Genomic DNA, 72,089 nt, shown 5'->3' with positions numbered 1-72,089 from the left:
TTTGGCCGCAAGGACAATCAACAGAATGTCCTCCAACCACAACCCAGTGATCCTAGAGGTCGATGTGGGAGAATGGGTAGCACTCCCACGGTACCAGACGTCTTACAAACGTACAGACTGGGAGCGATATCAGGAAACTGTCGCCTCTGATATCGCTCGCGCTCTGCCACCTACTGCCGAAACAGTAGAACAAGTGCTACAAGACTTAAAAGGCACCATCTTGCAGGCAGCGGAAGAGGCCACCCCTCCACAAAGGGATGGCCCTCCACCGCAAATAAAGCTCCCGGAACACTTGCTAGCTCAAATTCGACATAAGAACAGAGTGGCAAAAGAGTGGAAGATCACCAGAAATCAGGCCACCAGGAGGCTGCTCAATCGTCTACAGAGAGAACTGAAGGTATCGCTCAATAAGCACAGAAATCAGCAATGGCAAAACCGCCTCACAGCTCTCAAAGTAGATGATCATACACAATGGCAAGCAACCAAACAGTTTACAAAAAGACGCGCTAGGATGCCGCCACTGCATGGCGAGCGGGGACTGGTCTACAGCCATGCTGGGAAGGCCAACACCCTCGCCGACTCCTTCGAGAAGCAAACGGCAGTACCCCAGGATGAAGAGCATGAAGAGGTAGTCAGTCGTCAACTGGCTGTCTTCCTCAATGCTGAGGAGGACCCAGAGGACGAACCTATACTTTTTGCCCCCCGAGGACGTGGAAAGAGTAATCAGGTCCCTCCCTACAAAAAAGGCGCCAGAGCACGACAGTGTCACAAACCAGTTAGTCAAAAAACTCCCACCCACAGCGATCACACACCTCACGAACGTCCTCAACGAGATTACTCGTTCCGCGAGTTCCCAGCTTGCTGGAAACATGCGGAAGTGGTCGCGATACACAAACCAGGGAAAGACTCTCTGTTCCCGAAGCACTACAGGCCGTTTAGCCTCTTGCCAACTCTCAGCAAGATCTATGAGCGCCTCCTGCTAGGACCCATACAAGAACATATTACCAGAGATCAAATTCTGCCGGATTTCCAATTTGGGTTTCGGCAGAACCACTCTGCCCCACAACAGGTCGTGAGAATGGTTGAAGCAGCCACAGAGGTCTTCAACCACCGAGGCTACTGCGGGATATTACTACTAGACGTAGCCAAAGCCTTCGATTCAGTATGGCATAGAGGGTTACTCTACAAGTTGTACACACAAGGGTTTCCCCAGAGCATAGTTCAGCTGATCAAGAGCTATCTCACGAATAGGACTTTCTCTGCCACCTCCACCAGAAGGCGTATTCGTAATGGGGTGCCACAGGGATCGGCCCTGGGGCCCATATTGTACAGTCTGTACACTGCGGACACACCAATGGCCCCCCTGGTGCACACTGTGCAGTACGCTGACGATATAGCCTTCTACACGAGAAACGCGAAAAGGACCTGGTGATCCGTAGGCTATAAAAGGTTTGGGCCCGTCGGTGGCGCATCACCATCAACTCTGAGAAGACGCAGGCAATGCTGATTACCCGTAGGCTCGGAAGGCACGAACCTCCTCAACGTCCCCCCCCTCTACCTTCACCTAAATGGAACCCAACTCCCTTGGCGCAGAACCGCCAAGTACCTTGGCGTAACCTTGGACTCTCGTCTTACGTGGAAACCCCACATAGACGAGGTCCACAGGAAGGTCTGCCCCAGAATGTCCATCCTATACCCTATCCTGAACACAACAAGCTCCCTTCCCTGCCCAGTAGCAGTAAATGTTTCCCAGGCCCTGATCCGGCCAGTATTGGAATATGCGTGCCCTGTCTGGGGATACGCGGCGAAGCAGCTCCTGGACAAACTCCAGAGGCTGCAGAACTGCGCCCTCAGGAGGGCACTGCATCTGCCCCTTGGATTCCCCACAGACGACCTGCACGCCGCGGCTGAAATCCCTCTCCTAAGAGAGCGTTTCCAGGATCTGGCAAGGGCCTTCTATGAGGGTTCTTCCAGATCCGGAAACGCACTCATCCACTCCCTAGGTCGGTATGACCTGTCTCGCGATAAACACAAGCGCCCTATGACGACCTTCGACGATTAAATCGAAGAGAAAATCCCAGTAACCAATCACTAATCCTGTTCCTCCCCATATAACAATAATCATCTCGCCAAACCTCAGGCACGTACCAGACACACACAGAACAATCATCACATTTCACAGACACCAAAAAGTACAGACATAATCACACACACAAGTACACAGGGGAGTAAAAGCGGTAAGGCTACAATCTCCCCCTCACACTTCCCCAAAGAGGGGAAAATAATAGATGAGAAGCAGCGGTTCTGGGCGTTCACTCTGCGGTCTGCGCCCACCAGACCCCTCCTGGGTGTTCAATCTCGGCCTGGTGCGTTTGGAGTTCTGTCCGTGTTGTCAGGCGCTCTCCCTGCGGTCCTCTCCCGCTCACTGCGATCTTCTGGAGAGTCTCCATTCCTTTTTCGGTCCGCTGTGGTTCTGGGTGTTCCCTCTGCAGTCCGTGCCCGTCGGCCCCTCTCCCAGGCATTCCATCCTTGGTCCGGAGAGCCTGGAACTCTATCTGGCTATCGTTTCCTATATCCACAGCTTCAGTTCTTCTATTCATGAAGTGCTGCAGCTGTACCTGATGCTCCTTTAACAATTCCAGAGCAGGATTCCAGGCTCTGCTTAGCTGGTACCCCATGTCGCGGTTCATGTGATTGTCAGTTACTTTTATCTCTATCGGTTCCCTTATAACACTGTCCCAAAATCTGGGTGCCTATGCTAGAATCTTGGTTTCATCATAATTCATAGTATGATCTAGTTCTAGACAGTGTTCAGCAATGTCTGATTTCGTCACCTGTCTTAACTGTATGTGCCTTTCATGTTCCTTGCACCTGATATCCACGACTCTTGTCGTTTGGCCAATCTAAGACATGCCACATTGACAAAGTATATTGTAAATGCCTGGTTTCCATAACCCCAGGTAGCCTTTAATATTTCAGTACGACAAACAGAAAAAAACCCAATCAGTACGAGAAACAGAAAAAAAACATGTTTTATTCTGTCAATAATATGGTGTATATGACCACTGTCACAGCAGTGATGGAAAGTCATCATGTAAAACAAAACTAATATGTGATATCCCCAAGGAAGTGTTATCAGCCCTCTGCTGTTCCTGATCTACATGAAAGATTTGGGAAACAGTCTGTGCAGCTCTCTTAGATTGTTTACAGATGATGCTGTCATTTACCGTCATATAAAGTCATCAGATGATAAAACCAAATTGAAAAACGATTTAAACAAGATATCTGTACGGTGAGAAATGTAGTATCCTGTTTTAAGTAGGCTGTTTAGGTTTTTATGTTGGCAACGTCAGATTGCGGGTCAGTCGAGCACCTGTTACAAATCGGATCAAAGTTTCGACTTGTCAGGTGAGCCTCTCCTATCTTTTCAAACTCTGCAGAGGTCTCCCCTACCCCGGAAACCTCGTTTTTATGAGAAAAGCACCTAGCATCTCTTAGAAGAAGAATGTAATTAGGAAAGTGACTTATCAACAGACTCTAATTTGTGACTGAGAGGAAGCTACGATGTAGAGTTTAAAATAATTACATCTAGAATAATTTAGTTTTTCGTGTCCTTTTCTTGAAGTACTGCCTGGTGGACTTTGTCTCGAGCCCTTTGACCTACGTTTGTTTAACAATTTTTCCGACGTTCCACCAACGTTGGAGGGCTCTTCCGTGGTCACGAAAGGCGCGACAAGTACATTCACTGCCTCACAATATAAGTGAAGGACCCAGAAGACATGGCTGGATGTCAGCGTAACTTCGTACACGTAAACACCGTTGGCGGTGTAAGTAGGCTGTTTAGATTTTTTTATTGGTAACGCCACGTAGCGCTCTGTATGAAGATCACAGGCTGTGCTGTGTGCAGTCTGTGGCTCGTTTGCATTGTTGTTTGTTATTGTAGTGTTGGGCTGTTGGTTGTTAACAACGCGTAGCGTTGCACAGTTGGAGGTGAGCCGCCAGCAGTGGTGGATGTGGGGAAGTGAGATGGCGGATTTTTGAGAGCGGATGATCTGGACGTGTGTCCATCAGAGACAGTAAATTTGTAAGACTGGATGTCATGAATTAAGGTAAATACATTGTTCGTTCTCTATCAAAATCTCGCATTTGCTAACTATGCCTGTCAGTAGTTAGTGCCTTCAGTAGTTAGAATCCTTCATTTAGCTGGCCGTATTGGCGCTCACTGTATTGCAGTAGTTCGAGTAACGAAGATTTTTGTGAGGTAAGTGATTCATGAAAGGTATAGGTTATTGTTAGTCAGGGCCATTCTTTTGTAGGGTTTACTGAAAGTCAGACTGCGTTGCGCTAAACATATTGTGTGTCAGTTTAGTGTTGATCAGAATAGGTAAAGAGCGAAATGTCTGAGTACGTTCAGTTTTGCTCAGCTGTTTGAAAATCAAATAATGTAAGAGGTTTATCAGCACTGTAATTCAATTATTTTTCTAAGGGGACGTTTCAGCGGGTCTGTGAGTGAGACACACCAGGGTGCAGTGGTGTTTAGTGTTGTTTGCCAAGGTTGGTAGAATATACGAGAGGCGCCAACAGCGTCAGTGTTGGTGATCACTATGAAAGCCACGAGGGTTCCGAGTAGTCGAGTGAGACAGCTTTATCAGCACCTAACAGAGCTTGAAAGGAGCCACATTGTGAGTCGAATAGTACAATATCCCGATTTGTGGGGCATTCGAATGGGACAGTGGTTGGATTGTCTGGGAGTGAGAGGTCAGGCAGACTCGTGGTCAATGTTCCAGCTAACCAACACTGTCCACCACAAGGGAGAATCGTCGTTCTGTGCACCAAGCACTTCCTAACGCCTTCACATCTCCGTCTTCCATCCGAGAACAGGTAATGGACTCCTTGCAACATATTGTGTCATCCCGCGCCTTTGTTAGGAGACTGCCAGCAGCTCCACTGGGGAATTATTGTCTCATGCAAGGCTGCGTTAACACCTCAACACAAACGGCTGCGTTTGGAATGGTACCAACCAAGAAGCATCGACTGATGGTGAATAGCATAGCATTATACTCAGCGATGAGCCTACACTACCCTAGATGACCATCGTGGGCGGGTATACCGGCGACATGAGAAGAAGTCCCATTATCCCATTGTTTTGGAGACGCATTGCGGTGTTACTTCTGGCGTCATGCTGTGGGGTGCCATTGAATATGACTTCAGGTCACAGCTGGCGGCAATTGAGAATGCCCTGACAGCATTAGAGTACGTCAGGAGTTTGCCGCATCATCATGAGTTATTCCTCAAGCGACAAAATCGTGGTGCCATTTGTCAAGAGGACAATGTTCGCCCACACCTGGAATGTGTATGTATGAATTGTTCGCGTAATGCTGAAATACTCCCGTGACGAGCAAAAGCCGCGTGGAGTGGCCGTGCGGTCTTGGGAGCCATGTGACGGATTGCGAGGCCCCTCCCACCGAAGGTTCGAATCCTCCTTCGGGCATGGATGGGTGAGTTATTCTTACCATAAATTAGTTTAAGTAGTGTGTAAGTCTAGGGACCGATGACCTCAGCAGTTTGATCCCTTAGGAATTAACATACATTTTTGACAAGCAAAATATCCCGTAATTTGTACCCTACAGAATATCTTTGGGTCCAGCTTTGTCGTATACCCTGTTCCTCTGGCACTATCCGGGATATCAAGTACCACTTACAACAGTTGTGTGCCAGCTTGCCTTAGGAAAGGATACAACAGCTTTATGACACCCTCCTCAAGCAGTGCAACCAACCAGAGCTTACAATGGGGGACTGTATTTTACTTTTTCAAGACACAGGGCGCTTTCTAGCTTTATTATTTGATGCGTAATTAACATGGCTTTCACACCTGAAAGACCTACGAACAGAGGGCTTCCGGTTGTTGAACATTTTGAAATGCCTTGGCGGAAAAGATTGGGAAATGACAGGTTCCGCCTCCTACAGTTTTATAAGGCATTTGTATGATCACGTGCAGACTATGGCAGCATGGTCTATGGAGTGGCCCGTCCTTCCTACCTCCGGATGTTAAATGCTGTCCACCATGCGGGCATTCGGATATCGACTGGAGCCTTTCGGACCAGCCCAGTTCATGGTCTCTGTGCAGGATCTGGTGAACCACCACTCTGGATTCAGCGACATACCCTTTTGGCTCGACAGGCGCTGAAAATCTCAGCGTCACCCCAGTCATTGGCATTTAGTTTAGTGGTCCAACCCACCTTCGAACGACTGTTCAGGAATCGGCCCCAAGCGACCCAGCCATTTGGTATACGTGCTACGGACTGCCTCAAGGATCTGGATCTCTCAGGCATGAAAATACACACCCAATGATGGAACGCACTGTCGCCTTGGTGTCTTCGGAGCCCAAAGTGATTTTAAGCTTGACGCAGTACCATAAAATTGTACTCCAGATATGGTTTTTTACAACTTTGTTTTCGTCTATTTTAAGTATGTACCATAGATTTATTGTTATTTATACAAATGGATCCCAGCAGGGGAATACTCTCGGTTGTTCTTTGGTTTTCTCCGATAGGAATTTTGAAGTACGTCTCCCAGAACTATTTACAGATTGCTGTCCGGCATTCTAATGGCACTGGAGAGGGTTCACAGACATCACCATACAAGATTTCTTGTCTGTTCCGACTCCCTTAGTGCACTGCAAGCGCTTCACCAAATGTATCCGGTAGACCCGCTGATTCGGCTCATCCATGACTGCTTGCAGCAGCTCCAACGCCGTGGCAAGGAGGTGATCTTTTGCTGGGTACCTGGCCACGTTAGGATACACGGTGATGACATGGCTGATAAACCTGCAAAGTAAGCATGTTGGGATGGTGCTTTCCATCAATGTCCCATCCCGTTGCACGCCATTATCTCATTTTGTGACAGATGCATCATGCGTCAGTGTGAGACTGAATGGTTCCAGGTGTCGAACAACAAACTGCTGTCGTTCAAAGCGACCACAAAAGCTTGGCGGACTTCATGTCAACCTCGCCACTGGAAGGAGGTTTTGTTTACCAGACTGCTCATCGGGCATAGCCCTTTCACACATGGCTTGCTCCTCCGGGGGGAGGATCCACCTTTCTGTGAAGTTTGTGAAGTGCTGCTTTCAGTTCAGCGTATTGTGACTACTTGTGTCCTGTGTACTGATATTAGGGCAACCCTTGGTCTCGCTGGAGATCTGCCCACCGTCCTCGCAGATACCGATGCCAGTGCTAACACAGTGGTGAATTTTTGTGAACTATCAGGCCTCACTCCTAAACTGGTGGGGAAGAGCGGCAGACTTTAGTACGTTATAAACTGCTCTGCCTTCGTCCCCACCCACGAGATTTCATGTTGGATTTTCGTCAGGGCACTGATGACCGTGATGTCGAGCGCTCCCTCAACCCAGCTCATCGTCATCAAACAGTGCATGCATCCAGGTCTCAGGGGGTGGACGTCATATCTATAAGTGAGCTCATACTACCAGGTTCTTTATAAATTTGACTCGATATTTCAGTCGCTGCAATTATATCACATACTCTCTCGAACTGTGAAGATCATTTTGTTTCACGCTCCCCTTCCGGGTAATTAGCATTTTTTGTAAGACAGTGTATAATTTCCGACCCGCCACAGCAAACAGTTGTCGCCTTGCTAGCACCTGGCAGAGCCGGTGGGTGGAAATAACATGCAGGCGAGGCGGGTCGAGAACGGTTTTCCATAGGGGCCTCTAGTGTTTCGTAGCAGAGGGCGTAAATCAGGATAACTCTAGTCTGTCCCGCCAACGCAGATGAGTTCTTATTACTAGTCCAAATGGTTATCAGTTTTCGTTTTTTTAAACATCTGAGGATCAGAAACTGCAGGAAAAAATTATCTCATCTTAAGAACTCTGCATTATCATACAAATCGTTCGCATATTCTCAGAAAATCATGTTAATATCGATAAATATATATGTTTATGGTTTTTGTCTCATCCTTTTCCGAAAGGATTGTCGGCTTCTTAGCGATCCATCGAACGTCTGTCAGAAATGTGTAGTCCAGTTGGTGTCTCCTTTCGCTAACACTATGATGACAGGGGTGCAGGAAAGCGTGTGTCAGTTCTAAAGAGTTTATAACGTCGTGGGAAAACTAAAATTGCCGATCAGGTGCCAAATCCACTACGATCACCACATCATCTCATTCAAAAACGCTTGCATCATGAATAGTGTGTTAATACTGGCTGTGATGCTCTTAGATAACTATTTTCCTTCTTTACTTTGTGATAGAAGAAAATAGATCCTTTTGCTAAACTTTTTTGCTTGAAATTCGTCTTTTGTTAATTCTAGACTACGATCTACACGGTATTTTCTTTCCTGTAAGGTCCATGAACCGTGTACCTTGCCTCAGCGATACAGATAGCCGTACCGTAGGTGTAACCACAACGAAGGGGTATCTGTTGAGAGGCCAGACAAACGTGTGGTTCTTGAAGAGTGGCAGCAGCCTTTTCAGTAGTTGCGTGGGAAACAGTGTGGATGGTTCATTGGACTGGCCTTGTAACATCAACCAAAACAGCATTGCTGTGCTGGTACTGCGAACGGTTGAAAGCAAGAGGAAACTATAACTGTAATTTTTCCCGAGGACGTGCAGCTCTACTGTACGGTTAAATGATGATGGCGTCCTATTAGGCAAAGTATTCCGGAGGTAAAACAATTCCCTATTCGGATATCCCGACAAGAACTATTCAGGAGGATGTCGTTATCAAGAGAAAGAAAACTGGCGTTGTACGGATCGGAGCGTGGAATGTCAGATCCCTTAATAAGGCAGGCGGGTCAGAAAATTTAAAAATGGAAATGGATAGGTTAAAGTCAAATGCAGTGGGAATTAGTGAAGTTCGGTAGTAGGAGGAACAAGACTTCTGGTCACGTGAATACAGGGTTATAAATACAAAATAAAATAGAGATAATTCAGGAGTAGGTTTAATAATGAAAAAAATAGGGAATGCATTATTGTATCCAAGATAGACACGAAGCCCACGCCTACCACAGTAGTAAATGTTTATTTGCCTACTAGTTCCACAGATTATGAAGATATTGAACAAGCATATGATGCGATAAAAGAAATTATTCAGGTAGGTAACGGAGCTGAAAATTTAACAGTGATGGGTACTGGAATTCGATTATATAGAAAAGGAAGAGAAGGAAAAATTTTAGGTGAATATGGACTGGGGTTAAGCAATGAAAGAGGAAGCCGCCTCTCATAGAATTTTGCACAGAGCATAATTTAATCATAGCTAACGCTTCGTTTAAGAATGATTAAAGAAGCCTTTGCACATGGAAGAGCCCTGGGGACACCAGAAGGTTTCAGATTGATTATATACTGGTAAGACAGAGATTTAGGAACCAGATTTTAAATTATAAGTCATTTCCAGGGGCAGATGTGGGCTATGACCACAATTTATTGCTTAGAAACTCTAGATTAAAACTGAAGAATCTACAAGAAGGTAGGAATTTGAGGAGATGCAACCTGCATAAACTGAAAGAACCAGAAGTTGTAGAGAGTTTCAGAGAGAGTATTAGGGAACGATTGACAAGAACAGGGCAAACGAATACGGTAGAAGAAAAATGTGTAGGTTTCAGAGATGAAATAGTGAAGGCAGCAGAGGATCAAGTAGGTAAAAAGACGAGGGATAGTAGAAATCCTTAGGTAACACAAGAGATATTGAATTAAATTGATGAAAGAAGAAAATACAACAATGAAGTAAATGAAGTAGGCGAAAAGGAATACAAACGCTCGAAAATGACATCGACAGGAAGTGCAAAATATCTAAGCAGGAATCGCTAGAGGACAAATGTAAGGATGCAGAAATATGTATCACTAGGGATAAGGTAGATGCCGCCTGCTGGAAAATTAAAGAGACTTTTGGAGATAAGAGAATCACCTGTATATATATCAAGAGCTCAGAGGGGAAACTAGTTCCAAGCGGAGAAGGAAAAGCAGAAATGTGGAAGGAGTATATAGACGCTCTATATAAGAGAGATGGAAGAGGAAGTAGATGAATATGAGATGTGAAATATGATAATGCTTCAAGAATTTGACAGAGCACTGAAAGGCCTAAGTCAAAACAAGGCCCTGGGAGCAGAAAACATTCCGAGAACTACTGACACTCTTGGGAGAGCCAGCCGTCACAAAACTCTTCCATCTTGTGAGCAAGATGTATGAGGCAGACGAAATACTCTGATTGAAAGAAGAATACAATCATTCCAATTCCAAAGAAAGCAGATGCTGACAGTTGTGAAAATTAACGAACCATCAGTTTAATAAGTCACGCTTGTAAAATACTGACACGAATTCTATACAGACGAATGGAAAAACTGGTAAAAGCCGACCTCGGGGAAGATCAGTTTGGATTCCGGAGAAATGAAGAAGCACGCGACTTCTCATAGCAGATAGATTAAGGAAAGATAAACCTACGAAGAAAATGGTTCAAATGGATATGATCACTATGGGACTTAACATCGGAGGTCCTCAGTCCCCTAGAACTTAGAAGTACTTAAACCTAACTAACCTAAGGACATCACACACACCCATGCCCGAGGCAGGATTCGAACCTGCGACCGCAGCAGTCGCGCGGTTCGGGAGTGAAGCGCTTAGAACCGTACGGCCACCGCGGCCGCTTAAATCTAAATTTATAGCATTTGTAGGCATAGATAAAGTTTTTGACAATGTTGATTGTAAAACTTTCTATAAAATTCTGAAGGTAGCAGACGTGAAATACATGGAGCGAAAGACTATTTACAAATTGTACAGAAACCACATAGCAGTTATAAGAGTCGAGGGGAACGAAAGGGTAGCAGTGATTGAGAAGGGAGTGAGACAGCCTATCCCTGATATTATTCAATCTGTATATTGAGCAAGCAGTAAAGGAAACAAATAAAAATTTGGAGTAGGAGTTAAAATCCAGGGAGAAGAAAAATGAAGCTTGACGTTTGCCAATTACATTGTAATTCTGTTAGAGACAGCAAAGGACTTGGAAGAGCAGTTGAACCGAATGGGCAGTGTCTTGAAAGAAGGATATAAGATGAAGAACAAAAAAAGCAAAACAAGGATAATGGAATGCAGGCGAATTAAATCAGGTAATGCTGAGGGAATTAGACTAGTAAATGAGAACCTTAAAGTAGTAGATGAGTTTTGCTATTTGGTCAGCAAAATAACGGATGGTGGTCGTAGAGAGGATACAAAATGCAGACTGGTGATGACAAGGAAAGCACTTCTGAAGAAGAGAAATTTGTTGACATAGAATTCATATTTGAGGGTCAGGAAGTCTTCTATGAAATAATCAATTGGCCCAAGTGGTTAATAAATTAAAAATTTTACGAAATTACTTCTTTGCTTCTCTGGATGTTCTGGAAAACTGCTGCAGATATACTTCTGGGATATGTTTTATTAGATTCACCAGACCACTAACAACAAAATAAACGGAAATCGTGCTTTACTTTAACCTCCTACAGTTTTGCGAGAGCTTCATATTAGCGAAGTTGCTAAATTAAAGGCAAAATCTTTCGTTAGCCGTAACTCTGTAACTAAAAATTTGCGGACCTATGTTTATATGAACTTTTTTCTTTTGTTTTACTTGTAGAATAACATAAAATATTTGCATATATTCATGTATCGCCCTGTATAAAGAATTTCGGAAGTAACCCAAGGGAGTGTTATACGGTCGCTACCATTTACAACTTATTTTAATGATCTAGTGGATGACGATGGCAGCTATTTGCGCACCGTGTTGGAGAGAGAAACTTCGACAGTGCCAGTCACTAATGCTGATTAAACATCCGAAAAGTCAATAAAGAACATATGTCGAAGGTCTAGACAGAAACGCCAACAGGCAACATATAATCACTAAAACAAAGAATTCGATATTTCGTGCATAAAAGCGAGTTTTTTCATACAACACAACGGTTGGAAAGTAAAAATTAAAATTCGGGTTCAGTGTCCCATGGAGATAGAGTTGATTTTGATGGAGCAGGAAATCATTTGCAGTATTTTATGGGAATCACTTTGGCATTCGGCTGAGTGAAGCAAACTTCACGAAACTTAGATATCAATGGTCTGCCCTCGTGTAATGTATCTTCAGCACAACGATATGACCTTCAGTAAGTACAGTTCAGAAACAGGTTCCTTGAACTCTTACGCAATATCGCTTTATTATACACGGTCAGCGTGAGTAGAAGAGTTAAGTCCTGCACCTGCACAGTATGCGTGCATTGCAGTTTATGTGAAGGTCGGAGATTTCTCCGGGTGTGTACCACGCTTCACATGCAACCTGTTCCTACAACGCAATCTTGATCTGAGCAAAGCTGCACGCAAGTCATTTTGAAGCCTTAAAGAACCTCTCGTAACGAAGCAATGAGACGAAGCTAATCTTTTCCTTTCTCCTCTCGCTTATGATGACTTACTGTTAAGGAGGAAAGCAGGGAAGATCCTCCTGACTGCAGCACCACAATTTCTGGATGCCTAACGGGTGGCTGAAACTGATACACAGGATGCTCTAACCTTTAGGGACAAAATCACACAGCTGTTGGGCGATTTGTAATTGGATCTTTTGAGAAAGGGATCTAATGGTCGGAAAAGAATATTTTGTTTTTTATTGATGTCAACTAATTACAGCTTCTATTAACAACTTAAACTCAGAACAACTGTTGTGAGAATCCTATATCCTCACACGTCATAGTATTATTTGGCATTTCTCTTAAAGTTGTTCTTCATCTGGCTGCATATCGAGCCGTAGAGTATTGGCAGTCATGCGGCAGATCTGTTTCAACTGTAACTACAATCTTCTTATTAAAAATAAACTTTGCCTGCTGACAGTATTTGGTGCTGCTCATGCCGTGCTCATGTTGAGCTTACCAGAGGTAGTGATAAACCTTTAATTATCTCTTCGAGAAAGTAAGATTGTCTGCAGCTGTGAATCTGCGATCGGGCTTCTGGTCTGACTGCAGGTATATTGGTGGCAAGCTCCTATGGGGCCAAACTGCTGACGTCATCGGTCCCTTGGCTTACACACTACTTAATCTAACTAACTTACTCTAAGGACAATACACACATGCTCGAGGGAGGACTCAAACCTTCGTGGGCGGGGGGGGGGGGGGGGGGGGGGAAGGGGAGGAGGGGATCCGCGTGCAAACCGTGACAAAGCCCCTCAGATCGCGCGGCGACTGCAGGTATTGTTCAGCGTTTCGTTCACCGCGGTCCTAGAAGGGGGAGCGTGGCGAGCCCATCGCCCCAGCCACCTCCGGGGAACATCCGCGGTGATTATTTGATAACAGCCTGAATGGGGTTGTTCTGAACGGACTGGAACAGACGCGTTGGTGTGTAAGCTTTAGTACATCGTAGAAGTCATAGCTGTTTACGATAGGATGCTATAGGTTTTAGACTACCCGCCAGGGTAGCCGAGACCGCTAACGCGCTGCACCCTGGACTAGGGTAGGCGCGCCGGCCCCGGATCGAATCCGCCCGGCGAGAGCCAGTGTGCTGGCTAACCTGGATGTGGTTTTTAGGCGGTTTTCCACATCCCGCTAGGTGAATACCGGGCTGGTCTCCACGTTCCGCCTAAGTTACACTCGTAGCAGACATTTGCCACACATACACACTATTTTACGATTTACACTCGACAGTTGCCATGTTTGTCATTGATCTAAAGTCATAGTGTGAAAGAACTACTGAACATTGTGGCGAAGATGCATTTTCCATACAATGAGCGTTTTTCAGTAACTGGTTCTTGAATAAGAAGTTTCTTACCCATAATCCACTGTTCGAACCTGCAACTTTCCCCTTCCGCATCATCATATGATATTGAATGAATGCTCACAGAATTGTTAAAATTGACTCAATTTGTTGCACAGCAACTGAAGACTTGTAATTCATAGTCGAGGGAAAAGTAGGCTAGGGCTGGAAATTGAGATGAGAAGAAGAGTAAGATAATATTATCATTCCAGTGGGAACGCTACAAAGTGATCACACCCTTGGAGCGACATACAATTTTAATCTGCTAGGAAGTTACAAATCAGCGGACGCTCGGTGGAGAGTGAAAATTCATTTTGGATGACAGCCCATCTCAGTGGAAGATTTACAATGGTGCATAAAAATTGGCCATATTCTTTTGGATTCCCTTGTGGTATGCAGGGGCGACTCTAGAAGTCGGTCAAGGAGGGGGGGGGGGGGGGGTAAAGGCCCGGGGAAGGGGTTTGGGGGAATGGAATATCGCTTAACATAAGGAGAGTTGGGGGTCCTCCACCAACAAATTGGTAAAATTTGGTGTTACTTAAAGTAGTTTTTGGTGATTGTTTTGGAGTTCAGAGTAAAAACGTGTCTACAGAATATGTGTGCCCAGGAAAATGATAAGATTTGACCCAGATGTCCGGTGATTACGAATTTTTTTGTCTGGGGCTAGCAATTTAAGTGTTGGTAGGCATACCTTGCATATCTACGTCTACATCTACATGACTACTCTGCAATTCACATTTAAGTGCTTGGCAGAGGGTTCATCGAACCACAATCATACTATCTCTCTACCATTCCACTCTCGAACAGCGAGCGGGAAAAACGAACACCTAAATCTTTCTGTTCGAGCTCTGATTTCTCTTATATTATTTTGATGATCATTCCTACCTATGTAGGTTGGGCTCAACAAAATATTTTCGCATTCGGAAGAGAAAGTTGGTGACTGAAATTTCGTAAGTAGATCTCGCCGCGACGAAAAAAGTCTTTGCTTTAATGACTTCCATCCCAACTCGCGTATCATATCTGCCACACTCTCTCCCCTATTATGTGATAATACAAAACGAGCTGCCCTTTTTTGCACCCTTTCGATGTCATCCGTCAATCCCACCTGGTAAGGATCCCACACTGCGCAGCAATATTCTAACAGAGGACGAACGAGTAGTGTAAGCTGTCTCTTTAGTGGACTTGTTGCATCTTCTAAGTGTCCTGCCAATGAAACGTAATATTTGGCTCGCCTTCCCCACAATATTATCTATGTGGTCTTTCCAACTGAAGTTGTTCGTAAGGCACTTAGTTGAATTGACAGCCTTGGGAATTGTACTATTTATCGAGTTATCGAATTCCAGCGGATTTCTTTTGGGACTCATGTGGATCACCTCACACTTTTCGTTATTTAGCGTCAACTGCCACCTGCCACACCATACAGCAATCTTTTCTAAATCGCTTTGCAACTGATACTGGTCTTTGAATGACCTTACCAGCTTTCTTAATTATTGTAAGTGGTACTTGGACATTAATATACATCCAATGTATATTAATAAATAATAAGACACCCATTTTAAGTTAAATGATAGTATGCTATTTGCAGCTCTTGTTCTTCTGTTAAAATGTATTTGAAACACATTGCAACCTATATTGCTATATGATTATCAAAAAATGAGTAAATCTGTTTAAGTAATATATTTGCTGATTTCTGAAGTCATTTTATCCAGTGTAACATGATACTCCATTTGAGGGGGGTGGCTATAGCCCCCAAGCCCCCCCCCCCCCCCACCCTTGCCACTGCCCCTTGTGGTATGTTGTACAATGAGCGACTGGCAGCTAGGACCCTGTCAACCATTTCCGCTTGTACTGATTCGTTACTATATTGCCTGGCGTCTTTTAACGAGGCAATATTACTTATTTATAGCTACAGTTTTAAAACAGTCAATCCTGTGAGAGAGAGAAATGACACAGAAACAGCAAGCTATATGTCTGGAGACGCCTGGCCCTTGATTGCGCGTCGGGACTATTTTAAGAAATGGCTACTTCGAAGAACATTTCAAACTCTGCCAAGAAGATGGAGGTGATGTGAGTCGCAGGCATCGTGCGAAAATTGACCTTATCTGGACAACCTTACCGAGGACAATTTCTTCTGTCGCTCATGGGCGGAGTGGTGTGACGGGGCACGGTTGGAGAGGGGGGGTGGGAGGGGGGAGAAGGGTGACGGAGCTACAGAAACCCACAATGGGTTGGCAACATGAGAGCAGCAAAGTATAGGAGGCCCTGTTAAACGAAACGCTGAGGAAAGGCGAATGCTTTTCGTGGTCGAAAAAAGGAACTTGTTAATGACCGCCTCCATGGAATATGGGCCTCTGCTTGAGAGATTATTCCAGTTAATCCGCGTAATAACCACCGATCAATAGTATTTCCATGACAATGCATGAAAATTCCTTTCGCGCTTTGTCATGCCTATGACATGTGCGCCTCACACGCCTCTGGAGCCCACACACCACTATTTTACACTGCCACCGCCACAGTCCCTATTGCAGCATGCAAGTAATCTCTCCATTTGCAGTAAAATCCTGATACAATTGTTCCTGCGATCGGTCCCACAATTAGTGGAATACTTGCTGTTTTCCTATCATGGCTTGTTCATAAGAAATAACATTGAGTATATATACAATTTTACGAGGCTTCCTCAGTTCACAGATCTTTTTTTCCATGAACATCCCAAATAATAGATTGAGCCTTGCTATCCCCCATCCATCTTGTAGCCCTGGAACCGAACAGCGGTCACAACACTGCTGTTCACCGCTACAAATAGAATCACCGCGGCTCCCTAGATCCATAAGATGTCATAATGGCTTGAAAAGCTTTGTAGCGTTGTATGGGACAGTATTATCGAAACTGCTAAGTTTTTTATCCTCCAGGTGTGTTTGTGGGGGGGCTGTAGTAACTCGCCAATGTATACATTGCTTCGCTAGAAAGCACAGACGCCAGAAGGCGTGGCTATACGTCATCACTTCGGACGTTGAAATCCAGAGATCCCTCCCGGAGAAATTAGCCACATAAACCGCATGCATGGCAGAGGAAAACCCAACCGCAAACCCTGGACCTCGGTCATGCACGAAGCTAAGGTGTTGGCACCTACGTCTTAAACCGTTTATGACATCAGGAAAGCCTCAAACTGCAGTACTCGATAATATTATGATTAATGTGAGCGGTTACTGTTGCTGAGGATCATAGGGTGACATTAATCTGAAGCACATTTATCACCCAATTATCTCAATAAGCCACTCAGGCACATTCGGTCTTAGTAGCTAATGTGCCATCAGCTTTTAATTAATCTCAAATGGACACCAACTAGAAGGTACGACTACACTCTTCAAGTTCTACTGAGGCCTCCAATACCATCAAATTAACGTATCCCTATAGGAGAAAATCCGCAGGCGTGATATCCTTGCTGTCTAAGGGGCAGGACATCCTCTTCCATCAATGAAGGCACATATTGTTCAGTTGCTGATGAATATAACTATCGATATGGGATACTGTACCATCGTGTTGAAACCACATCCTCCCACGGTCAATAAGAGGTCAAATCTTGAAGCAACGCCAGTTATTCTGCTCTGTTCAACACGGTGGGAGCCAATAAGGCCCTATAACTTTATATCGTATTGTTTGAGCACACGGGTTGATAGAGAATCGTTCCTGGTTATTTGAGACGAGCGTAGCAAATGGATATTCATTACTGCAGGCATGAAGTTTGCAGCAATTGAAAACACCATTACGTTTGATGTCCTGGGAAGGTAACAGTTTTTTTTTTTTTTTTACTGTCCTCCATTCCCCAAGTTTAGCTTGCCGTCACTGTTACTTTTAACGTGCCATATATGTCTTAAATTTTAGTAACAATAACAATAAAACACAAAGGGCGTTCAAAAAGTTTTGCACAGTCGTCTCTAATTTTTTTATTTTTTGCTGGAAGAGAATGTAATTTTTTGTGAACATACTTGGAACATTTAGCTATAAGTTGGTAAATAAAAGTTTTTTCTTTTATTTACGGGTGAGCCATAATGGACCGTGAAGTAAGTGTCAGGTTGCAACAGCTATCGGTGATGGAGTTCCTCTTCAAGACCGGCGATGACTCTGCCACATCGATTCACAGGAAGTTGCTCCCGGTTCATGGCGAGGACACAGTGGATCGCAGCAGTATCCAGCCGTGGTTGCAGAGGTTTAAAGAAGGTGATTTCTCTCTACTGGACAATCCACGATGCGGTAGAACATCGATGGCAGTGAGTGATGTGTATAAGGAGACCATTGATCAAATCATCCAAAATGACAGATGTGTGACGACACAACAGCTTGCTGAAATTACTCGTTTGTCTTAGGATTGTGTGATATCACTGGTACAATCACTGGAGTACAGTCAAATATGTGCACGTTGGGTGCTTAGATTATTGACAAGAGAAATGGAAACAATGAAGAAGAATGTGTGCGACGGTCTCACGAAGACCTTTACTGAAGAGTGGAAACAGTGTTTTAACGGCGTCATTACCCAGGATGAAACATGGTTGTTTTTGTCCGAACCTGAGAGCAAAACCCAATCCATGGAGTGGCGTCATCTGGGTTCCCCTCGGGAGAAGAAACCAAAACTTCCACAAACATCAGGCCGAAAGGTGATGGCGTCCTTCTTCTGGGATCAGTGTGATGTCATTTTCATGGACGTTTTGGATCCTGGCTCCACAATTAACCTGGACCATTACTGTTTGTCGTTGGACAAGCTGCGACGTGCCATCAAAACCCACAGACCACAGCTTCAGGGTCAGCTCACCAGACTACACCATGACAATACCAAACCCCATACGGCCATTACGACGCAGGAGAAAATCAGGAAAATGGGTTGGAAAATTGTTCCTCATCCTCCTTACAGTCCGGACTTGGTTCCGTCTGATTTTTACCTCTTTGGTCGTCGAAGGCTCACCTGCGCGGCCAAACGTTTGGTAGTGAGAAATACCTGATTCCTGTGTCAAGCGACGGTGTAAAACTCAATCCCCAGAATTTTAGCAAAGTCCATTTACATTATGGAAAGAACGTTGGGCCAGATGCGCACAGTTGATGGAGGCTACATTAAGTAGGCCCAACGTATAGAGCTAAATGTTCCAAGTATGTTCACCAAAAATTAGAGACGACTTTGCAAAACTTTTTGAACGACCTTTGTATGTAACATGCTTTAATATGATAATAAGCATCTCTTTACATAAGTGCTTACTTCATTGCCTTAACGAAATGTCCAGCAAAAATTTAAATAGTAGATGAGTCATGCAATTTTTTCGAGAAGCATAGTTGCTGTGTTCTCTGCCTATCACCTACAAAACATCCACCAATCACACAGTCGTGTCCTGCATGCTACAAACGTTCCAGCCAGCCCACTAACAACGGTTCCTCTGGAGACTGAACTGCTGCGCCACTATAAAGTTCGGCATACGAATTGTAAATTTTTGGGAGTTCAAATCCAGCCACGACCTGGCAGCAGAGGCCAGTTCGGGAGGTGTAGTAATCCAGTAAGGCACTGGCCAGTATTGTTGATTTTACGTCAAAACATTCTGGCGAGACGGACTTCCTACAACGGGCGCGCATCGTACCGCACATTCCGCAATAGAGTGTGACCAAGAGTGAGACACTCAAACATTGAAAATTTAACCGCGCCTAGCAACCTGTGATCAGTGCAGAGTGACCTAGAAAAAGCTGAGAGGACAAGTGATATGAAGCAAACCTATTCGTCCCTCTCCAGCAGGATTACGCAGGAAGCATAGCTACAAGGACATAAATAATCGAAATAGGAGCTCGAAGCATTCAGTCGTGTTGCTATTTAGTCTGTGTCTTGAATTGGGGAGAATGACTGGCTTCTGAGTTTCCGAGAGACCACGATCCGCCCTTGGTGATACAAACCGGTTGGCAGCCTGTGACACGTTTGGCTCCGGTGTTTGAATAAAGTAGTAAGATTTGTAAAAATGAAGTTGTCAAATTAATTTGATTTCTCTCTCCTTCAGAAATGGAATATTTTGTGGTAGGACGCATTCTTTCTACTGCATCTCACACACATTTTTAAAAAATGTAGTGATTTCAGAATAAAATTTGATGCTGATGATTTTACCATTTACGAGCCGTAGTAAATGGCCACCACCATCAGTTCTGTGGGGCCTCTACTGACAGAAGTGAGAGCAGCACATTCACAGTTCGGAGACAATGGTTGCAAAGTGCAAAGCCGCCGCCGGCCGCGGTGGCTGAGCGGTCCTAGGTACTTCAGTCCGGAGCCGCACTGCTTCTACGTCGCAGGTTCGAATCCTGCCTCGGGCATGGATGTGTGTGATGTCCTTAGGTTAGTTAGGTTTAAGTAGTTGTAAGTTCTAGGGGACTGATGACCTCAGATGTTAAGTCCCATAGTGCTCAGAGCCATTTGAAGCGTTTTGCAAAGCTGCCAACACAAATATCACAGTCGAATTAAATTCTTCATTTGTGTGGCCATATTGTGTGTAGCTGCTTTACAATTCATGAGTGTATTATCGTTCTGTCATTGCAACTAAAAAAACGAGCATTTTTTGTAGTTGCAACGACAGAACGAAAAACCTTCAAGCACTCACGTAAAATGTGTTCGCAGTTCGTATGATCACGATCTATAGGTGCTGTACACAGTTTCAGAGTTGATACTGACTGGTGTTAGTGGCTTCACAAACCAAATCATTCAGACTAAATCAGTTCGTTTTACTGCTACAGTCATTCATTATTTTAAGGCTTACGCTTCATAATAAACTAATTTCTGTGTGCACACAAATGTTTGGTCCTATGCATATTGACACTCGATTACAGACTAGTTTGAAATTCAAACAGGCGCTTAACGCCACACACTAACAATGTTCCTGTGTTGTTGGTGGCAATTTACATTGCCGATCTCTCACGGTTGACAACGTGTGCATGGGTGCGGACGTTGTAGTATTTGTGTCCTTGTTTGCAGCACATCACCGGATACTGTGTTTACGACTTCGTCATTTATTTCTAACCACCATAGCTGGGCGGAGGTGAGTAACTTTCACTGTATGCATTCACCTTTTTTTATTTCACTGCCCTCATTCCTTTCAGTTCGGTATAACAGCTTGTCGTGAGTCGTATTAAAACATCTTTGGGTGTCTGTTCTGTTTCCTAAGGTACGTTTCCCTCTTAGGTTATCCAAGGCGTTTTTGTGAGAAACTAGTACTGTTTTTGTTATTAGAGCACATCGTGATTTTTATTTGCAGAATACAATTCACTACACAAATTTTCTGTCTCTACTACAGAGGAGGAGGAGATTAATGTTAACGTTTCATGAACACACTGCCAGGAATTTAAATCTGATTGCAGAGTATCCATGTAGAACGTCCCATCGACAACAATGTCATTAGAAACGGAGAAGCTCGAGTTACAGAGGAATGGGGAAGGAAATCGCCCGTGCACTTTAAAAGGAACCATCCCAGCATTTGCATGAAGCGATCTAGGAGAATCACGCAAAACCTGAATCAGGATGGCCGGACATGGGTTGGAACCATAGTTCTGCCGAATGAGAGTACGGTATGCTAACCACTGCGCCACCTCTCTCGGTCTCTTTAGTACAGGGTGACACACGGGAGACAGACGGTTTTGAACTGCGTAGTACTGAGGGCGCTGTGGTGGGACGTGATCGTGGTGGGGATAGTTCCGATCCACACAAGACGCCATTTCAGTTACTCAGTCACTATGGAGCAGTGTGATTTGCAAAGTCGAGTGTTTGCCTATGACAGTTTCGTGAAAAGTGGTGAGTCTATTATTGCTACGCAGCAATTGTTTCGTGCACGGTTTGATGTCGGCTGACATGGAGCTGTTCCAAGCCGTAACACAATCCTCCCACTCCTAGTGAGTTACGAATCAATCGTGAATCGGTTAGATGAATTTTGCACAAAGAATTAAAATTCCATCCCTACAAAATTCTCATTGTCCAACAATTTAAGGAAACTGATTTTGCTGTACGAGAAGACTTTGCTTAGAGAATGCAAGTGATTTTGCGATCGAATGAAAATGAAATTTTATTGATGAGCGATGTAGCTCATTTTCATTTAAACAGGACTATGAACAAGTAAAACCTACGTTACTGGGCTCCAGAGCATCCACCCCTTATCCACCAGGGTCTTCTACACTCAGAAAAAGTAACAGTCTGGTTTGCTCTTGGCTCTGTTGGCATTATTGGACCTTATTTGTTTTTTTTTTTTTAAGAGAATGGGGATACAGTTACAGTTAATTCGGTTCATTATATTCGTATGCTTGAAACATTCTTGAAACCAGAACTAAGAAGACGATGAGCCCCTTTAAAACGCGTTTGGTTCCAGCAGGATGGGGCAACATCGCACACCACAAACACTTCAATGACAGTTCTTAGATGCATGTTTTCTGGCCGGATTATCTCACGTTTTGGCAATGTTTCTTGGTCTCCCAGGTCTCCCTACTTGTCAGTATGTGACTTTTTTCAGTGGGGGTAACTGAAGAACTGTGTCTATAACCACAAACCACGAAATTTGGACGAGTTGAAGAATGTAATCATTCAAGAAATTGCTGCCATCCCTGCAGAGATTTTAGTCCATGTGATGGAGGATTTTGAGAAGACACTTGAGTCCTGCATTCGAAATGATGGACATCACCTTGACGACATTATTTTTCACAAATAACTTTGTTAACTAAAATGGCAAATAATGAGCTTTGATTTTGTGTAAATAAACATGCATCAATTTTAATGTTGGCTGAGTATTATTTCATTAAAGACTGCCCGTCTCCCTTGTGTCACCCTGTTCAATGATAGGATACAGTTTTTTTTCTTCGCTGTATTTACATATTTATAGTTCCCCAAATGTGGAACATTTCGGTTAGATACTTTTGTTTTGGCCTAATATTTTGTATGCTAAAATTATTTATACGGAAAAGATTGGGACACCACGTTCCGTAGATCTGCCAATAGCGTCATAAAAGGTCCCTAACACTACAAAACGGAAAAGTCTAAGTGACCAAAGTCTGCAAAACCAAATGATACAAACGGTCAAGAATAGAACTGCAAAAACGTGCATCTATCATGATTTCAAGTTTCGTGTAAAATCATTTGCTTTTTGTTAGACACCCAAACTAATCCACAAAGTTAGTTAAAAATTTGTGCACTGTCATTTGAACATGTTTTTTATTTACTGATCTGTACTTGGAAGAAAACGTTTAATTTTGTAAAGCATGCAGCACGAGGTCTTTGTGCACTAAGAAAATTGTCACATTAGACATGTTACGGGTTTTAAAACCCTTTAATTCTACGAAAGTTCTTTTGCCATGTAAGGAAAACTTAAAATCTACGTTGTTATTTACAACATAAATAATTATTTACTCTGTAACGCTACTTTGGTTAGGTCGAAAAAATGGTTCAAATTGCTATGAGCACTATGGGACTTAACAGCTGAGACCATAGGTCCCCTAGAACTTAGAACTACTTAAACCTAACTAACCTAAGCACATCACACATATCCACGCCTGAGGCAGGATTCGAACCTGCGACCATAGCAGTCGCGCGGTTCCGGACTGAAGCACCTAGAACCGCATGGCCACCGTGGCCGGCTTGGTTAGGTCAGCTCAGCTCACGTATTTCCATTACATGGATTATATTTTGTCTGGGGTTGAAATGTAGGTTACATTCATACTCACTTTTGTAGCCAACTTCTTGACATCACTAGATATTTTTCTTTTAAATACTCAACATATTAAAATATAGATTTACATATTAAATTTTTCAGCCTGTTGCTGATGTGACACATTGTCATTGATAGGTTTCTTTATTTTGGGAAAATACTACTTTACTTGATATATCTTTTTCGACCTCGGTGATGGTACGTGCCTTTGATGTTGTTAAGAGTTAGGACATGCTAACAAGTATGATCCCTAATGCGGAATTTTAACAGTTCTGAAGGTACTGTTGTCTCATAATTGCCATTTCTTGTTCTTACATTTATGTATATATGATTTGGAACGACTTTCAAGTTGAATCAAATCTCTTATAGAGTATTTTTCAATCCAGCTTAGCAGCTTGTCATAACCAGTTTTTCTTATTTGCGCACATGCATTTAATGTAATGATTGTTAACAGTTCTTTTTTTGGAAAGATATACTGTTGGTCGGTATTTGAGAACTCGGATCCACCATTTCATTACTTTGTTTTTGCCCAAGATGAGCTCATCTGGCGTGTAATCTGTGGAAAGGTGTGGCAAAACATTCATGATCTGTTCAAAGGGATGTTAAAATCTGTTTGCTTCCATACTCCATTAAAAAAGTTCGCCACTTTTTCCAGTAAAATCTGAGGCATTGTCATACAGAATAATCTTGGGCGTTCCGAATCTTAGAAAATAGTCTCTCTTAATACTAGAGCAGAAACAGTTAGGGCTCTGGACTTTGCTCGTGTACATTCACTACTGAAGTACAGTATCATTTTCTGGGGAAATGTACACCAGGCCATAACAGTTTCCAGGAAGCAACAGGCAATAATAATACACTCCTGGAAATTGAAATAAGAACACCGTGAATTCATTGTCCCAGGAAGGGGAAACTTTATTGACACATTCCTGGGGTCAGATACATCACATGATCACACTGACAGAACCACAGGTACATAGACACAGGCAACAGAGCATGCACAATGTCGGCACTAGTACAGTGTATATCCACCTTTCGCAGCAATGCACGCTGCTATTCTCCCATGGAGACGATCGTAGAGATGCTGGATGTAGTCCTGTGGAACGGCTTGCCATGCCATTTCCACCTGGCGCCTCAGTTGGACCAGCGTTCGTGCTGGACGTGCAGACCGCGTGAGACGACGCTTCATCCAGTCCCAAACATGCTCCATGGGGGACAGATCCGGAGATCTTGCTGGCCAGGGTAGTTGACTTACACCTTCTAGAGCACGTTGGGTGGCACGGGATACATGCGGACGTGGAACAGCAAGTTCCCTTGCCGGTCTAGGAATGGTAGAACGATGGGTTCGATGACGGTTTGGATGTACCGTGTACTGTTCAGTGTCCCCTCGACGATCACCAGAGGTGTACGGCCAGTGTAGGAGATCGCTCCCCACACCATGATGCCGGGTGTTGGCCCTGTGTGCCTCCGTCGTATGCAGTCCTGATTGTGGCGCTCACCTGCTCAGCGCCAAACACGCATACGACCATCATTGTCACCAAGGCAGAAGCGACTCTCATCGCTGAAGACGACACGTCTCCATTCGTCCCTCCATTCACGCCTGTCACGACACCACTGGAGGCGGGCTGCACGATGTTGAGGCGTGAGCGGAAGACGGCCTAACGGTGTGCGGGACCGTAGCCCAGCTTCATGGAGACGGTTGCAAATGGTCCTCGCCGATACCCCAACAGCAACAGTGTCCCTAATTTGCTGGGAAGTGGCGGTGCGGTCCCCTACGGCACTGCGTAGGATCCTACGGTCTTGGCGTGCATCCGTGCGTCGCTGCGGTCCGGTCCCAGGTCGACGGGCACGTGCACCTTCCGCCGACCACTGGCGACAACATCGAAGTACTGTGGAGACCTCACGCTCCACGTGTTGAGCAATTCGGCGGTACGTCCACCCGGCCTCCCGCATGGCCACTATACGCCGTCGCTCAAAGTTCGTCAACTGCACATACGGTTCACATCCACGCTGTCGCGGCATGCTACCAGTGTTAAAGACTGCGATGGAGCTCAGTATGCCACGGCAAACAGGCTGACACTGACGGCGGCGGTGCACAAATGCTGCGCAGCTAGCGCCATTCGACGGCCAACACCGCGGTTCCTGGTGTGTCCGCTGTGCCGTGCGTGTGATCATTGCTTGTACAGCCCTCTCGCAGTGTCCGGAGCAAGTATGGTGGGTCTGACACACCGGTGTCAATGTGTTATTTTTTCCATTTCCAGGAGTGTAATAATGAAACAAGTGAGCAGCAGAAAACCATGCAAACCTTTCGTTAAAGATCTAAATATCTTACCCTTCGCTGCATTTATATGCTGGGAGTAGTCATGCAGGTCAAAAAAGGTGTACTGAGAAAAGAAAACCTTTTTCCTCAAAACAAAGGTGTCCATGATTACAGTACCAGGTCAGACAATGACATACATGTTAATCATTGCTACACCATTGTTGTTGTTGTTGTCTTCAGTCCTGAGACTGGTTTGATGCAGCTCTCCATGCTACTCTATCCTGTGCAAGCTGCTTCGTCTCCCAGTACCTACTGCAACCTACATCCTTCTGAATCTGCTTAGTGTACTCATCTCTCGGTCTCCCTCTACGATTTTTACCCTCCACGCTGCCCTCCAATGCTAAATTTGTGATCCCTTGATGCCTCAAAACATGTCCTACCAACCGATCCCTTCTTCTAGTCAAGTTGTGCCACAAACTTCTCTTCTCCCCAATCCTATTCAATACCTCCTCATTAGTTACGTGATCTATCCACCTTATCTTCAGTATTCTTCTGTAGCACCACATTTCGAAAGCTTCTATTCTCTTCTTGTCCAAACTAGTTATCGTCCATGTTTCACTTCCATACATGGCTACACACCAAACAAATACTTTCAGAAACGACTTCCTGATACATAAATCTATATTCGATGTTAACAAATTTCTCTTCTTCAGAAACGCTTTCCTTGCCATTGCCAGTCTACATTTTATATCCTCTCTACTTCGACCATCATCAGTTATTTTACTTCCTAAATAGCAAAACTCCTTTACTACTTTAAGTGTCTCATTTCCTAATCTAATTCCCTCAGCATCACCCGATTTAATTTGACTACATTCCATTATCCTCGTTTTGCTTTTGTTAATGTTCATCTTATATCCTCCTTTCAAGACACTGTCCAGTCCGTTCAACTGCTCTTCCAAGTCCTTTGCCGTCTCTGACAGAATTACAATGTCATCGGCGAACCTCAAAGTTTTTACTTCGTCTCCATGAATTTTAATACCTACTCCAAATTTTTCTTTTGTTTCCTTTACTGCTTGCTCAATATACAGATTGAATAACATCGGGGAGAGGCTACAACCCTGTCTCACTCCTTTCCGAACCACTGCTTCCCTTTCATGCCCCTCGACTCTTATTACTGCCATCTGGTTTCTGTACAATTTATATATAGCCTTTCGCTCCCTGTATTTTACCCCTGCCACCTTTAGAATTTGGAAAAGAGTATTCCAGTCAACATTGTCAAAAGCTTTCTCTAAGTCTACAAATGCTAGAAACGTAGGTTTGCCTTTTCTTAATCTTTCTTCTAAGATAAGTCGTAAGGTCAGTATTGCCTCACGTGTTCCAACATTTCGACGGAATCCAAACTGATCCTCCCCGAGGTCTGCATCTACCAGTTTTTCGATTCGTCTGTAAAGAATTCGCGTTAGTATTTTGCAGCCGTGGCTTATTAAACTGATAGTTCGGTAATTTTCACATCTGTCAGCACCTGCTTTCTATGGGAGTGGAATTATTATATTCTTCTTGAAGTCTGAGGGTATTTCGCCTGTCTCATACATCTTGCTCACCAGCTGGTAGAGTTTTGTCATGACTGGCTCTCCCAAGGCCGTCAGTAGTTCTAATGGAATGTTGTCTACTCTGGGGGCCTTGTTTCGACTCAGGTCTTTCAGTGCTCTGTCAAACTCTTCACGCAGTATCGTATCTCCCATTTCGTCTTCATCTACATCCTCTTCTATTTCCATAATATTGTCCTCAAGTACATCGCCCTTGTATAAACCTTCTATATACTCCTTCCACCTTTCTGCCTTCCCTTCTTTGCTTAGAACTGGGCTGCCATCTGAGCTCTTGATATTCATACACGTGGTTCTCTTCTCTCCAAAGGTCTCTTTAATTCTCCTGTAGGCAGTATCTATCTTACCCCTAGTGAGATAAGCTTCTACATCCTTACATTTGTCCTCTAGCCATCCCTGTTTAGCCATTTTGCACTTCCTGTCGATCTCATTTTTGAGACGTTTGTATTCCTTTTTGCCTGCTTCATTTACTGCATTTTTATATTTTCTCCTTTCATCAATTTAATTCAATATTTCTTCTGTTACCCAAGGATTTCTAGCAGCCCTCGTCTTTGTACCTACTTTATCCTCTGCTGCCTTCACTACTACATCCCTCAGAGCTACCCATTCTTCTTCTACTGTATTTCTTTCCGCCATTCCTGTCAATTGTTCCCTTATGCTCTCTCTGAAACTCTGTACAACCTCTGGTTCTTTCAGTTTATCCAGGTCCCATCTCCTTAATTTCCCACATTTTTGCAGTTTCTTCAGTTTTAATCTACAGGTCATAACCAATAGATTGTGGTCAGAGTCCACATCTGCCCCTGGTAATGTCTTACAACTTAAAACCTGGTTCCTAAATCTCTGTCTTACCATTATATAATCTATCTGATACCTTTTAGTATCTCCAGGGTTCTTCCACGTATACAACCTTCTTTCATGATTCTTAAACCAAGTGTTAGCTATGATTAAGTTGTGCTCTGTGCAAAATTCTACTAGGCGGCTTCCTCTTTCATTTCTTAGCCCCAATCCATATTCACCTACTATGTTTCCTTCTCTCCCTTTTCCTACACTCGAATTCCAGTCACCCATTACTATTAAATTTTCGTCTCCCTTCGCTATCTGAATAATTTCTTTTATTTCATCGTACATTTCTTCAATTTCTTTATCATCTGCAGAGCATATAAACTTGTACTACTGTAGTAGGTGTGGGCTTCGTATCTATCTTAATATGCCAAAAATGTGTGTATCATACAGGAACAAAATTATACAACAAAATTTCAAGACATAAAAAAATTTCCTGAACTACAGAGCTTTAAAACGTCTGTGACAGCCTAACTTCTCGAAAACTGCTACTATTCTGTCTCACAGTATCCCAGGTAAGAAGAAATGTAATTTGTTTTTTAATTGTAGAAATAAATTAAAAATATGCAGTATTCCAAAAATTGTAATTATTCACTGTATAGGTCCAGTTTATTATAAAAATTTAAATAATGTACATTTGGTGATAGAAAAGCCAACAGATAAAAAGGTTATCTGTTCAATATCCTATGTATGATATAGGTACTGGAAAAGAGATTTATATGGACAAGTAAATAAATTCAACCTTTTTACAATTGGCAATGCTTTTGTGCTTTTGTTTTGGTTTTTTTCTGTGTATAACCACACGTGTTACGTAAACAAATCGTATACTGCCACTAATGCCACTAAGTATTTAATGCACCTCCCCTACCTTGAGGGTATAGTCAAGCGATGTCAATAGCTGTTATTTCCTCAGCTTTAGTTGTCAAAATGGGATGCAGTTGTATCCTAGTAGATGTAGATGTGTTTATTGACTTATCTTTTTAACATAGTTTTTTTTTTTTTTTTTTTTTTTTTTTTTTTTTTTTTTTTTTTTTTTTTTTTATAGCCCTTCCACGACCACATTGGCGTGATGGCCAACACAGAAAGTCTACTGCCATCTCTGCATAGGGGTTATTTTTCACTAAAGTGAGGTCTTGAAGGATGTGGTTACTGCTATGTTTGCGTACATCTAGTTAAGGTTAACCTTTAATACAGTCGAAAGTTGAACGAAGGGTAGCATTTTGAAGGGCAGAGAAAAAAAGTGCCAAGGCAAGAGCCAAGGGAAAGAAACACCTCTGCAGTAGTTGGATCGAGTTTTAAGAGCAGTAGCGGTTTTCTTGCTGCCTGCAGCAGGTCATGCAAGGGTAGGCTTTGTTAGTAGTGGGTATCATGCAGGTCGATACCATATTCGTTGTGCGGTGGTGTTACTCGGATGCTGCCTCTGGGTGCCGGTGTTGATCTCTAGATCAGCGTCTGATAGGTCATATATCAGTCTCTTGTGCGTCAGTGTGCAAACTTGTCAGTTTCCCTACTGTAGCCTGTTTGTCGGCTTTTATAGCAGCTGGCCTATCCAGTCAATGTTGCTGTTATGCAAGGGCTTGCCGATGTCGTCGCTTGTGGATGTATGATAGCTTGCCATAGGTGGTTATGCCCTAGCCACGTACGTGGCAAGTCCTCAACAATTAATGCACACACCCTAGCAGATCTGGGAGACAACAATACAGTTCTATTTTTTGTTTACATACCTCTACTCCCACATGCCCCCACGCCAATTGTTCTTCATGGACTTGAGGTTTACAAAGACCCCACGATTCGGATTCAGCATTAATATGAAAGAACAAGACATTATTGTTTAGCTTTTGTTTACATACCTCTACTCCCACATGCCCCCACGCCAATTGTTCTTCATGGACTTGAGGTTTACAAAGACCCCACGATTCGTATTCAGCATTAATATGAAAGAACAAGACATTATTGTTTAGCTTTTGTTTACATACCTCTACCCCCACATGCCCCCACGCCAATTGTTCTTCATGGACTTGAGGTTTACAAAGACCCCACGATTCGGATTCAGTATTAATGTGAAAGAACAAGACATTATTGTTTAGCTTGCAAAATTTCGCTATCTTGTGAATAGCCTGATGCTAAATGATCTGAATTATTTTTTTCCAGCAGGGGTCTCCATTTTGTAAAGCACCCATATCTTTACAAATCTTGAGATAATAGTTGCGATGCCTTGTGTCTTTCATTAGGTATATCTTGCAATCATTTGGTTGTTCTACTAGACAGCACATTCGGTTTGGGCGCTACTGCAACTCTACCATACCCTGTCATAAGCCCTTTCCTTCAAAGTGACACTTCTCAACACGTGATTTTCCATGCCAGCCTTCTGACAAGTGCCTTCAGGAATTGATGGAAGCCGTTTCTCCTCCTGCTGCTGTTTGTGGTCGGCTTCTGTGTTCCCTGAAGCCGCTGGTAACACACTCACTATCTAGAATACTGAACAATGCTGCATACTTATAATAGGAGGCTTGGTGCTACCCTGAGGTGCAGTTATGACCCTTAAAATCTTGAAACGTCAGTTGCTGCAATGAAATCAGGAAAACTGTCATGCAGAGAGGCATAGAGAATGATCAGTGTGATTGGTAGGAAACAGTGAAATCGGCAGTTGTCTAAATCATAACAGAAGTGGGTGCAAAACAAGTGGAGGTCAGATTTCCGTGACCATATCAAGTCAGCAGATCTATGTTTATTTTTCCTGAGATTCCAGATAATAATACTGTGGACAAACACAAAACTGTTAGAGCATTGCTGACTCCTAAGAAGAAAACGGGAAGTTTTTATTCACTATGAGATTTATGATTTATGCTTTGAGTAGATTGTCATTATTACTCAAACATTTTCTAAATATGTGTCTCAAGGTTTCTCTAAACATGTGTCAAATGTTTCTGAACATGTGTAAATTATTTTGTAACCATTTGTAAAACATTTTCTAAACATGTAAAACATATTTCTCAGCTTGTGTATTGTTAAAAAGATAGTTTGTGTTGAAAAGTATCCCAATAGAGGGAAATGTCAAACTTTGATGGGAATCGATTCTTAGGACTGGTTTTCGACACCCGATTGACGTGGCTTCCTCATCTTAGTCGGCTGACGCAGAAGTGCTGGCAGCACCTCAATTCCATACGCTGCCTGAGCAACACCAACTGGGGTGCAGATCGCTCTACGCTGCTGCAGCTCTACAGAGCCCTTATTGAATCCCGCCTTGACTATGGGAGTCTGGTTTGTAGTTTACCGACGCCCTTGACGTTTCATTTACTCGACCCAGTGCACCACTGTGGCGTTCGACTGGCAACAGGAGCTTCTAAGAATGAGTCCGGTGACCAGCGTCCTGGTGGAGGCTAGAGTTCCTCCATTAAAGGTTAGACATGCACAGCTGCTCGCCAGTTATGTTGCACACATTCATAGTTCTCCTCAGTTTTCGAATTATCGTCTCCTTTTCCCACCTCTGGCGGTTTATCTCCCCCATCGAAGGCCCAGGTCAGCGCTTACGATTGTGGTTTAGGTCGGATCTCTTCTGCTTTAAATGGAGTCCTTGCCTGTACCACCTATACTTGAGGTCCATTCACGTACACCTCCATGGTGTACACTTAGACTGAGGCTTTTCCTGTACCTTTCACATGGTCCTAAGGACTCAGTTAACCTCGTAGCTCTCCACTGTCACTTCCTCTCGATTCTTGACATCTACCAGGACCATGAAGTGGTTTACACCAATGGCTCGATGGCTGATGGTCACGTTGGCTTCACGTATGTTCGTGGAGGGCATATTGAACACCACTCTTTGCCAGATGGCTGCAGTGTTTTCACTGCGGAGCTGGCGGCCATTTCTCGTGCTCTTGAGCACATCTGCTCATGCCCTGGCTAGTCGTTTCTTCCCTGTACTGACTCCTTGAGCAGCCTACAAGCTATCAACCAGGGCTACCTCCGCCATACAGGAGTCCATCTATGCCCTGGAACGCTCCAGTCGTTCTGTGGTGTTTGTGTGGATCCCAGGCCACGTCAGAATCCCAGGAAATGAACTTGCTGACAGGCTGGCCAAGCTGGCTACGTGGAAACCACTTCTGGAGATCGGTATTCCTGTAACTGACCTGCAACCATTATTACGCTGCAAAGTTTTTCAGCTTTGGGAGACGGAATGGCATAATCTCAGTACGCACAACAAACTGCATGCCATTAAGGACACTACGAATGCGTGAAGTCCTATTTGTGGGCCTCTCACAGATACTCTGCATTGGCCATACGTGGCTAACACATGGCTACGTCTTCCGTCGCGAGGACTCATCTCACTTTCACTGTGACTCACACACGACTGTCCTCCACATCTTGCTGGACTGCCCACTTTTAGCCCCTCTGCAGCAGACTTTTAACCTTCCCAGCATCCTACCTTCAGCTTTGGGCGGCAATGCCTCAACAGCAGATTTAGTTTTATGTTGTATTCGTGGGGGGGGGGGGGGTATTGTCCCATCTAAGGGCGGGCATTAGCCTTCCCTCCAAGGCCACCAGCCTCCCTCCATGTTAATTCTATCACACTTTCTTTGCATTTGTTTGTCTTGGTGGTCATCTTTTCCCTACATGTGTTCATCTTGCCTTGTCTTTTTGGGGTGGGCATTTTAATGTGTTGCAGAGTGGCAGGCTCATCCGCTTTTATTATAATGATCAGTCAGCACAGACCATCTGCTCTATGGTTTTAATACCTTCTTCTACTTTTCCTTGTGGTGTATGTTTTTCCCATTTTTTGTTCATTCCTTTCGTTTTCTTTTTAGGTGTGGTTCCCCATTCCTTTTCCCCCTTTTGCTTTCTAAAATGTACTTTGGGTGTTTTTGTACCTTGAGCCCTGCTAGCATCAGACGAAATGGGCTGATGACCCTGTAGTTTGGTCCCTTTATATCCCAAATCAACCAATCAATCAACCTTTGGAGAAAAAAGAAGCAACAGTTTATTGCACAGCACTGAATAACTTAATTCAATACAAGGCTCATGAAGTAGATGGCATTTTCTCAGAAGTATTGAACTCCTTGGGAGAGCCAGCCATGACAAACGTATTCCACATAGTTTGCAAGATATATGAGATAGAATAAATACTTTCAGGCTTTAAGAAGGGCCGGCCGGTGTGGCCGAGCAGTTCTAGGCACTGCAGTCTGGAGCCGAGCGACCGCTATGGCCTCAGGCTTGAATCTTACCTCGGGCATGAATGTGTGTGATGTCCTTAGGTTAGTTAGGTTTAATTAGTTCTAAGTTCTAGGCGACCTGAGAAGTTAAGTCGTATAGTGCTCAGAGCCATTTTGAACTTTAAGATGAATACAATAATTCCAATTCCAAAAATGGTAGGAGCTGACAGGTGTGAATATTACTGAACTATCAAGCAACTCTCTGTTTACAGCATTTGTAGATTTAAAGACAGCTTTTGACAATGTTGACTGGACTACATATTTTGAAATCCTGGAGGTAACAGGAATAAAATACAAGAGCAGGACATGCATAATTTGTGCAGGAACCAGACTGCAGTCAAAAGAAAGGACTGACATGAAAGGGAAGCAGTAGTTAAGAAGGGAGTCAGACAGGCCTGTAGCTTATCACTGATGTTACTTAATCTTTACAGTAATCAAGCTGTGAAGGAAAGCAATGAGAAATTTGGAAAGGGAATAAAAGGTCTGGAAGACAAAATAAAACTTTGACATTTGTTGATGACACTGTAGCTCTATCACAAAATGTGGAGTACTTGGAAGAGCAGTTTGACATGATGCATGACTCCTTGAAAAGAGATTGTAATATGGACATCAGCAAAAGTGAAACAAGGATAATGGAATGGAGTGGAATTAAATCATGTTACTGTGAGGGAACTAGATTAGGAAATGAGACATAAAGATAGTAATTAGTTGCTATTCAGCCACAAATAATGAGCGATGGTGGCTGAAGTAGAAAGGAAATAAAATATAGGATGCCAACAGTAATAAAAATATTTCTGAAAAGAAATTTGCTGTTAACTTCTAATAAAATTTGTGTGTTACAGAAAATTTTCTGAAGGTATTTGAGTGTAGCCTTGCATGCAGCTGAAACTTGGACAATAGACAGTTCAGACAAGAAGTGTCTTCTGTAATAGAGTGTTGCAGAAGAATACTGAAGATCAGATGGATAGATGGCAAAATTAATGAGGAGGTACTGAATCTAATAATGAAAAAAAGAAATTTCTTCTATAATCTGACCAAAAGAAGGCATCAGTTGATGAGAGGTGAAAACTGCAGAGGAAGACAATGAGGTTTAAATGAACACAGGCCACAGTAGTTTTGCAGAGATATACAGACATGTACAGGATAGACTAGCATGGAGGGATTCATCAAACCAGTGATTGGACTGGAGACCACAACAACAACATATAGCTTAGTTATCAGATTTTTTTCATGTTTTTAGTTAATTAAAATAATTAGGCTGGTGTCTCAAAAGCAGTGTTGCATGATACAGCATATTTAATTCCATAAGGATTATATGCCAATTGTGTTTTATGTATTCTTAAGTGTGTTTTATTGTGTCATATTAATTCTGAAAGTCCAAATTAAGTGTCGCCCTGTTAGAGAACGCTTCAACAGATACAGCAAATTTAAACGTGTCATTTTCCAGTATGAAATGTGCCTTCAGTGATGTATTTAGATTGAGTGCAGTATTTAAGACATGAAGCTTACAGTATAAAATGTACTTGCATTTAATACTTATGATCAGCTAAAACTGGAAGGAGTGGCCTTTGATTATTTTAAATCGCATGAAGCAGCAGGTGTTAACCAAATAGAACCTAAATGGCACAATTAAGTGTAGGTCATGGACAACACATTATCACCAACAGTCAAGTTTTGATGGCTTATTATCAATAATCCTGAGGGTGGAAAATTTTAAGTGTATGTACCAAAACACGGCGATAGCTAAAAAGGCCTATGACTTACTATGCCAAATGACACAACAGCAAGACATTAGTATCATAATTGGAAGGATGACAGTTCAGATCCCCACCAGCCACCCACATTTGAGCTTTCATCAGTTTCCCTGCATCATTTATTTATTTTATTTATTTAGGCCTTCAAATACTATATGTATATAATATATACAAGGATATTGGACATGGTTAGGTATTTACAAGATAGAACACAGTTTGTATTGCAGCCCTAATGACTAGATATTGAAGTAATTTAGCAAAGATTCATACATACAACAAACATTACAGGCAACATACAAAGTAGAATATTGATAATTCATCTTTATTTTTGTTGTTTGACTTTTATATAGTCTGTCACACTGTAAAAGCAATGATCAATTAAATATGCCTTTACTTCAGCCTTAAAACTACAGAGTTTACCTATTGATTTAATATGGTTAGATAGATTATTGAAAATATTTATCACAATATGTAGTGTGCCTTTTTGGCACAATGATTTTCTCACATGTTTCATATGAAGGTCAGATTTTTGCCTTGTATTGTGTGCATGTATATCTTAATGTTTTAATAAGATATCTGGGTGTCTATTGATATATTGTTTGATGAAAACTGATGTTTTGTAGACAAAAATACAAGGAAGAGAAAGAACTGACAGTTTTTTGAATATGGGTCTGCATGATTTCATATTGTTTACCTCTTCAGTAATTCTTAGTATTCTCTTTTGCATCCTGAAAAGTTTAATATTTGCTGTTGTATTTCCCCAGAAGATTATACCATATTTAATTACAGAGTGCACATAGGAGTAGTATACATTTAACAGGCTGGCTTTGCTGCAACAAGTTTTTAAGATCCGTATCATGTAACAGGTTTTGCTTAGTTTTCTTTGCAAATATTCAATGTGTACCTCCCATTTTGTGTTGTTCTGGAGCCAGAGTCCCAGAAATTTAGTGCTGTCAACACTTTCAAGAACTCTGTTCCTAAGTTCTATTTCTATGTTTGGGTGGTGTCTTCCTTTTACATAATAGAAGTTCAGTGCTACTGTCTTTTCTTTGTTTATAATTAGCTTGTTGTAGCTGTACCACTGTTCTACACTGTTCATTGTTTGGATAGCGGAGTCTTTAAGTTTTTCTTCTGGTTTACCACTAATAAGGAAGCTGGTATCATCTGCAAATTGGAGGGTAGTTTGGCAACACTTGTTGTACATAAGATCATTGAGATAGAGGAGAAACAGAATGGGCCCTAATACTGATCCTCGAGGGACGCCATATTTCACATTTTCATATCCTGAATAGTAGTAGCTGATTTTGTTATGGTCAGTATATTGCACTTCAACCACCTGTTTGTGACCACATAGGTATGTCTTGAGCCACTCATTGGATATACCTCAAATTCCTAATTGGTCAATCTTCTACAGTAGGGCATTATGGTCCAAGACGTCAAAAGCTTCAGATAAATCAAGACAAATGCCTGTCACAAACTCACTTGCAGCCAGTTTAGTAAAGATTTCATTAAGAAATTCAAATATTGCACTTTCAGTTGAAAAGCCTTTCCTGAAGCCATGCTGTGAAGGAGAGAGAATTTTATTTTTATTTAGGAAATCAGACAATCTGTTATAAAAAAACTTTTTCTAAAATTTTTGAAAATACAGGCAGTAGGGCTATTGATCTATAATTTGAAACATATTCTGGATTTCCTTTTTTGAACAGTGGTTTCAGTTTTGCTGTTTCTCGGCATGAAGGGAAGGTTCCTGATGCCAGTGAGCTGTTGCACAAGTGTGTCAAGGGTTCAGCTAAGGCAAGACAACATTTTTTTAATAATTGCATCTGGTACTCCATCAATTCCACATGAGTACCCTGTTTTCAAGGTTTTTATAACTGATAAAATTTCTTCAGTATTTATGGGTGAAAGGAACAAAGATGTAGACACATTTCTCACACTATTGCACGATGGAGGTGATATTTTGTTGTGTTCTTCCAGTCCTCTCACCAACTGTTCACTTACGTTTGCAAAATATTTGTTGACGGTCCCTGCAATTTCTGTTGGGCAAGAAATCATTTGTCCTTCATAAGACAAGTTCAAATTTTTATATTGTTTAGTTTCACTTGTTGTTTGATTTTTTTTAAACTTCCCATATAGCTTTAGATTTGTTTTTTGAATTTTCAATGTATTTGTCATTTGTCATTGTTTTAGATTTCCTTACAACAATTTTGAGGATCCTCTTGTAATTCTTCAGGTACAAATGAAATTCAGAAGGCATGTTCTGTGTCTTTGCTATACCGTGTAATCTTCTTTTCTCTGCACAAGACATTCTAATACCTATTGTAATCCATTTGTTCTTTTTGAAGTTGGGTTGACATTTTTGTTTTTTTAATGTAAATGCAGCTTCAAAGTATGACATGAAGATTTCCATGAATTTTTCAAACTTTTTGTTAGTGTTTTCACAAGTATACACTTCATACCAAGTTTCTTCACTTAGTCTCTGTACAAAAAGGCTTATTTGTATGTTAGTGAATTTCCTTGCTTCTTTTACAAGTTTCTCTTTCTCGGTTGTTTCACTTGGAATGTGCAAAGCAATAAACTGTGCATAGTGATCAGTGAAGCCAGTATTAAGATTTCCAGCACAGAAATTGTGATTTACATTTGTGTTTATTAATATCTGATCAATTGTTGAGCTAGTTGTTGGTGTAACTCTTGTAGGAGAGTCTATGGTGGCTTTTATGTTGTATGTTTCCAGTAGGGTCATCAAGCTTTGCTGTTTTTTTGAGATTTCTTGAAAATCAATATTAAAATCTCCACATATGATCACTGTTTTGTTGAAGTTTTTTATAGTATTTAAAGCTGCTTCTAGTTGATGACAGAAATCATTTGAGTTCTCGTCAGGGCTCCTATATACAGAGATAACTATTAATTTTAATGCAGAGAGTTCAACTGCAGATACTTCAAAAACTTTCTCTTCAGCTAACAGTTCAATGGGTTTTATGTTACAATAATCAATGCCACTTTTAACAAATATACATGACCTGCCGTGACTGGATTTAATTCTAGAAAATGATGATGAAAGATTGAAGTCTGCAAGTTTTGTGACTGACATTGCATCTTTAGGCAGCCAGTGTTCAGTTATACACATTACAGAAGCGTTTTTTAGCTCATCAGTACATAAAATTTCAACTTCACTTAATTTGTTTAGCAATGATTGGACATTTTGATGAATCAGCATGAAATTAAAGGATTTGTTAGGCTTTGGCATATTGTTAGACTCTGGCATATTTTATTGGTCACTTACCTTTACCTTGTCAATAAAAAAATCATTCAGGTGTGCTGGAAGTACTGTTTTTCTTTTCCCGACTGCACCTAATCTTCAATTATTATCTGCAGCAGAATTTTCTTCTGTGTCTGGCTCCCCTGGAAGTTGTTCAGCTGCTGATCCTACTGTTGATAATATTGCTGCTGGTGTTAGAGCTGGGTCTGCAATTGGTAGAGCTGTTACTGCATTCATTGTTGTTGCTGTGCCTGAATATTGGAGGCACCTTCTTTTGTTGTTGATGTTGGGGAGTGAGGTCTTGCTGGCATTGTTTCCTTCGAATATTTGGGGGGCCAATCCAGGAAGATTTTACTTTTGAGTGTTTGATGCCTCTTGATGATAATTTCTTAAATTTTTCCGGCGAGCAGTTTTTTCCCCATGTTGTTAACGTGCAGTCCATGTAATGTGTGGAATCTGCGCCCAATATTGTTAACACTTACGAGCTCTACATTTCTTAAATGTTTGAAAAGCAATAAAATTTGTTGGTTGGCATTGATGAAATGAAATGTCGTGTGACGAAGGCCTCCCGTCTGGTAGACTGCTCGCCTGGTGCAAGTCTTTCGATTTGACGCCACTTTGGCAACTTGCACGTCGATGGGGATGAAATGATGATGATTAGGACAACACAACACCCAGTCCCTGAGCAGAGAAAATCTCCAACAACGAAATGTAAGTAGGCAGCAGTAAAATTGTACTGCAGTCAGCCTCAAATGCTGGTTCTCGAAATTTCATCAGTAACAATTCATGAAAAGATGGCCTCCTTTCCTCCAGAGACTCCCACCCAAGTTCCTGAAGCATTTCTGTAACACTCGCGTGATGATCAAACCTAACAGTAACAAATCTAGCAGCCCGCCTCTGAATTGCTTCTACATCCTCCCTCAATCCGACCTGATAGGGATCCCAAACACTCAAGCAGTACTCAAGAATTGGTTGTATTAGTGTTTTTTAAGCGGTCTCCTTTACAGATGAACCACATCTTCTCAAATTTCTACCAATGAACTGAAGATGACTATCCACCTTCCCAACAACTGCCATTGTCCCACTTCATATCACTCTGCAATGTTATGCCCAAATATTTAGTCGATGTGACTGTGTCAAGCGCTACACTACTAATGGAGTATTCAAGCATTACGGGATTCTTTTTCCTATTCATCTGCATTAATTTACATTTATCTGTATTTAGAGTTAGCTGCCATTCTTTACACCAATCACAAATCCTGTTCAAGTCCTCTTGTATCCTCCTACAGTCACTCAATGGTGACACCTTCCCGTACACCACAGTGTCATTAGCAAACAGCTCACATTGCTATCCACCCTATCCAAAAGATCATTTATGTAGATAGAAAACAACAGTGGACCTACCACACTTCCTTGGGGCGCTTCAGATGATACCCTCACCTCCGATGAACACTCACCATCGAGGACAACGTACTGGGTTCTATTACTTAAGAAATCTTTGAGCCACTCACATGTTTGGGAACCATTCCCATATGCTTGTACCTTAGTTAGGAATCTGCAGTGGGTCACCAAGTCAAATGCTTTCTGGAAGTCAAGGAATATGGCATCCATGATACCCTTCATCCATGGTTCGCAAGATATCATGTAAAAAAAGGGTGAGTTGCATTTCGCAGGAGTGATGCTTTCTATAGCTGTGCTGATGCGTGGACAGCAACTTCTCTGTCTCAAGGAAATTCATTATATTCGAATTGAGAATATGTTCGAGATTCCTGCAACAAACTGATGTTAAGGATATTGGTCTGTAATTTTGAGGATCCATCCTTCTACCCTTCTTATATACAGGCGTCACCTGTGCTTTTTCCAGTCACTCAGGACTTTACGTTGGGCAAGAGATTCACGATAAATGCAAGCTAAGTAAGGAGCCAATTCAGTAGAGTACTCTCTGTAAAACTGAATTGGAATCCCATCAGGACCTGGCGATTTATTTATTTTCAACCCATTCAGCTGCTTCACAACCCCAGGGTTGTCTATCACTATGTCCTCCATACGGGAATCTGTACGAGACTCAAACGGTGGTATGTTTGTCCGATCCTCCTGCGTGAAAGATTTCTCAAATGCTAAATTTAAAATTTCACCTTTCGTTTTGCTGTCTTCCATTGCCAGGCCAGACCGATCAGTGAGTGACTGGATGGAAGCCTTCGACCCGCTTACTGATTTTACGTAAGACCAGAATTTCCTTGGGTTTTCAGCAAAATCTTTTGCTAAGGTATGACAGTGGTAGTGATTGAATGCTTCGCGCATCGCTCTTTTTACTGCATACGTAATATGGCATAGGAAAATCATTGGCATTCTAAATAGCTCCCAGACATATCTCACTTGATAAATAAGGGCCCCTGCATGATTTCCAATGGAACTTTATACCATTCCTCCTACAAAATAGTAGAAAGTTCCTCTACAGATGAACCACATCAGATGGATACTGATCATGCATCCTTCTCTCAAAAGCAGACCACAAAGGCTCAATAACATTCACATCTGGTGACTGTGATTGCCAGAGAAGATGCAACAATTCATCCTTGTGCTCACAAAACCAGTCCTGGATGGTGTGAACTGAGTGAACACATACCCTGTTGTCTTGGAACTCATCATCATTGTGGAACATACACTGTGCCATGGGATGGACCTCATCAGCCAAAATGGTCAAATAATTTGTGGCAGTAATGAGACCTTGGAGATTACCTATGGTTCCCATGGGATACCATGATGTGGCTGCCAAAATCATCACCAAACCCCCACTGCGTTACACCCCTGAGATGTAAATTCAGCCAGAAGTTGGAAATGGTGTGCAATAATCATCTGACTGAATTACTTTCTTCCATTGTTCCACAGTTCAGATTTTATGGTGTCAGTACCACATTTTTCTGTTATGGGCATTAGCATCACTGACGACTAGTTTTGGTATTCAAGTTCACTGTGCAGTTCCCTGCTTATGGAGTTCATTTATGTTGTTTTGGTGTTAGCATTCATGAGTGCAACATTCAGTTCTGCATTGATTTTTACAGCTGTCTTATTCTTCATCACAGTCCTCTTCAATGACCCTCTGTCATAATCATTTACCACATATTTTTACCTTATTTCTGACTGACCATATGATGTTTTTGCACTTACCCTGTTTGTGGTATAAATCTTTTGTATGTTAAGTCTTGGAACACCCAACACTGACCTTCGAGTGCTGACAATTCACCCATTTTCATATTCACTTAGCTCTAATGTAATGCACTCATGATTACTCAGAAGACAGTTCTGGCCATGAGTGACAGTTGGAACATATTAAGGACATTACACAGGTGTTGTTTGTGGACAAATACAACTGCACAACCAACAATCTTGTCTATAATCTATATTTATGTAGAATCATGCATTTCTTGTGGTTTTTCCACATTTTTGTCCAACCACAGTACCTGATCGGAAGATGAGCACAGAAAAAAAAAAAGATTGGATTATTAACATACAAGTTTAAGACATTTTTACCAATTCCCAGGGTGTGGGCAATGTACAGCCGTTAACTTTGAGCATGTCTTGCTAACATCAATAGGGGGTGGCCATACACCATCACTTTTCAGCCCAACAACACAACATAATAATGTTAATACCAAAGTCATATATCAGCAGTGAGAAATTAGTGAATAATTTAATAAAATATGTACTGAGGTTGGATCAGTTGGTTGAAATCCCAAAGGATAAAAATGTTGCTCAAAACAGATTGATTTTAACTTTGATATAAATCCCTTTTAATTTTATTTAAAGAAGCACTATTTATATGTGAATAGTGACCACATACAAATAACTCACTGAATAATTGTTCAGTATCTACCACCAGTGCAAATTTTGGTATCACTTTGTTCATATATAGCATCTATACCCATCAGCATGCACTAAATCACAGTGTACAAGTCCTCAGTACCCAAAAATAACACCAGCCAATGCATTATTAGCTCTAGACAAAATATCTCACCAACACTCCAAATGCAGGTCAGCAGCGGTAAGACCACAAATTCTGTTGACACACTTATTTAAGGATTTGGTCACTTGACCACTCCTTGATTCAGTGCAGATATTTTCATCCTCACCACCATTCATAATTTTCATAATGGTTTCATATAAATACCTATGATGAAACATATGAATATCTTCGCAGTTATTTTGCATTCTCTTGACAAACTCAACTATACATTATTTCACCAATTTTAAACAAATCCCAGACACTTAAATTGCCACATTTGGCACTCTAGACAAAACACTAACTTCACCTATTTTATAAATACTGCAATTCAGTACACATCATAAGTTACTGGAATATTATCGAAGAAAACTCATGCTGATAAGATCATTTGTGCCTCTGTGTAGGATGCCATACTTATGGCATTATTTGTGTGAACAAACTAAATTGTTTATAACTTTTATACTCGTTTTATTAGAAAAATAATATGTTCCTTGTATTGCAGGCATTATCCTCTTTCATCTGGTGTATCACAAGTGTGACTTTCACAATGAATTCAGTCGTTACAATTTACTGTAACCAGTAATGTCAACAACTTTTTAACTATTAAAGTTTCAGACATGGATTTATGTTCAATTAGCTCTTCCCAATGCTGTAATTCCAAAGCTCATTGGTTTTTATCCAACATGCTTTTAACAATTCATATATATTTTCATCAAAATCATATTAGTGATGACATTTCAAGTCCCAGGTCCCTCCATATTAGCTCACCCCATGACCATGTCTCTGGAACACACACCTCTTTCTTCCTGTAAAAACCCCAATTACTGCTGCCTGTCATGGTCCATCTGACAGTGGTTGCCCCAACAAACATTCACAAACAATCTGACCTGTCAGATTCAATTCATTCTGCTACAGTCAAACCAGCTGCTTGTAATGTCACATGCTCCAACTTCATGTATCACTCACCAGCTGAGTGGTATGTGAAGTAGCACCATATCTTGCCACTCACATAATGCAAAGTGATACCAATTTTTCCAGATATTTAACTATGGAAAAACTTGTATAGTAATTTGCTGAGTGGTGATTCAGTCGGCATGTACACATATTACCTTTTACATAATTGATGCATTTTCATGTAAACATGCTATTAATAATTTGATAATCAAGTCTTTGAATGGGCTAGCGATCAAAATGATTTTACATGAACTAAGTGCCCATCTTAGTCAAACCACATGCTATTAAAATGTTCAAACAAAAGCCCCAAAAAGTGAGTGCTCAATATTTTTTACTCAAGACTCCCCATCATCTAGCTATAGAAACCTCCCCTGGTTAACCATGTGTCCACTGTGTCTGGATCTCAAGTGAGACTTATCAAGGCAACAATACAAATGCTTCAATGTGTATTAAAACAGCTGGATGTTCTCATACATTAATTGTTAATGAACAAATCATTTTAAATTTTGAGAAAATTCCTTTGCATCCCACAAATATATGCAACTGAGCACATTGTATCATCTTCATTCACTTTCCAATATAGCTCCTCATGTCAGTTATATTTTTCAGACCCAGGTTTCTTTGGTATTATGCACACCGGTCTGTAGACAGGATGAAATTTTCACTCTGCAGCAGAGTGTGTGCTGATATGAAACTTCCTGCCAGATTGAACCTGTGTGCAAACCGAGACTCAAAATCAGTATCGGTTGAAGTTTGGAAGGTAGGACGCAATGTACTGGTAGAACTGAAGCTGTGAGGACAGGTCACAAGTCGTGCTTGGGTAGCTCTCAAGGTAGAGCACTTGCCCACGAAAAGCAATGGTCGCCAATTCATGTCTTGGTCCAGCACACAGTTTTAATCTCCCAGGAAGTTTCACATCAGTGCACACTCCACTGCTGATTGAAACTTTTGCTCTGGAAACATCCCCAACGCTGTGACTAAGCCATGTCTCTGCAATATCCTTTCTTCCACAAGTGCTAGTTCTACGAGATTTGCAGGAGAGCATCTGTGAAGTTTGGAAGATAGGAGATGAGGTACTGGTGAGGAGATGAGGTACTGGTGGAATTAAAGATGTGAGGATAGGTTGAGAGTCATGCTTGGGTAGCTCCGATGGCAGAGCACTTGCCCACGAAATGCAAAGTTCCTGAGTTTGAGTCTTGCTCCTGCACATGTTACTTCAAATGGTCCATGATGCTATTCAAATAATTTTTTGACTTCCCCATCAATTTCACTGGATTTTTCTTTAGTTCTGATTAAGACTCTATCTCTCCACTTAAATTTAACTGGCCTATATATTTTCCATTATGTTTCTTCTTTCTTTCAGAACCCTTCTTTAGCGAATGTTGGTTAACTAGTTCTACCTCTCTTGTCTGCTTAAAAGGTTAGCTGAAGGGAACTCAGTATTCTCGGGTATCAAATTATTGGGTTTGATTTCTATCATCACTTCATACTGAGAGAAAACAGCAAAACTACTTTTAACTGTATTCATAAAATCTTCAAATACAGTAACATGCCCCAGCCAAGTAGCATGTTCTTTTTGCTGAAGTTGGTTCTGCACAACCTACTCAATTCCTGCACGGACCTTACAGCAGTGTTGCTTGCTGGGTAGTAGACTGATATCTTTATGTGTCTGAAGCCAGCCTTTCTACAAATTTGCCCCATACTATGGAAGTAAATTGTACTGCAGAGACCGATAGGACCTTTTCAGGCAATTTTACATTCACTATGTAGTGATTTTCTAGTTTCTTAACTACACTCTTATTTGTGGCTCTTTGTAAAGGGTACAGTTTGACATATTTAGATAATACATCAACTGCTAATGACACACTATGTGATCAAAAGTATCCAGACACCTGACTGAAAATGACTTACAAGTTCATGGTGCCCTCAATCGGTACTACTGGAATTCAATATGGTGGTGGGCCATCCTTAGCCTTGATTACAGCTTCCATTCTCACAGGAATACATTCAATCAGGTGCTGGAAGGTTTCTTGGGGAATGGCAGCCCATTCTTCATGGAGTGCTGCACTGAGGACAGGGATCGATGTTGATCAGTGAGGCCTGGCATGAAGTCGGCATTCTAAAACATCCCAAAGGTGTTCTATAGCATTCAGGTTAGGACTCTGTGCAGTCTAGTCCATTACAGGGATGTTAGCGTTGTGTAACTACTCTGCCACAGGCCATGCATTATGAACAGGTGCTCAATTGTGTTGAAAGATGCAATTGCCATCCCCAAATTACTCTGCAACAATGGGAAGCAAGAAGGTGCTTAAAACATCAGTGTAGTCCTGTGCTGTAATAGTGCCATGCAAAACAACAAGGGGTGTAAGCCCCCTCCATGAAAAACACAACCACACTCTAACACCACCACCTCCAAATTTTACTGTTGGCACTGTACATGGTGGCAGATGACATTCACTGGGCATTCACCATACTCACATCCTGCCATCAGATCACCACACTGTGTACCATGATTCTTCACTCCACACAACATTTTTCCACTCTTCATTGTCCAATGTTCACATTCCCTACACCAAACGAGGAGCCGTTTGGCATTTACTGTCATGATGTGAGGCTTATGAGCAGCCACTCAACCATGATATCCAAGTTTTCTCACCTCCTGCCTAAATGTCATAGTACTTGCAATGAATCCAGATGCAGTTTTTAATTCCTGTGTGATGGTCTGGATAGATGTCTGCCTATTACACATTATGATCCTCTTTAGCTGTTGGCAGTTTCTATCAGTCAACAGACAAGGTCAGCCTGTACGTTTTTATGCTGTATGTGTCACTTCACATTTCCACTTCACTATCTCATCAGAAACAATGGACCTAGGGATGTTTAGGAGTGTGGAAATATTGCATACTGGTGTATGACACAAGTGACACCCAATCACCTGACCATATTCGAAGTCTGTGAGTTCCACAGAGCACCCCATTCTGCTCTTTCACGATGTCTAATGACTACTGAGGTCACTGATATGGAGTACCTGGCTTTAGGTGATAGCACAGTGCACCTGATATGAAAAACGTATGTTTTTGGGGGTGTCCAGATGCTTTTGATCACAAAGTGTATATATCTCAATCCACCATGACCTGCTGGCAGGGATCCATAAAACTGATTGCCAGTAACTCACCAACTCTACTGGGTATGTTGTTCTGCATTTCTCCCTGCATAGCTACTGTGTTAAACTTCACCCTTTGACATCAGTCACAAGCTGCCAGCTGTTTCCTTACTCTTCTAACCATGTTGGTAAAGATGACATATTCATGCACTCTTTCTAAATGCTTCTGCACTCCCCTTCACCCATGGCTGTGATTAATAACCAATGTTTATACCTGTTCATTTGGGAAACACAACTTCCATTTGTCTCTGTCTACACTTTTACACATAAGTTTTATCTGGGTACCAACAAATTGTATAATACTGTTTAATTTTTTCATGTCCTTTATACCCAAAATTAGTTTTAATGAATCTCAGTGTTAAATCTCTATTTTGGAGCCTGTGCATATCTTCACATATTGCTTTCATCTTCTTCTTTACCTCTAATACATTATTTGGAACTCTTTCTTAGATTCCACTTCTTAACCACACTCTTCCTCAATGACTGGTTGCCAGGACAAGACATCTTCCACATTGCTGTCCATCCCTTTTATATACTCAATACGATATCTAAATTGCTGCAGAAAGATGGACCATCTCATTAATAGATTGTTTAACAGTTTATATTCTTGAAAGAAGCTCAAAACTTTATAGTCAGTAAAGACAACAACCTTCCTGCATTCCAGATAAATCATAAACTTTTGGAAACCAAATACTGTAGCCAGTAACTCCTTTTCTGATATTCAGAGCATTAGTCCATGCTTAGATATCATCTGGCTTGCAAATGTCATAGTTAATTCCTCTAGCTTCACATCCATGTTTTTCTCCTGGAACAGGACTGATCCTACACCATAATCTGAACTGTCAGATGCACTAGACTCTATAATACCTTATGTTGTCTAACCTCCTCTTGATAGCTTCAAATTCCTTATCACACTCAGCAGACCAATGCCAGGTAACATTCTTTTTTAACAGCTTAAATAGATTGGGTGAATCCATATTGCAATCACCAATAAATTTATGATAAAATGTAATTAGCCCAATAAATTACTTCAGTTGCTTCCTATTTGTTGGTCTATTGCACTCAATAATAGCCTTTATCTTCTCCTTGTTAGATAGTATACCCTCAGTAGCTAACAGATGACATATCCAAGAACATAGTTTGAAACCTGATAAACAAACCCATTGATAAACACAATCCAAATGGAACCATTCTAAATATATATGTCCTCCCTTAAAATAAGACAGTTGTATACTTCCTATTGTCTTCAGCTAACCTCATCTGCCAGAAAGCCATAATGTTAAAATTTTGCAAAAGTTCATTCATGTTTTCTGGTTGGTCATTCTCTTTCACAATTATTTTGTTCAATCTGCTCACATCTAACACAATCCTAACAGAATCATCTTTCTTTTTGACTATAACAACTGGATTACTATATTCCCTCATCTCCAACTCAATAATCTTCCCAATTAGCATTTCCTTTATTCTGGCCCTTGCTGCTTCCTTGCTCTGTCACAGCAATAGTGAAAGGTTAACCCTAATTACTGTATGAAGATTACCTTTAAATGACATTTAAAATCAACTATTTCCCCAGGCTTTTCTGATAACACTTATTTATATTTACTCAATAGTACCTTGAAACGAGAGTTATGATCCTTTGAAAAATATTTGATCACTTTTATTTTATCATTTAAAACATGCCTCCCCATTACACTCATTCTCCCTTTTCAGATGAGCCACCACTTTACCTTCTGTCAATTCCTTTTTAAATTTAACTCTTTTTCCATTACCTCCATCATGAAACCAGAACTCTGTTTTTAGAATAATACTGCAACTACACTTACCAAGAAAATTCATCCACAGAGTAATATTCATAGCAAGGCTACACACCACAAAGGCCAGCCGGTTCTAGGCACTTGAGTCTGGAACCAAGCGACCGCTATGGTCACAGGTACGAATCCTGCCTCGGGCATTGTTGTGTGTGCTGTCCTTAGGTTAGTTAGGTTTAAGTAGTTCTAAGTTCTAGGGGACTGATGACCTCAGATGTTAAGTCCCATGGTGCTCAGAGCCATACCACAAACCAGTCTAAATTAAAAGGCTGACTCCCAATCTTTAAATATTATAGAATTTCCATCTTCACTGACTTGCTACATCCTCTAGTTACAGTCAGCTCCACCAAGTCTCAGCTTCATATCTTTTGCCAGAATCATTCAGATACAGCTGAACATTAAACCCAGACTCTAATAGTGGAATATGTTCTACACTTTGGCATTAACAACTGATTGAACTTTTTCAATAATTACCCTCTTTAACTGAGTCTTTTCTGACAGATCTGCTTCAGTTTCTTCCCCGCTCTCTCTCTATCCATTACATGAACACTCTTATATATACCCTGTGATCAGAGAAGCTTTTGAAGTCAGACTTTGTGGAAACAACTTCTATAGAGACAATGGCTATCTACTTAACAATTTGTGGAAGCATGCATTTAACAAGGCAAAAACACAGAAGAATACCTCCCTCACTTAACTGCCTGATGTGATGGGTGGCACAGCAAACAACACTAGATGGAGAGTGTAAGTAAAATCTATGGACATCGAGTGTGCCACCTCTGTATGTGCCATCACAGTTGGTTTTTGTCCCTGATCAAGACGATGGTGTGTATCATAGAAAGCTTGGAATTTTATCTGAATTTATATATGGCAAGTGAACCGAGATATTATTATACATGGACTCTACCATGAGAAACTGTGTAGCCATACTCTTATACATATCCCCATATTCTGTATCTGCATCTTCCTTAAACAACTCCTTATCCACTTCCCTTATATCCTATTCACTCCTAACTTCTTTAGTTTTCCTTGCCACTTTAAATTCCTCAGGAATTTAAAATTTTATGAATCTTACCATAAGATACCCAGCCATTAACAAGATAATCAACTTCCTCTTTCCCCATCCAATCACTACTATTATTCTTATTCAGAACCATTCGACTGCCTTCCATAAAAACACATGTCTCAGTTTCTTCCTCAAGATAAAACTCAACATTTTCATATACATCATTACATTCACCATGTGTACCCACTGGATCAGTCACAATATCAATATCATCACTAACAGCACATGCTCTACTTTGAGGAGGCTCACATTCATTAATATCTGAAGAACTTCCATCACTACTCATCTCATATCCACATATATTGTATAACCTGATTACAAATAATTTCATTAGTATTTGATTTGACCCTCATTTCCACATCAACACCTGTTTCTACTTTGGGTAGAGCCACTACTTCTGTTTCAAAATTCTCTGCAATCTTCATTGAAGCTTAACCCACTCTATTTTCTTCATTATCTTCAAGTTCAACCATTATATTTCTGGCTAATAATTCCCCAAAATAACAGCTAGAATCACCCTCATTATATTTATTAATATTGCATATATTATTAATGTTGTTCCATCTGTTCCAGTTACTGTAGTTACCTTCCCACATATTTTCATTACCTATTATTGCATCCATGTTGCATATAACCATTTCTCTTCTTTGTTTCTCACTACAATTCTTTTCCCTACTGTAACCTTTTCTGGTCCTATTCTTTCTATATATCCATCAGTCCCCCTGTGGACCTTGAGCAAGGTTCCTGTTAGTTTTCCCACTGTCTGCCCTGAAAACTTGCATCCTGTGCATTTTCATGTTTTGGCCCTTGGCTTACTTCCTCTCTCCCCTGTTCAAAAGTCTTCCTTCTTTCATTATAATTCCCATTATCTCCCTGCTGTGTGGCTCTCCGATTCCTACTGTGATTATTATGTCCACTTGTATCATCTCTGCCCCCATTCCTATTATTTCCATTGAAATTATTATTTTAATTACATCTGTCATGATTTCTATTACTATCACCATGCTCAACAAATTTTGATCTGTAACACAGATCCATGTCCATGTTTTCTATGAAATCTAGAAACTCTTCTACACAATCAGTAAGGCTGTGCATCAGTTCCAACTTCAGTGCTTCCAGAAGTCTTGTCTGTAAAGTAGAGATTTATGTATGCACCCCATATGTCCTATCCGAAAATATTAATTTATTTAATGCTGTTGCGCAAAATCCCCTCATGCTCTGTTTACCGTTCTTATATATATTTGGCTTGCTTCCAATATTAATTTAAGAACGTCATTTCAAAAGCCCTGACCTCAACAAACTGCTCTGCTTGCTCATTACCCCACATCTGCACTACCCCATCTAACTGTCTCTTTACAAATTTAATTTTAAACCAGCCATTCATGACAGCAACAAAATTATCTTTACATGCAACCAAGAAGTCCACTCTATGATACTTACCCTCTCTGCTGAATGGTTTTGTACACAGCCCTTGCCTCATGCGATGCCCCATCATTAAATTTCCTTGCCCAACTGGTACATTACTTATTGATTTCTTCAGTTCATTTATCTGTTTCTCTCTCTTGCTAACTTCCCCTTCCAGCATTTCACTTATGCTTCTATAACAATCAGCAGTCCCTACATTCACTGATTTAAACTCTGCATTTGTCTGTATTTCTTGTGCCTCAATTCATTTCACAAGATGATCTTTCACAGTTCCCACTTTGGTCACCAACCTCTTTAACTCCCTCAACCATTTTAACTGTCTGTTGAATTTTATTTGTTATTTTAGTGGATTTAATATCTTGCTGATCAAATTTTCCACTCACTGCACTTTTCTTATCACCAAGCTTTGATTCCATTTCCTTCAATTTTAAATGTGTATTCCTGACCATTTCAGTTTTTATACTCCCAATTATATTCTCCATTTTTGAATCTGTATCTCCAACATACCTCAGATTTTATACTCCCCATTTGTAAATCTATCTTTTCTAATGTCTTACTCAATGTTTCAAAAAATTCTTTCAAATCACTTCCTGGGATCCAGCTTAATTCTTCCCTGGCATGATATTGGTACTAATATCTTTCCCCATACTCTCTGACCAGTAACCACGTTGCAAATTATTAATTCCATCAGCCCTGGCTGGGTATGAGAAAAATTTACAGTGCAACTGCTCACTGTATTTAACTTGTGTTTCCCCAGCGATGTGTGTAGTCTCTGTTGCTCTGCATTTCGACTGATGCCAATGCAATACCACCCGCAACATGGACAAACATTTGCCTCATTTGACACCATGTGAAGAAATGTCACCTGCACGTGACAGTGTATTAAAATGCAACCTATGGAGCTCAGTGCCAATGCGATGCCGCCCATGTTGACACCATATCTTCTGCTTGGTGCTGATGTGATGTTGCCTGTGTGTGATGCCCTGTAGATGCCTCCTCTGCTGCTCAATGACATTGCCCATGTGGGCTGCTGTACAAGCAATACACAATGTAGCCATAAAGTGCTGCTACTGTTATTAACATACAATATTACACTCTTTGCATGCACTAAGTCTGCTTTTACTACTGCTGCACTATACAGAAACTTTCGAGCCCCCATTCTAACTGTTCAAAATTATAGTTCGTATACTGGGACAACTAATTCTGAAATAATAACAGAATGAAAATGCAATCCAATCCCATATGAGCCCCCAATTACAACATTTTCACATGTTACCCAGGATGTGGGCAATGTACAGCAATTAACTTTGAGTATGGCTCACTAACATCAATAGAGGGTGGCCACACGCCATTGCTCTTCAGCCCAATAACACAACATAATAATGTTAATACCAAAGTCATATATCAGCAGTGAGAAATAAGTGAATAATTTAATAAAAGATATACTGAGGTTGGATCTGTTGGTTGAAATCCCAAAGGATAATAATGTTGCTCAAAAGAGATTGATTTTACCTTTGATATAGGTCCCTTTTAATTTTTTTAGAGAAGCATTATATATGTGAATAGTGGCCACATACAAATATCTCACTGAATAATTCTTCAGTATCTATCACCAGTACAAATTTTGGTATTACTTTGTGCAGACATAGCATCTGTACCCAGCAGCATGCACTAAATCACAGTGTAGAAGTCTTCAGTACCCAAAAATAACATTTGGAACATACACACCACCCATAGCATTACTGACTCCAGGCAAAATACCTCACCAACACTCCAGATATAAGACAACAGGGGTAAGACCACAAACTCTGTCTCACGCACTTATTTAAGGATTTGGTCACATGACCACTCCTCTATTCAGTGCAGATATTTTCATCCTGACCACCATTAATAATTTTCTTAATAGTTTCATATAAATACTTATGCTAAAACACATTGAAACCTTTGCTGTCATTTTGTAATCTCTTCATAAACTCACTTATATATTATTTCAACAATTTTAAACAAATCTCAAACACTTAAATTGCCACAATTGGTTCTCTAGAAAGATCACTAACTATTTTATAAATCACAACTACAATTCAATACACATCAACAGTTATTGGAATATTATAGCAAGAATCTATTGCTGATAAGATCATTAGTGTCTATGTGTAGGATTTCATAGTTTTGGCACTACTTACATAAACAAACTAAATTGTTTAAACTTCTTTATATTTGTTTAATAAGAAAAATAATCTGTTCACTGTATTGCAGGCATTATCCTCTTTCATCTGGTGTATCACAGGTGAGACTTCCAGGATGGATTCAGTTGTTACCATTTACTGTAAACAACAATGGTCATAATGTCAATAACTTTTTAACTATTAAAGCTTCAAACATGGATTTGTGTTCAGTGAACTTGTTCAACTGCTGTGATTCCAAAATAGTCATTGGTTTTACTCTAACATGCTTGTAACAAGTTTTATGTATTTTCATTAAACTCATATTAGTAGAGACATTTCAAGTCACAGGTCCCTCCTTATTAGCTCATCCCATGACATGTCACTGGAACGCACTTGTGTTATTGCCTGATGAGTCCTAGGCCTCATGAATTGCTAGCCACCTTTACTTCTGGCCGGCTTGCCTGTTACAGTCCATCTGTCAGCTGGCTGCCCCATAAAATATTCACACTGGCCCACAGCCAGCCTGTCAGATTCAGTCGATCCTGCAGCATTCAAACCAGTTGCTTGTGATGTTACAAGTCCAAAGAACATTTTACTGTATTCTTTTATATACTTGCACACATTGTTTTAGTGCTTTCCTGTGGTCTAGCCCACATCAGTGGGTTTGCGGTCTGACTGGCATCAGAAGATATCCCAGCTAGGTGCAAGTACCCATTCACAAACTGATCATACCTACTGCCAACAACAAAATATACACAGATTTTGTGTCCACTGGCAGAACTGTGAAACAACAGGAACTTGAGTAAGGCAAGACAGAAAGACAAAAAATTTCTGCTAATAAACAATTCAAAGAAACGTTAGTCCCCTGGATACATGCTCACTTAACCACAGTCAGCAGATGTGTGTTCACAACCATAGTATAAACAGAAAGTAAAGTCTCTTATTTTTTTATAAATGCACAGGCATGATTATTTCTACAATGGAGTACATCAGTTTACAGCTTGAACATTTAGCTATTTTTCGACATAATCACCATTTCTGTTGAAGCATTTTTGTAGACATTGTGGCAGTTTTTGTATGCCATGTCATACCAGCTTGCCACCATGCTGTTCAGAAAATTATGAACCCCTTCTTTCAGTCATCAGAGCTGAATCACTTTCTGGCCAAATGTTATTTTAACCTAGGGCACAGGTGATAGTCACTATGCGCCAAGTCAGGACTATAGGGTGGATGGGTTATTATGTTCCACTGAAACTGTTGCAGGAGAACAACGGTTTGCCGAGTGATGTGTGGATGAGTGTTGTCATGGAGAATGTGTATACCCTTGCTCAACATTCCTCTTCTCCAGTTCTAAATTGCCCATTTGAGTTTTTTCAGAGTCGCACATTACCTGTCAGTGTTAACTGTGGTCCCAGTGATTCAGCTCCGACAACGAGGTGAAAGAAGAGGTTCATAACTTTCTGAACAGCATGGCAGCGAGCTGGTATGTCATGGGTGTACAAAAACTGCCTCAGTGTCTACAAAAATGCATCGAGAGAAATGGTAATTATGTCAAAAAGTAGCTAAATGTTCAAGCTGTAAACTGATGTAAATCACTGTAGAAATAAACAGGTCTAGATACTTCTAAAAAAAGGAGACCTTACTTTTATGATTACCCTCGTATCATCTAGGGGATTAGTAGGATCCTATTTCTTTTATACTACTGTCACTGGAGAAGTCTGCCTGGAAATGTTACACACATCAATTTTTCCAGCTATATGTGCACTTTATGGAGTTGATGACGAGGTCTACAACCAGCAGCATGAGGTGCCACCACATTACCACCTAGCTGTATGGGCTTTTGTGGGTTACAATTTTCTGGGGCACTGGACTGGATGAAGAGGACCCATTGAGTTCCCTCCACAATTACCAGGTCTAACACCTATGAACTTTTACTTGTGGGAAACTGCGAAAGATAAAATCTATCAACATCAGCCATGCATGCTGGAGGAACTTTGCCAGCAGATTACAGCAACATATTCAGCAACCTCCACTGTAACATTGACTGATGTAGTTTTGGCAACTGCTCGTCATTCAGTTATGTGAATAGCTGCCAGTGGTGAACATTTGAATATTTATAGTAACCATGAGCTAAACTGATGGTTTTACAATATGTGTGATCAATTATTAAATTTAAAATAAACACTTAAGTAATGATTTTTGTTCCTTAAAGTATGTACACATTTTTCTGGTGGACACTGTTTGTTAATGCTTCAGGTACAAAATGTATGATAAGTAAAGTGGTATACATATTTAGAACTATTTGTATAACATGTAGACAGTTACTCATATTTTGTCAGTATTGCACCCTTGAGTAACTTGAAACAGAAGGAAGTCTTTTACCCTGGAACATATGATACTTGCAAATGAACAGAATTTCTTTAATATCTTAACAGTTTTACCTGTCTTGAAAAGGGAAGTTTGAGTTTCCAAGAGATTCGAAGTATTTAACTTGTCACTTGTTTTTGGTATCACTTCTGATTAATTTCATGTTATTTACTAATTATTGGTGTGTAATGGAGTAAAAATGTAACAAATGATTAAAAACAGTACTGAGGATATTTACTCAGCTGCAACACTTTTAAATTTCTACAGACTATATGTTTGTAGGTGCATGATGAAGTTCTTCTGTGGAACATGTTATCACATTTGGAAAAACCTTAATTTTCTAGAGCAGTGCTAGTCATTTCAGGAAAATACTGCAGTACATGAAATGGAAATGCTACTGTTTAAAAACGAAATATGAAAATATGTTAAAGTTCTGTTCAGGGTTGGCTAGAGGCGAAACACTTACAAGTGTACCAAGGAACAATACTCTCCTCTGCCATTTCCATCCAATTATGCCAAATCAGAGTGAATAGGTGAACTTATGTATGCATATTTGTGGTAGAAAATGCAGAAAGTTTCATTGAGTGGTGCAAGATATTTCTTAATGTCAAAAGATGACTACATTCACTGGAAAATAATGAACTTCAAGAATAAATCATGCACAGCTCAATGTTTGAAAAACTATTTTAATATGTCTGAGAAACTTCTGTGCAGAAGAACAATGGCATTATGGGCTGGTGACATACAGCCAGAAGAGCAGTGTGCTCACCACATGCCCCTCCAAGTCTGTGACTGGCACCAATGAGATGCTGAGGGAAGGATGTGCCTGGCACCTGGAATTATTGCAGTGTCAGTGAAGCCAATGAGCCATTGGCTATGTCATCAGGTGCTGATGGCTGCTGAGATGTGGCACTCAACCACTGTTAGCCATCTGAGGCATGGCAATGCCAATGGGCCATTGAGCCACAATGCGGTGAATCCAATGAGCTGCTGGCAGCAGGCATCAGAGGGCTGACAGATGGTGGCACTTGGTGAATGGCAGTCCCTGCCCATGATAATAGCAACCAACTGTCCAGGGATGAGGTGGATTTGACTGGTAGGCATTGAAATGTGGCCAGAGTAATTTCCCAGAATGAGGTGTGAATTGACTCTCTGACTGATGGGCTGCATAATGCAGCCCATGTAATTGCAAAGGGCATAACTTGTCTGCATGCTAGCAGCCATGCCACAGCCTATATAGGCAGGCACATGGTTATGCACATGTAATCACAAGACCGAAAATGAAGAAATGGTCTGCAAGCAGAGCACTTGTGTTGATGGTGTATGTGCAGCTTAGTAGAGAGCTGGCACCTTCAGAAGAGAAGTGCATGTGTCCCAGCAGTATGAAAACTTGTAGGGCATGGGTGTATTGCTGGCTGTTGTACTGGCCAGCTGGAATGGCTGGGTACAGGAACCTTCCCCTCTTTAGGAGTAGATGGTGAAACCATCTCAGCAGAAGTTGAAAAAGACAAGAAGTGAAAAGGAGACGCCCATAGGGCAGAGACACGGCTCTAGGCAGAGGGTACGCTGTGAGTTCTGAAATTCATGAAATAAAAGGATGGACTGTAAGGGCAACAGTGGCTGATGGGAGGCAGGAGCTTCTCCAATGGCCCCCACCTGAGACACAATCGATATCTGGGATGCAAGGTGTGCAGAGAAACATGCAGAGAGAAATGAAGGGTTGCAAGGGAGGGTAGAAATTGTGGAAAAGACATTACGGAATGAGCCACATGTAGAGGAGCATGGAAGGTAGAAAGCACCAGTATATGAATTACTGAAAGGAAGACTGTACACTCAGGAGAGAAGGTATGGGCTGGGGAAAATGCAGTGTGTCCAGTATGGTGAACACTGTGTTTGGGGCATAGAAGCATCATGGATGACAGAGAAGAGCATCAGAAGGACTGATGATTGTCCCATAACAATGGGAAATGGTAAGGCAGTGTCAGCGACCAATGGGCGGCATGAGCTCAACCAACAGGAGGCACCCAAGGTATATCATTGCCAATGGGCCAAGCAGGCATTAGTGGTGTCCACAGCTGCTGATTGGAGGTAGAGCTTGTACAACAGCAACCACTGAAGATGCACCCATGCTCACAGGGCATCTGTGGCTAATGAGGGGCTGACTGTCAGTGGCTGCTGAAGACACAAACGAGTCAGCAGGGTGTCGGTCCAGAAGCAAGGCATGCATCAAGGCAGTGTTGGGCTGGCCAAATGCCAACAGATAGGTGGGATGACAGTTGGAGCATCAACAGGCTCAGCCAAAAGCGGATGGACCAGTGCAATGTTGATTAGGCATAGGTGACTGACAGGGAGGGAGCTCAACCAATGGCAGCAGCCAGAGATGTGATGGCCATTGGGCTTGGCCAGACATTGATCAGCTGGTGGGTTATTGGGAAGCACTGTCAGACTCAGCCAGATTGGATGGTTAGGACATGGCAGAGCAGTGTCCAGATGTCATGAATCAGACAAAGACACCGGGAACACTGGCAGAACAGCTTCATTGTCAACTTTTGTGTCCTTGTCTGGTGGCAAAGATACATGAAATACACAGTGGTTTCCAGATAGCATCTGCAATATTTTATTGCACAATCCCCACCAAGTTACATCAGATGGCATCTGACAATACCATCAAGAATCCTCCACTGAAATTGGTGGGCAGGGTGCCGACTGGCCACACCTAAAGACATCAGCATGAGCCTTGCAGGAACCCAGTGTACTGTTGTGGCACATGAGCAGCTAGTGACCAGTAAGGATGCTGTGATGAGAGCATGGCTGGTGCCTAGCAAGACACTGTGATGTGAGTGTCCTGGTGCCCAGCAAGGCACTGCAGTGAGGACACAGCTGACACCTGATTAGATGCTGCAGCTAGGATGCAGCTGATGCCTGGCACAAGAGCAGTGTCGGTGAAGACAACAAGCCAGTAGTAGTGGAAGGAGATGGTGGCAGACAAAGACACCAGGAACACTGGTTGTGCTGACCATTGTCAGCTGCCCGAGGTGTGACAATACTTATGGGCCAGTGGGGTACGATGTGGCATAGTCGATGGGTCAAGGGTGGCAGGCATCAGGGGCCTGACGGGAGGTACTGCTCAATTACTACCAGCAGCCAGAGAAGTAACAATGCTGACAGACCATAGACATGCATTGTGTCTCTGACTAATGTGTCACAAGATACAGGTGGCATAATTGCCCATTTGCTGACTGGCAGTCGTGCTGCAGCCCATGTAGGCAGGAGAATGTATATGCAAGTGTCATCACTTGACCATGGATGAATAAATGGTCTACAAGTGCAGCAATGCTGTCAATGTGGCATGCACAACTTAGCAGAGAGCCTGTGCCTCCAAAAGAGAAATGTTTGCAACCCAGTAAGTAGACATACCATGGAACACAGTTGTAGTGTTGGTGGTTGTACTGGCCAGCAACAGGGCCAGCTACAATAGTCAGCAAGTTATTTTGCAGCAGGTAACTGTGGCGTACAGGTCACAACAAAATATAGCAACTGAAAGAAAAAAATCAAATGTTCTTAAGTTGGCCTGCATGCAAATGAATTGCCAGCTGAAATGTCAATAGTGTATATCACACAACATTGTCACTCATCTGAACCAGGACAACTAGAGAAAAAGTAATAGAACCTCTTTCTAAGGAAGAAACCAAGTTTAAAAATTATCAGAACTTTCAGTGAACAATTCCAAAAGAAAGGAGATGAAAATGGGGTGTAAAGACAGAAAAAATTAGTTTATTTTTCATGACCAAAACACTGAAGACCATTGTGTTAGATTGCAGGGACATATGGAGATACAAATTTTATAGCATACTGTTTAAGGAAAATAGCAGTACACAGGAAACACTAACATCAAAATTCATGTTTTCTACCTGCAAATAAGTCATCAACTGCACAAGACAGTCACGGAACACAAAGGCCTAGTGAAACCACTGAAGAGATGGACAGTGGTGTATATTTTGAGGACATCAGCAAACAAGGTATAGTCGCTCAATCTGTTTCTGATATGGATGTCCAGATAAATAGAAATTAACAGTAATGTCATCTAAGAGACAACAAATCTTTGAGACTGACACTAAGACACCAGCATAATGTGTCTGCTTTAGAACTCATTGGGCTAGATACGTATGAAAAAGGAAATACTTGTGATGAAGCAGAAAAATGAAATAAACTGCAATGAACTATGACATCAGTGAAACCTCCAGTAACTCAGCAAATATTTGATAACTGTTAGGTTTATAAAAATAAGGGTCATTAATTGTGATATTCTTCATTTCAAGGTAAAACCTATAGCTAAGAGATGAGTCTTCTATTTTCTTAAAACAGATAAGGCTAAAATTGACCAGAAGCAAGGATAAAGAATGGATAACTCTTAGAATTCAAGTGTCATTTTCTGGCAAGATAAAGCTCTATCTAATTCAGAAGTCAAGATGAAGTCAAGAGTTGAAAGCCCATTATCACTGCTACTGCAAAATCATCTTGTCGATTATTAATGAAACAAAACACTTCCACTGGTTGGAACAAGTGAACACAACAAGAATAAGACAGAAATAACTGGGCATATTATTAAACAAGAAACAAATAAAAGTAGTACCCATAATAAAATTGAGGTCCCAGAAAATAGAATGGTAACACTTTCAAATCACTGGCTCTCAAATTCAATTATGACTTCCTCACCATAAGAGCACACATTGCACCCTTTGTTAAACAAGCTAATACAGAGGTATTAAATTTACCTGTGCAGACACTACATGCACTACCAACAGACATTAGTTTTTTAAAAAAAAACAGCTCCTAAGTATATGACACAATTCTTTAGGTCACTAAAAGGTAGGAATTCTGCTGGTTGTAATAGTGTTTGAAGTGGAATATAAAAATCTTGTGCTGACTTGAAATGATTTACTGTAAGTCCTTAAACTACATTTGTAATTAATCAATGACTTAGGGAAAATTTCCTGGGAGTTGTGAATATGTCATAGAAACATCCAGCTGTCCAATTAGAGATATGCAAACCACTTCCAATTACATACTTATTTTACTCTTTCCAGTCTGAGAAAGTGACCTGTGACTAGAATACTGACTCAATTCACTGGTCAAAATTTGTCAGCTACATCTCAGTTTGGCTCTCATAGAGGATTCTCCACAGGTTTCAGAAATGCAGTTCTCATTGGGCTACAAGAGGAAAATGATATGATGGTAAGAGAAGAAGACAGCTTGTATTAGTTTCGTAGTGAATCATGCAGCAGTTTTGAGATTTCACAACAAATTGTTCTAGGTTTACTTGCTACTGTTCAGTATCCATTTCACTTTCTGCTTTGCTTCAGACTGATACTCAATTCACATGTCTTTCTGTGTGACTGGGTATGCATATGCTGGTATATTTTTTTACCTTGCCAAAGACTTTGATTGTGTGGATGACAAAATTCTTGTTAAGTTAAAGGCATTAGCGGCATCCCTCTTGTGTATATGGAGCCTTATCTTCACAAAAGAGAGTAGAGGAACTCATTGACAGAGTGCGTCAGAGGTATGAAACTAAACTGATAAAGGGGGAACATAACATACCAAGCCCCATGAGGGCTGGTTGGGTACTGGACCAACACTGATTGTTAAAGTATACCTACCATCCATTGACTTTCAAGGATGGTTCAAACACTAACGTTTGTTGATCACTCGAGCATTCTAATCAAGGGTCCAGATATGGCTCATACAATAGCTGAACAGGCTTGCAAGTGGTCCACAGGAAATAGTTTAAGTGTTCATCTTGCAACGACAACAATAAAAACTTAAGTACTACTGTTGAAACTAAGTATTAACACTCCTGCAGTAAATAAAGCACATGGAATAAATTCCTTGGTATCCTGTCAGATACAAATTTCCCCTTCTTCTGTCCTGTCAACTCCTCCCAGTTCACATCCCCTTGTTCAAAATGGTTCAAATGCCTCTGAGCACTATGGGACTTGACATCTGAGGTCATCAGTCCCCTAGAACTTAGAACTACTTAAACCTAACTAACCTAAGGACATCGCACACATCCATACCCGAGGCAGGATTCAAACCTGCGACCGTAGCGGTCGCGTTGCCAGACTGAAGTGCCTAGAACCCCTCGGCCACACTGGCCGGCCATCCCCTTGTCACCTTCAGTGTTTGTTTTTTTTATTTTTTGTTTGTTTATTTCTCCAATAATCATTTTAGTACATTGTTTGTAAATGTGATATAGGACAATGGTAAATCTAGTTAATTTACAATACATTAGTCATTTTGACTACATTGTTGACATAATCAAAATGTGTAATAATGTAACTTGGTGTACTACATTGCTTCTACATATGATAATAGCAGTTATTAGTGATAATCACAACATAAACTATATTATGATTTGATAATTAGTAAAATTTGGTAAATGAGGTTTACTTATTACAATGTTCAGATGAAGAATAGAAGCATGTGCCGCTTCCCATCAGCTGTCCAGTCGCTACATTCATGCCAGCCCATATACCTGTCACCCTTCCTCCCTAGCCAGCAAACTGGTCGTCTCCCTCCGAGCCACTAGCCACACACCCTCAGACCCCCTCCCTGCCTCCCACTTCTCTCTCTCTCTACTAATCCCACCCGACACCACCCACACTACAACCAGCCCACCTGCTGAAACATAGCATTGGCGTTGTCTGTCTAGCCATCACTATTAGTCATTTCCTTTCCATATCCACTTGCAAACAGAGCAAGGAAAAAGTGACTATCTTCAGTATATACCTCTGTACAAGCCCTAATTGCTCTAATCTTATCTTCAAGGTCCTTAAGCAAAATATACATTGGCGGTAGTAGAACCTTTCTGCAGTCAGCTTCAAACGCCAGTTCTCTAAATTTTCTCATTAGTGCTCCTCAAACAGACTGTCACCTTCCCTCCAGTGATCCCAGTTGAGTTCCTGAAGCATTTCCATAATACTTGCATTTTGTTTGAACCTACCAGTAACAAATCTGGCAGCCAGCCTCTAAATTGCTACAATGCTTTCCTTTAATCTGACCTGTTGTAGATCCCAAACACTCTAACAGTATACAACAATGAGCAGTCTCCTATACAGATGAATGACATTTTCCTAAAATTCTCCAAATAAACCAATGTTGATCATTAACTTTCCCCACTACAATCCTGACATGCTCATTCCATTTTGCCTTGCTTTGCAATGCTACACCTAGGTATCTAATTGATGTGAATGTGTCATGCAGCAGACTGCTAATGATGTACTTGAACAATGAGGGTTTATTTTTTCTAGCCGTCTAGATTAACTTACATTTTTCAACATTTAGATCTAGCTGTTATTCACTGCACCAACAAGAAATTTTGTCATCTTGCATCCTCCTGCAGTCACTCAACAATGACACCTTCCCATACACCACAGTATCATTAATGAACAGCTGCAGACTGCTGCTTACCCTATTCATCAGATCATTTATGTATATAGAAAATAATAGCAGTCTTATTACACTTCCCTGGGCCACTCCTGACGATACCTTTGTCTCTGATGAACACTCTCCATCTAAGACAACATACTGTTTCTGCTACTTTAGAAGTCTTTGAGCCACTAATATACCTGGGAATCTAATCCATATGCTTGTACCTTCATTAACAGTCAGCATTGTGGCACTGTTTCAAAGGTTTTATGGGAATCTAGAAATATGAAAGCCATCTCTTGCCCTTCATCCGTGGGCTGCCGGATCTCATGTGAGAAAAGAGCAAGCTGAGTTTCTAAAACAATGCTGATTTGTGGACAATAGTTCTTGACCACCCAAAGGCAATTTATTACATTTGAACAGAGAATGCATTCAAAGAATCTGCAGGAAACAGATGTTAAACATATTGATCTGTAATTTTTTGGGTCTGTTCTTTTACCCTTCTTATGTATTGCAGTCTCCTGTACATTTTCCCAGTCACTTGGAACTTTGTGCTGGGCAAGAGATTCACAATAAATGCAAGCTAAGTTAGTGGCTAATGCCGTAGAGCACTATTTGAACTGGAATTCTGTCAGGAACTGGCAACTTATTTCTTTTCAACTCTGTCAGCTGTTTCTCTACACCAGTGATGCTTGTTACTATATCCTCCGTATGGGAGTCTGGGTGATGGTCAAGTGATGGTATGTTTTTATGATTCTCATGTGTGAATGATTTCTTAAATTTAAACTTTCACATTTACTTTTGCTATCTTCTACTGCTACACCAGACTAGTCAACAAGTGAGTGGATAGAAGCCTTAGACCAACTTAGCAATTTCACATAGGACCAGAATTTTCTTGGGTTCTGAGCAAGATCTTTTGCTAAGGTATGTTGATGGTACTTTTTGCATTGATCTTTTTACAGATGCACAAATTTGCATTAACTTATGCCTGTCATCATTTGTGCATTCTCTTTTCAACCAAGAGTGTAACAGCCGTTGCTTCCTCAGCATTTTTCAAATTTCACTATCAAACCAAGATGGGTCTTTTCCATTCTTAATCCACTTACTCAGCACATACTTCTCCAGAGTATGATTTATAGTCTGTTGAACTTCACCCATAATTCCTCTGTGTTGATTGTACTGGAACTAAAAGATGTCAATTCATTGTCTAAATGGGATGCTAACAGTTGTATATCTGCTCATTCAAGAAGAAATACTCTCCTACCCTTCTTGATTGATTTATTAACTTTAATAATGAAAGATACTATGATGACATAATGTTCAATAATCCCTGTTTCTATACTGATGCTGATGATATGGTTGGGCCTGTTTGTATCTAAAATACAAATATACAGTCACATCTTGATAAGATTTCAAAGAAGTGCAAAAATTTGCGACTCTCTTTAAATATTCAGAAATGTGAAGTTGTGCAATTCAAGAAATGCAAAAACATAGTAAATTTCCCTGTAATTACAATATCAGTGTGTCATGACTGGATTTGCAAACTTATCAGATACCTGGGTGTATCAGATTGTGGGTATATGAAATGAAAAGATCACATCAGCTCAGTCACAGATAAATCAAGTGGCAGACAAGGTAGATTACTTGGAAAATGCAGTCAGAGTAGAAAGGAGACAGCTTATAAAACACACCCTACAATGTTGCTCAAGTATGGGGTATCCATACAAAATAGTTAAAATCGGGTGTATTAAGCATATACACAGAAAGGGAGCATGAATGTTCACATGTTTCTTTGATCAATAGCAGAGTGTCATGGAAATGTTGAAAAACTCAGTCTGGAGACTTTTAAATTTATATACCTACTGTCCCATGAGAGACTACTTACAAAGTTTCAAGAAACATTTTTACGTGAATTTACTACAGCCTCTGATGTATCACTCCCACTGGGTTTATGAAACCAGCTTTAGATAATGACTGCTTTCTTGTGCAGAGGTGTTTAAGCAGTCATTCTATGCACATTTCACATTTGAATGAAATGATAAGAAACTCTAATACTTGGTACAGTGGGAAGTATGCACTGCTATACACTTCAAAGTTGTTGGTACAACATGTATGTAAACGTAGACGTAGCTTTAGATACTGTAGTACCTTCAGCACAGAAAATTCCCTCTCCAAAAAAGCCAAAATGAACAATGATCCAAATGAGCTTTCATATTACAGTAAAATGTACAGTATCATAATGAGAAAAGTTGTAAAAGAGTTGAGGAGTGTGCACATATTGTCGGAAAGAAATAGCTCAGACAATAAATACTCTGACAATGTATACTGACACAATAACTACAATTAACATGTAATATTATTTAAAAAAAAAAACACAAAAAGGAGCCATAAAATATATTATATGAAACAGTAACATTAAATAGCCATAATTAATTGTTATCTTTACCATTTGGGTGAGAAGATTGGTGCCAGAAGTCCAGAAGAGAAATATCAACACCATGTGAAATAAGGAAAAATGTTCAAAAGAATTGACATTATGTCTAATTATAAAGTTCAGAGGCTCATAATACATAATATTTGGGATTCCACTCATGACATAAATATATTTGAATTTACAATGTGGTGGAACAAGTTTGACATACTGAAATATTGGTATGAGTCATCTACAACCAATGCAACATGACATTTCAAAATATTTTGAAACATCAGTCATGTTATTACCTTTTGCAGATTATTTTTTCAGTATGATATCAATAACAACTACAAATAAAGCACATAATTTGTAAGAAAGATCTTTATAGTTACACTGTAAATGAAATGTAAGGATTGGTGTTTTCATTGCTCATGAACTGTTTCATTGAAAACTATATGTAGAGTTTGCTTATAACTTATAACAGGAAACTGTGTCATTGATAGGAATAAAATATATTAATTAGTAAAGTAATTAATAACATTTTTGTAACATAAATTGATTGGCATCAAGAAAAGCCAATTTTATATACATGACAAGCCTAATTAAACAGAAATAAGTCTTATATACAGGGTGTCCCATTTATCTTGACCACCCTAAATAACTGTTTGTTCAGAAGCAATTTACAAATGTTCTCTAGCCATCAGGGGGACATCAATCAGCACAATTGCCTTCATTGTAGCTTTGTTTTTTTACAAAGATATGAACAGCGGTATGACTTTTTTAAATAGCACCCTGTATTTTTTATTCGGTAATTCATTTCCTCTCCTAAGGACCTATTCAGAAATGTATCACAGTGTAACATTCAGTGAAATACAATGTTATTAATTATGTAACACAACATTGATGTCGAAACTCCCAGCACTTAGTGCAGGTACTCGGGGTAATTGAACACATCCATGTGCTGATGTTGACAGAGGACAAATGTAAACATAATTAGAATGCACACCTGTCATTCTGTCAACCATCGTCAGTTGAAGAGTTGTGTAGGTAGAATGTACACCAATGATGAGAAGGCAGAAATGCAACTCATCTATGGGGAACAGTAATTGCAATACTGTTTTCTTATGTATGGGTACATTTAGTACAGTAGTTTAGTCCTTTTAAATACTGTTGTGTAGAGTAGTCATAGAGTAAAGGCTGTCCTTCCTACAAACTGCATCAACATAATGTTTCTTTTATTGTTGTTGTTGTTGTTGTTGTTGTTCTTCTTCTTCTTCTTCTTCTTCTTGAAGGTAAGTGAAATGCTATGCAGGCAGCAGAACTGTACAAAGAGCGATATCCTGACAAGAACCCTACTTCCCGATTGATGTTTTCTTGTCTTGTGACGTTTCAGGAAACAGGAAGTTTCAACCAATGACAACGCAATCATCGTAGCACTGCACAGCTGAAGTTGCTGTAGTTACTGTTCTCACTTCCGTTGCTATGAATTCACATGATGGCTTGAACATGAGATTGGCATTCCTAAAACAGTGTACATCATATTCTTACACATCACTGGTTCCATCCATACCATGTACACCTACATCAAGAATTGCCTGGGGATGATTTCCAAAATCGTGTACAGTTCTGTCAGTGAGCACAGTAGCAAATCCTTGCCAACCCAAACTTCTTCTCCAATGTTCTATTTACCAATGAATGTTCATTCTTAAACAAAGGACAGGTAAATACAAGGAACATGCATTATTGGTCGAGTGACAACCCACGGTGGCTTAGACATGCGGAACATCAACGTCAATGGGGAGTTAACGTTTAGTGTGGGATGCTTGGTACTACAATTATTGGCCCTTATTTCATCAATGGTAGTCTGAATGGCACAGTGTATGCCAAATTCCTCAGACAAATTCTTCCTTTTCTTCTGGACAAAGTGCCACCAAGAACCAGAATGCATATGTGGTGTCAACATGATGGATGTCCAGCACATAATGCCTTGCGTACATGTCATGTTCTGAACTGAGGGTATCCTGCTAGATGGATTGGTCAAGAAGGAACTGTTACTTGGCCTGATAGGTCTCCTGATTGAAATCCTCTGGACTTTTTTCTTTGGGGATGCATTAAAGACATTGTCTATTGCAATATTCCAACTCCAGAGGACATGCAGGAACGTATCATGCTTGCTTGTAATTCTCTTCAGCAGGCAACACTGGAAGAAGTAAATAATTCTTTCATTCAACAAGTGCACCAGTGTAGTGGTGTCCTGGGTCACCACTCTGAGCATCTTTGAATGTTCTACGCCTGGGCAATGACACAGGAGAGTCAAAGTCAATTTTGTCTTAAGTTTTTACTTGGTTTACATTTGTTTTCTGAGATCTCCATCAAGTGGATGAGTTGGTGATCCTGAGCTTAAAGTCAATGTTGTATTATGTAACTAATAACATTTCATTTCAGTGAATGGTGCACTGTGATATATTTTTGAATAGGTCTTTGGGAGAGGAAATGAATTACCGAATAAAAATACAGAATGCCATTCAAAAAAGTCATACTGCTGTTCATATCTTTGTAAAAAAACAAAGTTACAATGAAAGCAATCATGCTGATTGATGTCCCCCTGATGGCTAAAGAAAATTTGCTTGAAATATTTTGTAATTTGCATCTGGACAAACAGTTATTTAGGGTGGTCAAGATAAATGGGACACCCAGTATAACATCTACATCTACATCTACGTTTATAATCCACAAGCCACGCAATGGTGTGTGGCGGAGGGCACTTTATGTGCCACTGCCATTACCTCCCTTTCCTGTTCCAGTCCCATATGGTTGGTGGGAAGAATGACTGCCGGAAAGCCTCCATGCGTGCTCAAATCTCTCTACTTTTACATTCGTGATCTCCTCGGGAGGTATAAATAGGAGGAAGCAATATATTTGATACCTCATCCAGAAATACACTTCTTGAAACCTGGACAGTAAGCTACACTGTGATGCAGAGCACCTCTCTTGCAGATTCTGCCACTTGAGTTTACTAAACATCTCCGCAACGCTATCAAGCTTACCAAACAACCCTGTGACAAAACACGCCACTCTTCTTTGGATCTTCTCTACCTCCTCTGTCAACTCGACCTGGTATGGATCCCACACTGATGAGCAATACTTAAGTATAGGTCAAAGGAGTGTTTTGTAAGCCACCTCCTTTGTTGATGGACTACATTTTCTAAGGACTCTCCCAATGAATCTCAACCTGGCACCCGTCTTACCAACAAATAATTTTATATGATCATTCCACTTCACATCATTCCATATGCATACTCCCAGATATTTTACAGAAGTAACTGCTACCAGTGTTTATTCTACTATCATATAAACATACAATAAAGGATCCTTCTTTCTATGTATTCGCAATACATTACATTTGTCTACATTAAGCGTCAGTTGCCACTCCCTGCACCAAGTGCCTTACTATCCACTGCAGATCTTCGTGCATTTTGTTGCAATTTTCTAATGCTGCAACTTCTCTGTATACTACAGCATCATCCACGAAAAGCTGCATGTAACTTCCAACACTATCTACTAGGTCATTTATATATATTGTGAAAAGCAATGGTCCCATAACACTCCCTTGTGGCACGCCAGATGTTACTTTAATGTCTGTAGATGTCTCTCCATTGAGAACAACATGCTGTGCTCTGTTTGCTAAAAACTCTTCAAACCAGCCACACAGCTGGTGTGATATTCCATGGGCTCTTACTTCATTTTTCAGGCAACAGTGCGGAACTGTATCAAACACCTTCCGGAAGACAAGGAAAATGGCATCTACGTGGGAGCCTGTGTCTAATATTTTCAGGGTCTGAAGAACAAATAAAGAAGCAAGTTGGGTGTCACATGATCACTGTTTCTGGAATCCATGTTGATTCTTACAGAGTAGATTCTGGGTTTCCAGAAATGACATGATACGCAAGCAAAATACATGTTCTAAAATTCTACAACGCATCGATGTCAGAGATATAGGCCTATAGTTTTGCGCATCTGCTTGACAACCCTTCCTGAAAACTGGAACTACCTGTGCTATTTTCCAATCATTTGGAACCTTCCATTCCTCTAGAGACTTGTGATACACGGCTGTTAGAAGGGGGGCAAGTTCATTCGCGTACTCTGTGTAGAATCGAATTGGTATCCCATCAGGTCCAGTGGACTTTCCTCTGTTGAGTGATTTCAGTTGCTTTTCTATTCCTTGGACACTTGTTTCGATGTCAGCCATTTTTGTTCATGCGAGGATTTAGAAAAGGAACTGCAGTGTGGTCTTCCTCTGTGAAACAGCTTTGGAAAAAGGTGTTTACTATTTCAGCTTTACACGTGTCATCGTCTGTTTTAATGCTGTTATCATCCCAGAGTGTCTGGATATGCTGTTTCAATCCACTTACTGATTTAACATAAGACCAGAACTTCCTAGGATTTTCTGTCAAGTTGGTACATAGAATTTTACTTTCGAATTCCCCAGGGAAGCGTCCTGGGACCTCTACTGTTCCTGATCTATATAAATGACCTGGGTGACAATCTGAGCAGTTCTCTTAGACTGTTCCCAGATGATGCTGTAATTTACCGTCTAGTAAGGTCATCCGAAGACCAGTATCAGTTGCAAAGCGATTTAGAAAAGATTGCTGTATGGTGTGTCAGGTGGCAGTTGACGCTAAATAACGAAAAGTGTGAGATGATCCACATGAGTTCCAAAAGAAACCCGTTAGAATTCGATTACTCAATAAATAGTACAATTCTCAAGGCTGTCAATTCAACTAAGTACCTGGGTGTTAAAATTACGAACAACTTCAGTTGGAAGGACCACATAGATAATATTGTCGGGAAGGCGAGCCAAAGGTTGCGTTTCATTGGCAGGACACTTAGAAGATGCAACAAGTCCACTAAAGAGACAGCTTACACTACACTCGTTCGTCCTCTGTTAGAATATTGCTGCGCGGTGTGGGATCCTTACCAGGTGGGTTTGACGGAGGACATCGAAAGGGTGCAAAAAAGGGCAGCTCGTTTTGTATTATCACGTTATAGGGGAGAGAGTGTGGCAGATATGATACACGAGTTGGGATGGAAGTCATTACAGCATAGACGTTTTTCGTCGCGGCGAGACCTTTTTACGAAATTTTAGTCACCAACTTTCTCTTCCGAATGCGAAAATATTTTGTTGAGCCCAACCTACATAGGTAGGAATGATCATCAGAATAAAATAAGAGAAATCAGAGCTCGAACAGAAAGGTTTAGGTGTTCGTTTTTCCCGCTCGCTGTTCGGGAGTGGAATAGTAGAGAGATAGTATGATTGTGGTTCGATGAACCCTCTGCCAAGCACTTTAATGTGAATTGCAGAGTAGTCATGTAGATGTAGATGTAGATGTAGAATGCTTCATGCATAGCCCTCCTTACACTAACTTTGACATCGTTATCTTCTGTTTGTCTGAGAGGTTTTGGTTGTGTTTAAATTTGCCGTGAAGCTCTCTTTGCTTTTGCAGTAGTTTCCTAACTTTGTTGTTTAACCATGATGGCTTTTTCCTGTCCTTTTACAGTTTTACTTGGCAATTACCTGTCTAAAATGCGTTTTTTGATTGCCTTGAACTTTTTCCATTAACACTCAACATTGTCAGTGTTGGAACAGAATTTTTCATTTTGATCTGTTAGGTAGTCTGAAATCTGCCTCCTATTGGTCTTGCTAAACAGATAAACCTTCCTCTCTTTTTTTATATTCCTATTTACTTCCATATTCAGGGATGCTGCAATGGCCTTATCATCACTTATTTCCTATTCTGCACTTACAGAGTCAAAAAGTTCGGGTCTGTTTGTTATCAGTAGGTCCACGAGTCAGTTCTCTGTTAAATTGGAATTTTTTGGATAGTGCTCTCTGTATATTTTCAATAGTGTCATTTGGTGCTCTGTCCCTACTACCCATCCTAAACATCTGTGAACAATGTGAATGTGTTTGTGACAAGATGACGGACCCACATGAGATTATGTAAATCACCAATTTGTAATTGTAAATGGATTTATTCCATAAATACAACAGTACAGATCATTCAAGACCATTATTGCTGGCCATATAAGCTAATGTCGCAAAGGTAGTCATGTCACCATTTTTGCAATATTTTTTTATGTATAAACATGTGAACGGTTTTCTCTGTTTTTCCATTAATTTCCATCATGTAATTTGTGAGATTTATTTTTAATTTATGATGTCAAAATTTTAGTAAATTGATTAAATGCAAAAACTTCAAATGAAAAAGACTGTTATATGTATTTCATTCAAAAAAATTACATCTTGCCATTTCACACTATGAATTATTGAGACCAGCAATCTGCAGATAGACACCCTAGTTTTGTGGAAGGCAAACTAACAATGGTGAGTATTATGCAGTCATTTTAAAATGAATAGTACAGTATCAATTATAAATTTATGTGATGTCCACTTCCTAGAGAAAGTATTCTCACTTTCAGTACAATTCATATTTAGCATTTGATTATTGTACCCCTTATAGTTGTGGGATATAACAACCTAATAGCAGCAAAAAGACCTGATCTCTTTGAGCATGTCTGTATTGCAATTGGCATTAGTGAGCATGATGTATTTTAGCAATAATGATTACTAACATGAGCAGGTTGGTTCAAATAAATAGGAAGATTTCCATGTGTAGCAAGCTAGATAAACATCCAGTCATGTCACATTCCAAAATAGCTACTCAAAATATTTACTCCTGGGCTGGAGCATAAAGAATAACTGTGGCTCAGGTTCAAAACAGACTGTTCACCAACTGCTGAACACTTATGTACCTAGTCGATCAGTGATAAGAGGAACAGTGCAGTTCAAAGAATAGAGAAATAAATGTTAGTCTTTGGTGCTGAGAAACAGCTAAAATCATTAAAATGTAAAAAGGCTC

The sequence above is a fragment of the Schistocerca gregaria genome, chromosome 1 (genome assembly GCF_023897955.1).
Source record: "Schistocerca gregaria isolate iqSchGreg1 chromosome 1, iqSchGreg1.2, whole genome shotgun sequence".
Taxonomy (NCBI): domain Eukaryota; kingdom Metazoa; phylum Arthropoda; class Insecta; order Orthoptera; family Acrididae; genus Schistocerca; species Schistocerca gregaria.
Note: the sequence above shows the minus strand (reverse complement) of the source record.